This window comes from Anabrus simplex, chromosome 2, assembly GCF_040414725.1.
Source record: "Anabrus simplex isolate iqAnaSimp1 chromosome 2, ASM4041472v1, whole genome shotgun sequence".
Lineage (NCBI taxonomy): Eukaryota > Metazoa > Arthropoda > Insecta > Orthoptera > Tettigoniidae > Anabrus > Anabrus simplex.
Window position 1 is genome coordinate 197,845,133 of NC_090266.1, and position 72,089 is coordinate 197,917,221.

Below are 72,089 nucleotides of genomic sequence, written 5' to 3' on the forward strand. Positions count from 1 at the left end.
ACTCTTGTTGAAATGAACGTATATTATCTAAAAGTCACAGTACCTCATACCATTGGAAGATTTTACTTGGCATTTCTTTAACATAATGTTTGTAAATTTCTTAGCAAGAAGCAGAATTATTATAATCTTTAAATTGAAATTCCAGGTTCTTAATCTGCCCCTGTAGGGAATCGATCCTAGTTTTGGCCGAGGAAAGACTGAGTTTAGCTTGCTTTGCTTTAAATTACGAGTAGCATTCTTTAGTCTCCGTATGAGAGAAAATATTGTCTTCCTAATGGCTGTAAGAGAACTAGGTTGAACTGGAACTTCCACTGCTTACTGTTGCTATCACTGCTTCACTTGAATGGTGATTCTTATTCCTTTTCCTATTGATACAGTCTTCATTCCTTTTCTTCCACATCTTTTTTTTTTTACCCTGGTGGTTAGGTATTTCTTAAATTTGGAAGAATGAGGCACGGCTCTTGGTTTGAATTTCCACCTCACGAGATTCAACGTTTTCACCTCTCACAATGAACCGGTCATACAATTAAATCTGCTAAAAAAAAATGCAGGTCATGTGTTCTGCTTTTGGCCGACAGTTGTTTGTATTTCTGCGGAATAACTCTCGCCCACTTTGTAAACATGTCTTCTGTTAGCAGCGTAAAAGTCTATCACGCTTGCTTCCATGACCAGACTTGCGGTAAATCCAGGAATGAAACAGTACGGCACTTCCTTGAAATAATAAAAAACTAGTTGATTGCACACACAGGGTACTAACAAGACTGTGGGAAAATATTACAACAATTTCCCTTGGTAGGTGTTAAGATTATCACCTTTACTTCATGCATGTACACTATTACTGTAGTCGACAATATGGTGCACGTATTGTTGCTGCTGCGTTGCTACTGCACTGCCAGACTCCGGCGGGGCCACCAAGGATAATGTTGTGAGAGCGGGTGATCACACTCCGTATTCAATTCATCACAGTGTTACTTTATGAAATAACTGTCGTACCCCGGCTTCGCTTGGTCTAGCGATTACAAAGCTCCAAATTTTCTGATGTCCCTCGCATTACAGCATGTATCTTTTCAAATCATATTGTACAAACTTCAAAATACGTTGCACAATCATATGGAAGTAGGAAAGATGTAATGGAGAGAAGAAAATCAAAACTGACTTGAGGCAATGAACTTCGACAACGCACAATAAAACTCCTAGTCGTACATTAATATGTATGACTAATTAATTCATTCTATTTTTTTGCCTTGTAAGGAGCGAAAGAATCACTTTGGTGCTATTCTCAATCACTATGGGGATAAGTGTAATAATAATGTTTATTTTACGTCCCACTAACTACATTTGCGGTCTTCGAAGACGCAGAGGTGCTGGAATTTAGTCCTGCAGGAGTTCTTTTACGTGCCAGTAAATCTACAGACACGAGGCTGTCGTATTTGAGCACCTTCAAATACCACCGGACTGAGCCAGGATCGAACCTGCTAAGTTGGGGTTAAAAGGCCAGCGCCTTAACTGTCTGAGCCACTCAGCCTGGCAGGGGTATAAGTGTATTGAAATGTGGATCCAGTAACCATCACTATCTCGACAGATTAACGCTGTTTAATAGTTTAAAATATTTAAACAATCTTTTGTAAATAATGAGAGTAACACTTTAATGCTATTCACAATCATTATCTTAAGAGTATGGAAATGTGGATTCAGTAACCATTGGAGTATCTCGGCAGCTGTCTTCAGAGTTTTAAAATAGTTTTGGCACTATTCAGTTAATCAGAGTATGGAACTGTGGATTTGATGGCTGTAAGTATTCTGGCAGATTGTTAGCAATCTGCCTTGTAAATAGCAAACTTACTTTGGTGCTATTCACAAGCATTATGCTGATTAGAATATGGAAACGTTCCAGAAACGGCAAGTATCTCGGCAAATTAATGCTAGCTATGAATTTGCAAAATCTGTTGGGTCTTGCCTACTCGCACACATTCCTACTTTGAACACCAGGCCTGTTTTCTGCTGTAGAATCCTTGAGCTAACATTGCAATAGTTATGGCCTGTCTTTTCCTAATCAGATTCCTGCAGAACAGGTAATATAGTGCTAATGGTTATGTGAACGAATGTGATCCACGAAATATCACTGTAATATTTGTCACAAATGGGAGATAGTAATTGCTTTTACTCAGTCTCAAATCCCAGGTTGATTAAGAAAAATTACGAAATATTTTATTTTAGAGAATGCATACTTTACTGCCTTACAACAACTATTTCTGCTACGTCACAGCGATTCCGTAAGTGTTTTGTTCATCCAAAACTGTCGTCTGTGATGTCTTTGCTCACTGAAGTTCTTTGGTGTCATTTTATTGATTTTTCTCATTCAGTGTAATTTGATGGGCTGTCACTTCATGTGCATTAACTGATTTATTAAACGATTTATTGGTCTAGGGATCATGGTATTTTTCAACAAAATACCCGCACTCCCGTTCGCTAAAAAGAGAGCTAGTTGGTGCCAGCCCTGGACCTCCAGAAAAAAATACGACGGCGCGAGCAGCGGAATGCAAGACATACGGCCAAAGATAACAAAAATCGCAGACATAGCCCTCCCATTCATCGGTGTCAGCCCTGGACCTCAAGAAAGAAAGAAAGAAAGAAAGAAAGACGCCTCAAGCAGCGGAATTCAACACAATGGACTCCTATTTAGAGCCAGTAAATACGTATACGTATTTCTTGCTAGTAACGACGTATTTCTTAATCAACCTGGGATTTGAGACTTTATTTGAGTAAATCAATGATTACCTTTCGTTTGTGAAAAATATTGCGGTGATATTTCGTGGATCAACATCGTTCACGTAACCGTGCAAATATTTCAATAAGTTAGTTTTTGGGCCTTAAAACATGAATTTGTCTTGTAGTTTTGTTCTCCGCATCGTGAGGCTTAAAATGAGCTTTGCCTTATCCTTGTATGACAAATTCAATATTTCGCCAGTTTAGTAACATCATAAGACTACACTTTGCATTCCACTAGCCACGTATTTGCTCACCTTATTTTTTTTACAGTGGTTAATGATGCTACAAGCACGATCCCATCCTTTTTTGATTTGATAAAACAGGAGGTCTGTGTTCTATTCAGAAGCTAAAGCAAACTGAAAAAATATGGCACATAGAGGCGCCAGCTATTGTGGATTGTCCGTAATTATTATGGAAGTGACCTTAACACAAAAAAAATAATTTCGTACGGAAACAAAGGATGTTCAATCCTTTTCAGCATTTCTGCTCAACCTCCCTCGTTTCAGTGCTTGTGCGTTGACGATACTTCTAATTGATCGTCACTTCCTTTTGTTAATAGTAATGCTGTTGGCTTTACGTGTCTCTAATTTTATGGTTTTCGGAGAAGCTGAGGTGACAGAATTTAGTCCCACGGGAGTTCTTTAACGTGTCGGTAAATCTACAGACAAGAGGCTGTTGTATTGGAGCACCTCCAAATACTACCGGACTGAGCCAGGATTGAACCTGCCAATTGGGAGTCGGAAGGCCAGAGTCTTAACCGTCTGAGCCACTCGGCCCGGCCTTCCTCTTCTTACCCATAAGTGTTGTTAAATTCATTGTGTCATTGAAGGAACTCTACTGTTCTTTTCCACTATAAATTCTTCTGTAACGTTGTATTTACAGAAATGAGGGCTACATTAAGCACATGTAGGTACACTGGAATCATGTAATGGTCCAGAAGACGAAAGTGCCATCAAAGGGGAAAGGGTGCTTCAAGAATACCTACACAGAAAAGCAGTTGTTGGGTGTGAAACAAGTTAAAGAATGTTTTATCACTGAATTAACAGGCATTGTGCAAATGTTATTGTGTAATGATATACTGCTGTAGAATAGATTGCTGACGGGAAGGGAAAGGGGTTATCATTATCAAGGAGGGAAGAATATTCTATGGACTTGACTCAAAAATTTTGCTTAGGGGTAGAGTTAGATTACTAATAACCCACTTCAATGGATGGCACCTCTGCACTGTCAGGTTGTCTGTTGACATGTGATTTTGTCAGGCTGACTATCAGGTTGTCTGTAGCCCACTTAAATCGGGCTTGGAGTGAACCTTAAAGTAAGATTCATGATGGTACACTGTCACTCTGGTGCAAACTACAGCTCTCATAGCTGCTGCAGATGCAGTGCGATCCACGACAGTCGGGCAGCGAATAAGATTGTCTTCCCTCTCCGTGCTGTGGTTACATCCCTGCGAAGTTTTTTCTGCAATATTGCAGAACGTCCACGTTATCGTACTATCGCACACACATTCTTAACTCTGTGTACTGCTGATACTGCCTTCTTAGTCTTCCTTAGAGGCAAGTTTGACTCTCCATCACGTCAACACCAGACTTTTTCTAACGCTCGTGAAATGTACAGCACATTCAAAGCATGCCTTGCTTTGCAGGGCTTTAGTGCCACTACTAATCCCACCTTTTGTTGACTAGGCATGAAAATTTGAATAGGAAAACCTGAATTTAGTTTACCACAACTCTTCTCGGAGTTTGGATTTCATTTTCTGCCAGTGTATTTTGATCTACCAGTTTGAATAACCTTTTCGTACCAGAATATGTTGGCTGTATTAAGATCCTGTTTTGGTCCAGAATATGGCTTATTTAAAAAATAGCCCTGCTGGTGGGTTTCTAGCAGTGTAGGCCTATGTATATGTAAAATGGGTGGCAAAGCTAGTCGTGTGGAAGATTATTCTATTCCAACCAAAGGCAGAGGAAATAATCCAGTCATAGAACTGTAAACTGTCTCGTTTATTACTTGAAATTGTATGAATATAATAATTAGCACCTGATAAGGATTATGTACAGAATATTGAACATGACCTTTACATTTGTGTCTTTCATTTGCTGCGAAGTTGGTAAGCATGTTGGCAGTGCTGTAATTGCTTCTGATCGAGTTGTAGGCTTCATTTGTGAGCATGCCAAGAAACTGCTTGATGATGCAATCCACAAACCTGCATGGTTAAATTCCCTGTCACTGCAGGGAGGAACGATGGTTATGTACAGCTGTTTTATGCAGCCCCTGCAATGAGGCTTTTCCATATTACTTGTGAACATCATATCAGGTTTTTTTTAAATAATGCATACTTACTTCATGTGTGGGTAGAATTACTGCCAGCAATTGCCAACCTTAGTAGCATTATTAGGAAGTAAACTCTTAAGCAAATCTTTCTTGGAATTCCTTTCAGAGGAGAGATGTGTTCATTGCGATGTCCTGGAACCCGCCATCCTGCCCCAAAAACTACACTTACTAACTTAAGGAAGAGTAGCATTTGCCATTGTCCATTGGTAAACTACAAACTTGCATTCCTGTTGGCTAACGTCAAGTCGCGTGTGTCCGCATTCACCTTGATCATTACTAGATTGTATTACAAACCCATGTAGAATAAAAATACAAGGAAACAGGGCATATAAAGGAAGCAATGCTGAATACAGGATAGGAATGATTTTATATAAAGCTTGCCTTAATGTGGAGAAGGGTGTAACTGCAGTAGCGATAAGGAATTTGTGCAGCCTGTTCCTAAGGAAAAGGAATTTTGAATAGGGATTCAGCAAGATATCCCACAAAGTTCTTGAATGTGCAGTTATCACCCTCGAACACTGTTATGAAAAAGTACTGTAAAAAGTTGTAATTCAGCTTTGCACCAGTAGATCCTAAAGAATGCGCTGTAATCTCCCCATGTCAATCTGTTATGAAGAAAGTATTGCCAATGCAGACCAATGGTGTCTGCAAAAGGGGAAACCACCAGGCAAAGCTAGAGGCCTAACTGCTTACGTGCCCAGACCCCCTTTGCTTGTCCCCAAATCACTGCTCTTGTCCACTCCTACCATAACCTATCCAGGCCAATAGTGTTTACGCAGGAAACTAGAGGCGTAATGCCGCTTCGTGGCAGCTCTAACCGTGTGGGGGGGGGGTGCTTACGCCCCCAGACCATCTTTGCTTATCCCCAAATCACTAGCATTGTCCACCCCTACCCCAACTAGTTCTTAACCCTCTACTGCATGAATTATTTTTCATTTTCGTTTGGTGAAGAAAATTTCAAGCTTTAATGCTCAACATACGCTCAGTGGTTTAGATATACCAGCAATTCTTAACTGGGCCTAATAGCTTAACACTCGTATGTCATGTGGATTGCCATATTGGAATATATATACGATTTTCCACGATTTTACGCTAAGCTTTTAACATTCAAAGACCAAACATTACTGCCTACTGGCCATGGGTACGTATTGCAGGGCGCAAGTATACTTGCACGACCGTAGGTCGGTAATGTCTTTGAGGTTGAGCCAGAGGTACTCCTGAAGCCTGTGATAATATGATGGGGAGGGCCCACGTAAAATAAACGGTGGTTGGTTCGCGTGAATGTTGACGGGGTTGAAGGAGTACCTTTGGTTGTAGGGCTGTTTTGTCTTAGGTTATGTAAAAAAAAAAAAAGGCATCACTGGGATATGTGTTTGTCTGTACCGTTGAAGGTGTGCCGTAAAACTACCTGTCTATAATATATATCCATTTACAGGTGAAAAGTTATTTGTTGCCTAATGGCAACAGTATGCAGTAGAGGGTTAACTAGATTGGCAGCCTTGTCGAGCGCTCGAAACAAATCTGCTGCGAGAAAGCAGAGAGAAGTACACAAAAGACGGTCATTCTCCTTGATGCATTACAGCTTGCCCATAGTTAGGTTTGTGGAATGCAGAGAGTGGTTTTTCCTGATGGTTCATAAAATAAACTGTAACGAGAATAAACGTATTGTATATAACTTTTTTTAAGCAGTATGTATTATTTTGATAAAGTTGACTCCATTTAAAATGCAGACAGTATCACTCGATAAATTTTTTTATAACCTTTGATCCCCTTATGACGACATATCACCCAATTGAACTGGGCGACATGTTACCTATAGGAGTAGTAATGTACAGTCTGTGCGAGTGTTGCAGTGTTAAATGAAACTGCAATTATTATGCATGGTGAATTCCACCTTTTGACTTGCTGATTGAGGAAGATAGTTTGCCTGTTTTCAGGAGGATTGCATAACAGTCCATATAATGCTTTAAATCCTTCTAAGATGCTGGAGACATTTATTATTAGAATGAATAGTAGGGCCCTGTGGTCAGCTATTCCCCAATCATGGTGTCATTCATTTGTGGAGGAAATATCGAAGTCATAAGCCTGCAGGGACAATTCGCTAACTACAGATTTTGGTAATGCACATTAAGTGTGATCAGCATTGTTATGGAATTGGTTGTTGCAAGACTTCCTTAGTTTACATGGATGGAATATTTTCTTTACATCCCACTAATACTTCAAGTTTTTTGAGGCTCTTGAGTTACTGGAATTGTGCCGCAGGAGTTCTTTTACGAGCCAGTAAATCTACAGACATGAGGCTAACGTATTTGAGCCCCTTCAAATGTATGAATGGAACTGGCTGCTTTAGTCAGACAAGTGAAGAAAGGCCAATTAATATTGTAAAAGTTTTTCTAATTCTCTTGAGCTGAAGAGAACAGTCGGTTCCCCTCTAATACTACTGTAGTTTCATGTAGAATTTATATTTGGTCCTGAAACTTCATTATTCACAAAATATTTTCCTAAAGCGACTTCATTAATGTTGGCAAAACAAGAGGGATTTAAAAGGCTGGTTTTATTTCAGACCTTAATTCCGAAGCTGATAGTGACCAGATTCTTTCACAATATGTTAAGATTATTATTCTTACAAATTTAATGTGTAATAGTACCAAAATTAATGCTGGAATTAAATGATCCTATTTCACATTTTTTACTTTTTTTCCAGGATAAATTGACATCGATCTAGAATCATGCAGATTTTTGTAAAAACCCTGACTGGTAAGACTATAACCTTGGAAGTAGAGGCATCAGATAGTATAGAGAATGTGAAAGCTAAGATTCAAGACAAAGAAGGAATTCCACCTGATCAGCAGCGGCTTATTTTTGCTGGGAAGCAACTGGAGGATGGTCGTACACTCTCAGATTACAATATTCAAAAAGGTTTGTGAGATTAGTTCAAGCAACTCTTATGGGATTTTTTTGATTTTGAAAAAGATTTTATTTTTAAAATTTCCTACCAACAGAGTCTACACTCCACTTGGTGCTAAGACTGCGTGGTGGTATGCAGATCTTTGTCAAGACATTGACTGGGAAAACTATCACTCTGGAAGTAGAAGCGTCTGACACTATTGAGAATGTGAAAGCAAAAATCCAGGATAAGGAAGGCATTCCTCCAGATCAGCAGAGGCTTATTTTCGCTGGCAAGCAGTTGGAAGATGGCCGAACCCTCTCAGATTACAATATTCAGAAAGGTCTGTTGCCATTGCTTCAGTTTAAATAGCAAAGGATTGAGTGTGCTTTCTTTTATTTTAATTTTTTTGGTTGTTTCCTTCCAGAATCTACCTTGCACTTGGTTTTACGTCTACGAGGAGGTATGCAGATTTTTGTGAAAACCTTGACGGGGAAAACTATCACTTTGGAAGTGGAGGCTTCTGATACCATTGAAAATGTGAAGGCAAAAATCCAGGACAAAGAAGGCATTCCTCCAGATCAGCAGAGGCTTATCTTTGCTGGCAAGCAGTTGGAAGATGGCCGAACCCTCTCAGATTACAATATTCAGAAAGGTCTGTTGCTGTTACTTGCGTTTAAATAGCCAAGGATTGAGTGTGCTTTCCTTTATTTTAATTTTTTTGGTTGTTGCCTTCCAGAATCTACCTTGCACTTGGTGTTACGTCTACGAGGAGGTATGCAGATTTTTGTTAAAACCTTGACAGGGAAAACTATCACTCTGGAAGTGGAGGCTTCTGATACCATTGAAAATGTGAAGGCAAAAATCCAGGACAAAGAAGGCATTCCTCCAGATCAGCAGAGGCTTATCTTTGCTGGCAAGCAGTTGGAAGATGGGCGAACCCTCTCGGATTACAATATTCAGAAAGGTCTCTTGCCGTTACTTCAGTTTAAATAGCAAACGATTAAGTGCTCTTTCCTTTATTTTACTTTTTTTTGTTGCGTTTCCTTCCAGAATCTACCTTGCACTTGGTGTTACGTCTACGAGGAGGTATGCAGATTTTCGTGAAGACCTTGACGGGGAAAACTATCACTTTAGAAGTGGAAGCGTCTGATACAATAGAAAATGTGAAGGCAAAAATCCAGGATAAAGAGGGTATTCCACCTGATCAGCAGAGGCTTATCTTTGCTGGTAAACAACTTGAAGATGGACGCACTCTCTCAGATTATAATATTCAGAAAGGTACAAGTATATTTCCTCTTGCATGTTTTGTTGTAGCTATACTTTTAAAAATTGGTTGACTGGAAACTAATAACATATACAGATTTTGGCACTAGAGTTCACCGAAAGGAATCTCTTCCCCCAGGGGGTGTCTCGGAGTTATATTTTTTACCGCGGACTGTTGCATAAAATCGCTTCTAGAGGGCAGCTGGTTGGAAATAGATATGTGCCATTGCGGACTTTTTTTTGTAGAGGTTTCTATGCTCTACATTTCGTATGATTACACTTGGGGTCTATCGTTGATGGTTCACGCGGTGTAAGCCAAGAAAGCAAGCAAGCGACCGACCGCCCGACATTTTTATCTCTTTCTACATATTTACTGTATATCGGATCATGGATACATAATACTTGTATACTGGTTCACTACGTGAACAGTGTTCGTGTTGTCAGTATCGCAAGTAGAACCACTGTACTGATTAAAATGCAGTCAACATATTATGGAAACGTGTGTGGCGCTATAAATTGTCGGCACGTAAAAGAACTCCAGTGGGACAAAATTACGGCACCTCGGCTCTCAGAAAACCGTAAATGTTGTTAGTGAGACGCAACACAAATAACATTATTATTTTGCATATTATAAAGACAATAACGACAACCATCATCATAGCCAGTTAGTTTGCTACTGCGATGGCATAACAATGCTTCCTCGTCAGCAATGCTTGGTTGTTGAAACACTTTGTAATAAACTTTTGAATATCTCCATTATTACAGCTCGTATAGTAAAAAGGTGTCGCATATGAATGACAAAATAAAAATCATATTTTCTATAATTATGTGCTAATAGCCAGGCTTAGTAGCAACTCAAATGGTAGAGCGCTGGCCTTCTTAGCCCAACTTAGCAGGTTCGATCCTGTCTCGGTCCGGTGGTGAAGGTGCTGACATACATAGTGGGACGTAAAATCCAATAACATTAACATTATTATGTGCTAATAACTTATATTTTTGAATAAATTTCGAAGCTTGTGAAATAATACACTATCCGTGATTCGATATATAGTAAATACGAAGAGACAAAAATGTCGTGCGAAAAGAGACCTGTTACTGGATATCTGTTATTTCAAAAGGGGGCCTCACACATCCGTCACGAGTAGTTAAAAAATATAGCTCAGTTCGAAATTTCATATGGTGTGTTTCACGGTAAGACTGTATCCAGATGCAAAAACTTAATGAAAACTTCTATTATTTTGTCAAAATTTCTAGTATTCCATGACAAAATAATTTGTCTCAACGTAAGGACCAGGACATTTATTAGGATATGGCATCTTAATGCAAAGAGTAAGGAGCTAGCACTGAGAAAATATGCCAATAAGAAGGCTAAGCTTTGGGCTGGTTCATCAAGTAATTAAGTCTCCTGATACGTACGTTTTAATAATTTAATATCATTCCATAAAGATGCCCATACGATGTATATTTTCCTATGCCATTTGATATAAACATTTACTTCATCAGGAAATAAATTTTTTTAGTTGCTTGGCAATATTTTATTTCTTATCGTATTATATGTCCATGTATTTGATAGTTGATGTTCTACCTGCTCAGCATGTGACAAAATTTAACGCATTTTCACGTTTTTAAATCTATTGGAAGGTCCGTTACTTATCGAATCGGACTGAACCAGACTATTATTTGGTGAAAGATTGAGATGTTTCACGGGCACGAGAAATCTCAGGCTTGCTGTACTGCGACTGTGTACCTTACTCGCTGTCTTTCATATCCCGTGACGTCATAGCACTTCAACCGCCGGAGTAGCCTACCTTTTATTTTAGTTACCTTGCTCTTCCCCTTTGCTATCCCCTCCCCAACAATGTCTCGATACCCTTCCAGCTTTTGGGTTAAACTTCCTGTGCAGCTGCATGTAAGGTTTAGTTAGGAAGCATCCATTATGCAGGGAGATGTGAAAATGAGAAGGGGAGGTTTTATGGTATCCTTAAAGTTGAATCTGTTAGAATATGCTGCAGAATATGGACTAAGGTGGCAAGTCGTGAATACAAAGTGCAGCAGTGCATGTTTCGTTACTGGCATAACCAGATAGACCAATTATTGGGTGCAAAGAAAACTTCTAAATCTTCCTCCATCTGAGGAAAGGAGAATATGAAAATGTGGACATAAGTTCTGGAGCGGGTTAGGGAATAAGAGACTGGCAAACTTGTACATCAAGATATTGTGCAGTTTAGACTCCTTTACACTGGCATATCTTCATGTCCGTTTTGCATAGGTGGTTGGTGGCTACATATGTGGACACTTAATCCATAAATATTTTTTCATTCTTTCACTTTCTGAACCTGGATAAATAGTAGTCAAATATTTTAGCCACCCAATACCAGAACTGTGATGATAAATATAAATACACTGGTCTGATCAAAATTACACCCAAACTGCACTAACACAGTATCTTGCAGGCGAGGGTGAAGCATTGAATATGCAGAGAAAAAAAGCAGTGCCTACATACAATAGTCCACTATAGGGAGTACGGTATATAGAAAACTATTTTATGTCCCTTGAAAATCCCTATATTAAACTGTGTACTATCCTTCGGTTATTGTGAGGACTCAAATCGCTGATGCATCAGTTATGAGTGATTAAGCATGTTATATTTCCATTGTAGATTCGTTTGCACTTCAGCAGTTATGTTGAATGCGATCGGTCGTCTTTGGTATTCGTTTTTTTGCTATGTGCACTAGAGAGCTCTTCCGTCTAACTCGAAGGCGATGTCTGTGTCGATTGGTAATAATCGTCGACTGGTGTTCGGTGAACACAATTTGAAATGAGAGAATGTTTCCGTAATAAATGCGTAAATGTGGCCGATAGCAGTAGTTAACTCTTTAGAAATAAAGGCTGAAATAAGATTCTTGGAATGGGCTACAAGTTGTGCCTGACCTTGCTTTGGCAGTTCTAAGAGGGTGTTATAGCTTTCACAAGAGTTGTTTCCTGTTTTTACAAATGGCAATGGCAGGTTGTTCAAGTGATATTTTTCAGCAGCTATTGATGGTTGCAAATTATTGCAGAATGTGGCACAATCCAAAGTTAACCCAGATGATTTATCGGGTAGCGGTGGTGAACTTCGTTCTGAGAGGAACGACGAAATTTTACCGGACACGTCGCCAGAATCTCTCGGCTAGAGAAGAGGTTTGTTTCTAACAGCACTAAAGCTACTGTGAATATGGTGGTAGATGAAACTTTAGTGGTAACGATGATGATCATGATGTGTCTGCAGAACATTTTGTGGAAATTTCCCCCAACCTCTGCCTCCTTTTTGGAAATTCTTGGAATTAAACATGACACTTGTCTGATTCTTCGCCCATATCATACTAAAATTTACTTTCCACTTTCTCTCTCTTAAACCTTGATCACATGTAGCCTCTGTCATGAAGTAAATGCCGGTCCCGCGGGCCAAGTGTAGCGTGCCCGCCTCTCACCCAGAGGTCACGAGTTAAATTCTCGGCCAGGTCGAGAATTTTTACCTGGGCTTGAGGGTTGGTTCGAGGATCACTCGATCTGTGACCCTTAAGTAATATGCAATTGAGGAGTTATCTGAGGCTCAGAGGGCACCCCAGGTCTAGAAAATCAATTAGAGGATTCGTGTTGCTGACCATGTAGCCTCGTAAACTGCAGGTCTTCAAACTGAGCAGCGGTCGGTTTGTAGGGCCATAAATATTTTAATTACGTATATTCTGTTTTATTGTAATCTTTTTCAAATAGATGCTAGAACCGAAAATGAAGGTTCTTGCGGAAAACGAAGACGATATGAACTGTTGTTTATTATTATTCAGAATTGTTTTATATTGTGTTGTCCGCATGAAGAAAATTTTCTTACTGGTATTTTTCATACATATACATATAAACTTATGAGAACTTTGTTTTTACTGGTGACATAATGTTATAGTCCATCTTCGTAGTAAGCGTCTTTCTGGACGACCGGAGGTGTGTCCTAGCCTCGTGTGCGAGGAACTATGGGAGCGTTCGCGCTGGTGGTGGGGGAAGAACTTGAACCTTTCCTCCAGCTGACACAGTCGAGTTCAGGCAGCGGACGTAGCCCTGGGAACTGACTGAAATAGTGTGGAAAGCTTAGGCGCGATACGTTCCCGGGTCGGGGTGGTCATTATGCAATGGCTCATCGGTGTACATACATCACACTAACTCAAAGGTGTAGGAATTGCTTAATATGATAAACTAGTGAAAATAAAATAGTACCGTACATTGTACAAATCGAGTCTTATATTTCGATTGTCTGCCTTAAAACCTTGTCACCGGGCGAGTTGGCCGTGCGCGTAGAGGCGCGCGGCTGTGTGCTTGCATCCGGGAGATAGTAGGTTCGAATCCCACTATCGGCAGCCCTGAAGATGGTTTTCCGTGGTTTCCCATTTTCACACCAGGCAAATGCTGGGGCTGTACCTTAATTAAGGCCACGGCCGCTTCCTTCCAACTCCTAGGCCTTTCCCATCCCATCGTCGCCATAAGACCTATCTGTGTCGGTGCGACGTAAAGCCCCTAGCAAAAAAAAAAAAAAAAAAAAAAACTTGTCAATTAACTACACAGGCCTTTGAGCATAACATTCTAAAATTTCAGTTCTATTCCAGTACGGAAATACTTCGTAACTTTCGTCGTAAATGTTGGTGACGTCAAGAAATCAGAGGGTCATGCCTAAAAGAATTCATATCGGATGTTGCTTTCGACACAACGTGAAATAAATCTCAGTGTATAGCAAAAGTGGAGGTCAATATTTTGGCACTCTGTAGCCTTTAATTTATTCTTATACATTCTTACGAATATGAAATCTGTTATATAAAATTGAAAGGTTTGAACCATTTGGTAGAAAATCAATTGAACATAAGACAGTAACTTGCAACTGGTAATACTGCGAATAAAGGAAGTTCGTTTGAAACTGTACTGTACTGTATACCAAGGAAAGGCGCATCGGTACGCGCTATCAGTTCATCAATTGCCTAACGAATAGGAGGAAGTTGTTTCCACTGACAGCCTGGAGATATCATCTACTTAACGTGATTTCTAGTGAAATACGTATAAAAGAGATTAATTAATGCAAATTTGTCGGGAAAATGCAGAGAAGAAGCATTAGTAGAAATACTTCAGCTACTTTCATAATAACATTAACAATGTCTACTTTTCTTGTCCATCAGAAGAAATATAATAATATATAATACTCTTGAATAACCTGCTATTGTTATGACTGAGAGAACAGGTCTCCTACAGCAACAGCAGCAACAAAAACAACAACGAAAACAGCAACAAAATGCTCCGGAACAATAGACAATATAAATCTGTCTCATAAAATCAGAGCAAAAATATTATCGGACTTCTTACGTGTTCTATGGTCACGTTTAATATTCGGAGTTCAGGGATCGTATTTACAAATTATTCAGAATAACCTTCACTCTCGTCTGAATCAGTGTCATCTGAAGTTTCACCGAGGTTGATGTCGGACTGGTCTAATTCTAATTCCTTATGCATGGTGTTGTCACGCTCCCAGTATTCCTGCTCAGTGTCTTTTACGTGGTCGCAACATTTTTTCCGTTTGTCTTGCGAATACTGTGCAAGCAATATCCGCAAAGAGCTTCCTTTTTGTCGAGTGTGTCTGCTGTCAAGTCACGAGTGATCTATAAGACAGAGAAATATTTCGTACAGAATAAGCATTTTTATTTATATTGGGAGTAGGAGCGCCCCATTTATGAACAGTGAAGGCATTAGAGATGCTATGGCACACATTTTTATGCTAAAAAACTAATTATGCTGTATTACTTTTAATTGAGATATATTCTTTTTTTTTGCTAGGGGCTTTACGTCGCACCGACACAGATAGGTCTTATGGCGACGATTGGATAGGAAAGGCCTAGGAGTTGGAAGGAAGCGGCCGTAGCCTTAATTAAGGTACAGCCCCAGCATTTGCCTGGTGTGAAAATGGGAAACCACGGAAAACCATTTTCAGGGCTGCCGATAGTGGGATTCGGATGCAAGCTCACAGCCACGCGCCTCTACGCGCACGGCTAACTCGCCCGGTGAGATATATTCTTATCACGGACCTCTCCTTTGATATCTCCCCAAACCGACTCAGTGTGATTGAGATCTGGATGATATGTTTCATATGTTCACTCATGGTATAAACACTTTCACGTGCCTAGCCTCGCAGTGGTCTCCCAGATTTAGAAGAGGACCTAGAAGCCATGCTCGTCACTTCAGTAATTTCAACTTAGCTCGCACGTAACAACACGCGCCGCTTGAGAGACGTTTTCACTTCAGCGCTAGCCTGGCGACTGGACCAGCTGTAGGAGTGGGGGGACGATAGCTCCCACCACTGCATGCGCAACCATTTCTCGCGCAGGACGCTTTCAACCAAAACGGACTATAGTTTTCACTTTTGTGGGTTTTTTCATTCTTAATTAATTCTATAAAATTACAAATACATTTTATACAATGGAACCTTGTTAGTACGTTCCTCATTAACACATTTTCCCGCTTAGCCAATCGTAAATTTGGAGTCCCTACGCCCTTCACATTAAATATGTGTAAAATACCTAAACACGTCTCAATTTCTTGCCTTTGCCGCTTAGTACAATCATATTCCCTAGAACTGAAAATGTTCTTTGTCGCCCCTTGTGTATGGAATGTGATTTCCAACAGAGAGATATATGAGCCCTCGCCACGGGTCAGTCGGAGAAATTTGTGGGATGAGAGGAAATGACCGTGAATTCTCGGACAGAGTATATATGGCGCCTTCGAGGGGCAAGCTGTTAGCTTCGGTAAAGTTGAGTTTTGCGTCATTGATTGGCAGCTAAGACTTTACACTACAACAAGACAGGACAGTGCTAAGTTAAAGCACAGTAATAGATTTCACTGCGGTTAAGAGCGCTGAATTCGGTTTTCACCTTTTTTTTCTTTTCTTCTCTCTAAGCTGTCCTGTTGACATACATGGGTTATGGCTGGGACTTGTCCAAAATTGAGTCACGAAGTTACCACCACGAAATGTGTAATGGAAGTGTAACTCTAGCAACCATGCAGCTGTTGGTGTATGGTCATGACCGACAGACATATCTATGATTTTATTTTCTCAAAGAGAAAAGTGGTTTATTTTCTTGTTCAATGTAAAGGTCTTTGTCGGTGAGATTGTTGAATAACCTAGTGTGCTTGTAGCCTATTTCACATTCCGATCAGAAGTTAGAAATTTATTTATTCAGAATCATTCTTTCCAACTTCGGAACTTTCCTTCGCGACTCTTTTTCCTTTTCTGTTTTGCTTTACGAATTTTCAGTTTTGTCCCAGTTGCCCACAATAGTGTTCACAAAGTAGAAGGTGCTAGTTTTAACGTTCGCGACAACTCTACGCGCTTAAGATGTGGATTCCTTACTTCCTGAAGGATTTTAATTTCTTCTTCATTGAGTCGTTTCACGACCCTTTTCTTATTCTTGTCTAGACTATCACAAGACAGATACCATATGTACAGCCCTACCGAATTTCCCACGATTATCCTATTAGTTTGTGAGTAGGCTGTCGCACGACAAATAATCACTTTCCTTTTTACCACTCAACACAATTAATTGAAGGCAATGCCAATAACTGTTCTTATAAGATAATGTAAATGTGTGTGGTACGATTGAATTTAAAATAAGTCTATAGTGCAGCAATAGCAAATCTTCGAAAGGTCATTTGTGGGTGCTGTTAAGTAATCAGGCTTCCATATACTGTAGCCCTATCCTATTTACAGGTTGTGTAAAGGTGTAAGGCAATGCTAAAGCATTGCATCATTCATACAAAAGTACAAACTGCTATGACAGTTGGCGCGTTATATACCGGCGAGTCTGTCCGAACTACTGCAGAGTACTGCCGAAGGCGCGTAATCGCATGTGGAGAGTATAACCTTGAGAGAAATTCATGCTCAGTGTGTGACAACAAATGTGTTTAATTACCCACTAGTCAGAAACCTAAAGCTTTATCTAAAAATTCATTGTACGATTGTTTTAGGAAGAAAGTAATCTGGTATATGTATGTACCATAGCTACATACTGTGACAAAAGAATGTCATCTGTTCTTCCGTGTTTTGCACATCTTTTAATAATCTTGTTACGTTAACAGGCTCCAATAGATAGATATTTCTCTCCGACCTTTTCACGCTTTTTAGTGCTTCCTTTATCTCCTGAAACTCTGCACAAATGTGAAATTTACTAATGTGTAAAGTGATACTATCTCCCTGATGGATGGTTTTTAATGGGATATTCAATAGGCATTTTTTTTTTTTTTTTTTTTTTTTTTTGTCGTCCCCTGCACAAACATACTAACAAGGTTTCATTGTACTTCATTCTGTATATTCTTCTCTATCTTAAATGTTTTCAAAATAGATATTGAGAAAGTGCGAAAAAAATTCTCTTCCTAAGTTATTGTCAACTATAATATAAACAATACGTTTTTGATTCTTTATCACTAAATAATTTCTTTATTCTATGTGGTCGATATGTAGAAAATTTCTTGCCGGTATTTGCTGTACACCGGTAGATACACGCGAATTTTAAAATGTATTGCCACTAAAATGCGGCCTGACACTTTACAGTAGTAGAGTGGAGATGGAGCTCTGGCCTCTTCCAGCTGATGGTGACTGGCCGACCAGATCGGCTCAAGGGTTTAAGTTTTAGTGTGCAGTTATAAACTTCGAAGTTGTTATATTTTATTAATACTGTGTTTTAGTTTGTTACGGTATTTTACTTTAGGGCATGTGTATTCCTATTTGTTGCGAGATGGCCAATCGTCTGTATTCTTCCAAGACACTCGGCAAGAAAGTGAAAGTTATAAGGGAGGTCGACAAAGAACAAAAAATAAAACTCCAATAGCTAGACTCTGGAATTCCTGTGTCCAGGCTTTCAATGTTTTTAAAAAATGGCGAGGGCATAGAAGCTCAGGAATTCATCAATGTCCCACTCCACTTGCCCGGGTCTGGTTAACAAGCTGCCTCCACTCCTTACTGTCCCTCCACTTTTCCTGCTCCATTACTTCCCGCACATTCAATCCGGCTTCTTTAATGTCCTTTGAAACCTGATCAGTCTACCTTCTCGGTCATCCAACTGGTCTCTTAACTTCTTTCGAATTCCCTTCTTGCTACCCCCTCCTTTCCCATTCTATTTAAATATCCGTACCATCTGTCTTGCTTTCTGTATGTTCTGTACTAATGGAATTGGGCCTATGACCTCAATGTTAGGCCCCTTTAAACTACAAGCGTCATCCACTAATGGAATTTCATTTCTACTGCTTAGATCTTACTATCTTGTCTCTGTTACCAGCGTTTCTAGTCCGAATGTTACATTTGGTATGAAATACTGTTCATATAATGTTAATTTAGTTATCTTGGGTACTTCGTCATCCCATAAAAGCTCTGAATTGATGATAAAGTTGTACCTTGACTTAGTCTGTTACTACTTTCAAGGTTGATTTCATTAATTCAATTAATAATGCTCCCCAGATGTGTAAAATGTTCATTCTTTTAACCGTTTTTAGTTTACGTTCACTTGGCTTCTTTTTCTCTTCCACAGTGCATGACTACAGTTTTCTCGTTGCTAGTTACCATTCCAGTCTCCTTCAAATTTTGATTCCAAACGTCAAGTCTCCTTTGTCCTTCCTTGTCTCCCTTTCCCCAAATCACATCATCTGCAAATACCAAAGCATTTACTTCATCACTGCTGATACTGTTGTACCCCGTTAATGATTTCATCCATCGATATAATAATGGCTATACTGCACGTCCTTGCTTGAGACTTTTTTGTACGTTTGTCACCACTCCTCACTTGTAGACTGCTTTTACTCTCATGATACACATTTTTATCTTAATGATTTTTGTACATTCCTTTTCAGTAGGTATTCCCATGCATGTTTTCTCTTACTGTATAGTAAGCTTTTTCAACGTCCAAAAATAGGAAGATTTCCTTGTTCCTTTCCAGGGGTTTTTCCATTATAGTTCGCACTGTGAATATCAAGTCTATTGTTGATCTCTTCGGTCTAAAGCCATATTCTTCCTCCGTGTTTCTAATATATCCCTAGAATCTTTTCTCTATGACTTTCTCCATTATTTTTTTAGCTCCTATGAGAATGAGGTTATACTAATTTTCAAATTTCTTTTTATTTCCTGTTTTGCACAATGGCCAATCTTCAGGTATCCTTTCATCCTTCTATATGGCATTGAGGGCTCGATATAGCCACTATTGTCCACTGCTTCCTGTAGCCTTAATCATATCAGCATTGCATTCATCTTTTCCACTTGCTTTCCGTTCGGTCATTGCTTTCACTGCATTTTAAGTTCCAACCATGTTATCGGATTCTCTTTTCTCCGTCTATTATTTCCATTTTATCTCCTTCCACCAAGCAGTCATCCTCGTAAAGATTTTCAAAATACTTTGCCATCACCTTCTGAAACCCTCTTCGTCATGTACTCTGGATCCATCCTCTCTCTAATGCCTTGATTAATCTTGATTTGTTCTTTTAGATTTTATTACTCTGTATAATAGTTTGTTTTCCTAGACTATCTTGCTCAATTTTGTTGGTAAACTCTCGCCAACAATTCTCCTTTTCTTCCTTGATACTCCTCTTTACTTGTAGTTTCAATCTTTTGTATTCCACATGTAACATTTCTCTTATTCTCATCCCTCTTCAGATTTTTGCTTTTCCTTATCCATTTCATTCTTACCTTCTTCCTTTCTTTGTACTTTTCTGTCCACCACCATGTCTCCTTTCCCTTCACATTTGCTTTTGTTTTTCTGCATACCTCAATTGCTGCTTCCACAGATGTCTGTCTTAAATTGTCCCAGTCTTCTCTACTTCGTATTTCCGTGTTAGGCAACTTCCTTTTTATACAATCTTGGAATGCCATTCTTTTATCCTCCTCCAATTCCCAAATCCTGATGTTTGGTTTCTTCTTCAATACAATTTTAGGGATTTTTACTCTTTAATTCCACAATTAATCTACGATCACCCTCCATACTTTCACTGGGGTTTATCTTTGTATTCATGACGTATCCTTCCCCATTCTCTGTCTGTTGTTACAAAATCGATGAGTGTTCCATACTGTCCGTCCCAACTATATCGGCTGATCTTATGCTGGCTATTCCTCTTGATGATCAAGGTGTTCTTTATCAGGTTATTTCTGATACAAAAGTCAAACAGTTTCTCCATCTTCATTTCTGTCGTCCTACCCATGTAGGCCCAGAACATTCTCATATCCCATTCTATCAGTTCCCACATGAGCATTCAGATCTCCCATTATGATCCTATCTCCAACAATATGTTTGAAGTTCGAGAAACTCTTCTTTTTCTTCCATACTACATCCTGCCTGTGGAGCATACACCTGTCCTATCCTCAGTAGTTCCTTGTTTACACGTATGTGCATTATTATAATTCTTTCATTTACATACTCAACTTAGTTATTGGTTCAACATTCTGATTCACTAAAAATTCCACTCTTTTATCTTTACTGTTACCATTCCAGTACAAGGTGTACCCCTTCCTTGGTTTCTTCATTCCTTTCCCTTTCCTTCACTTAATCCCAGGATGTCTAGTTTTTGTCTCCATTATGTCATTCAATTCAATTTTCCTTCCCATGCATTGTTAAAATATTTATTGTTCCAAATCTGGTTTTGTTCTCTGATCTAACACTTGCACGAACATCAGGATTTCCATCATACTGTGCAACTGTAGCCGGAGACGTGTAGATTCCATTTCCATTTTTGAACTTCCATCCGAGGCTTGTATTATAGTTTAAAGCAAGTACAATTTTACTTACTTGCTAACCTGCTAAGCCTAACACATCTGAGGATTTTCTTTCAGTGTTTACTCCCTTAGACTTTGAAGATCCCTCTTCTAATTTTCCCCAGAGAGGGTGGGTTGCTTCATCCACTATCTTCGCCATTCTAAAGGTCCTCCATCTCTACCTAAGATGCTGTTAAGGTCTTTACCCGTAACCCTGGGCATGTGTTCCACGTTATACCCCGTGACACCGGGTCTGTGCCTAAACTTGGCTCTCCTTCACACCGGCTTACTGACGTGGAGGGTACCCACCCCTGCAACGTGGATGCGCCAGACAAGAATTACTCAAGTGAAGGATAGGAGAGAAGACCCCCATCTCCCTTGAGCCGGGTTAAGGGTAGTGTATGATGCCGCAACCGATGGCTCAGGAAATGCAGGGTGTAAATACAGCAGAGCGAATGTGCATTCGAGGAGCTAGACATACTGATTTGGAAGTACAATTGATAAGAGTGGTTTCAGAACATTCGGTCGAACAATATCCCTGTTTATGGCGAGATTATTACGGGGGAGGCAAATTAACTGGTGCTAAAGATGGGGCTTGAGATACAGTTGTTCAACCGGTTGGATTCAACGTTTAAAGGAGCGGCACAATATCACGTGGCAGGCAGTGTGCGGAGAAGCAGACAGTTAGCAAGAAAGCGTGGCTCACATGATCAATTCGTATCCACTTAGCAATATCTTCAATGCCGATGAGACTGCATTGTTTTTCAGAGACTGCATTGTTTTTCAATGTCGTGCCCAAATGGACTTTTGGTTTTAAGGGAGAGAAGTGGGGAAATCTTAATGCATTGTGGGTGGAACCGAGACTTCCTCCCCTCGTCATAGGCAAGTTCGAGAAGCCACGATGTTTTAAAGGCACCCAACACTTCCCGTGCAAATAAGTCTAAAAATTCCTGGATGACAGGCAAAATTTGAGTGGCTAGAGTGCAAAATGGTATGCCAGGACAGAAAAATACTTCTGTTGTATCAGTGCGCTGCACACAAACATAATTTAATTTCAATAAATGCAAGTCATCTTCTGCCGGCCAACACTACGAGCTACTTGCAACCCCTAGATCAGTGTACAATTTCATCTGAAATGTGCCTACAGAAGGTGACTGGTGCATTACTTTCTCCGTGAAGTTGCTAGAAATATTCCGGCGGGAGAAATACGCAAGTGGAACGTGATTGATTGCAATGCGGAGTGTGACAGTTGCCTGGAATGCTATTCCTTAGACAGTCAAGAACTTCTGCTTCAAGTGTGGTTTTGTTTCGTTAAATGAAGATGAATGGGAGGAGTTACGGCAAAAGTCCAATGTATATACGATTTGCTCCAAATACATCGCCATAAACCGTGCAGAGACCACTTCAGAAGAGCGGGATCCCACCATCATCCAGCTATGATCACGTGACGCCTGAGGGAGGTGCAGCTACAGGTGATGTTGAACACAGATATGGCGCAGGTTGAAACTATTCCATCAGAAAAAAATGTGTAGTACATGAACCTAATGTGACACAAAAAAAAAAAGCCCTACTGGACCATTTAACATTTGCGAACTCCTCGGGTACTGTAGTTATTTATTCTTGATGTGTGTTAAATATATGTCTGGGTTTTTAAAGTTTGTTTTGTTGGTGTCGTGCGTTTCCAATTTGGACAGTCTTGTTAACTCCCCTTGCAAGTGCTTTATACTGCACTAAAATCAAGTAGGTTATAACCTATTTGCTTAAATTGCGTCGTGCATATGCAGTAGATTACCGTACCCTTTCTCTTTGAATCATGTTTTATTTTTCCCGGGTGTGAGGTTACGTTTGACAGTATATGGCGTTACCCAAGAGCATTATTGAAATAAATGCACCTTGTTGTATACATTTAGGTTTTTTTTTTCACGGCATTTGAAAGGTTTAACACTGAATCAAGGGGATTGAATGTTATAAAGGATCTTGGAATATTTTGTGATGCAGCAGGGGATTGCATTTCTGAACTTAGTTAGTGGCGGTTAATTTGAAATCGCTTAATTCGAAGTCTGATTTTTGTGTCCCAACGACTTAGCCTATACAGTAAACCCTCGATAATTCTATCTGCAGTTTCTATAAAGATGAGAGTATCAAGACTTGAAAAATAGATGAGAAAATGAGTAAGAATACCTTGTGCTGGGAAATTATTGAAAAGAGCGTATTAAAAGGTGTGTTTAAAAAATATAGAAACATTTGCACTGGGGTTCATCAAAGTATCAGCACATTACTGCAGATCACTCTTTCTAAAACAAATGTCAGCTGAAGCCTCTTTTTTTTTTTTTTTTTTTTTTCCTGGCCATGAATTATTTAGAAGCTAAACTCTGCCATGTTCCAGAGTAGAACTAACTTCATTGCGACAATACTTCGATCAACTGGAGTCGAACGGGGGAGAGAGTAATCTAATAGTCATTGGGATGAAAAGATTGGACTTTGAATTACGTGATTTCTAATTGACAGCCACCCACTCAAAATCTCAAAGCCAACCTTTGCAAAGTCGTGAAAAAAAAAATTCCATGACCCTTGATGCATGGCATTGCCTTGATTCACAATTTAAGCCTTTCAAATTCCATGGAAAATCATATTTCAGAGATCTATCCAAGAAGGTGGACTTGTTCAAATTGCGCTCTTGGATAACTTGGACAGTGCAAGTGACTGGCTAATATAACCTTGCACCTGAATGGTAAAGCACTCTCCAAAGGCAAGGACAAAGATGTGCATGATGTAATAAAAGTATAGTAATCCAATGAATAAAGCGCTTGCATAGGGGAGCCAACCACATTTTTTAATAAAAAGCACATTGTACAGCAAACTTAAAATCCCAGGCATAAATACTACTTAACACAAATATCATGATAAAATAAGCACAATTGAACAGTACTAAAACATGCACAAACATTTAATGATTCAATCGTTTTTTGGTCACACATTAGGCTTATTGTACTAAAGGATGCGTAATGGATTACTTCATCTTTTTTTTGTAAACACTTGGCGAACTGCTTCATACGGTCCATGGCTTTCATCAGAATCACTACAATGCTGAAGCCATCTGTTTGAACACAAACTTCAGTCCCACCTTTAGTGCCAGTTTGCTTTCCACATAATAACCTTCATCCCGGAGGTATTGTTTTCTCGAATGTGGCAAAACCTCTGGACCAATTCAACTTCCAAATTGCAGTGTTTATGTCCTTGAAAGCACATTTGCTTTGCAGTATTTGCATCATGCGTTTCTTGAATATCTATGCTCTTATATTTTTTTCTAACGATAGCAGCGTGAACACGGATTCCAAATTTATCCATTTCAGTTTTTTTTTCTCTACCTCCCATACAATTTTAATCACTCTGTCTTGGAAGAATATGAATACGTAGCCATTTCGTAGTACAAGAATGGAACACGTGTACCCTAAACTAAAATACTGGAACAGACTAAAATCCATTATTCATAATTAGGACCACGAAGTACAGTATATGACTGAACTCTAAAACTTAAGGTAAAATGAGTAAGTACAAGACTAATTTCCCTTGAACTTAGCAACTCTGAAGCCACTGTAGACACATGGAAGGGATAGTGCAGATGCTACCCCGCACAATCCAGAAGAGTTCTATCATAATAGAGAGAAACTTTTAAATTACGTTGCATAATATTTTTAAAAAATAAAGGCAATTTTTAATTAGTCTGAATTTTGGTAATGGGAGATTTTTCTTCAAATTAAGTATTCTCTAAGTGTGCAAATATAAAGATTTGGGGGTGGGGGGAGCAAATTGCCATTGCCAAATTAAAGTTAGCTCTACAAATGCACGGTGCTGCTAATTGTTTAAACATGAATTACAGTATACTCTTAACAGACTTTACGTCACCTCAAACGTGAACCTGAATTTAACGGAATAAATTTTGTCCCAAGAATTACTTCTTAAAGAAGAATGCAATTTTATATTTAGACTAGCGGATGTACCCATGCTTTGCTACGGGATTCTCACAAAGGCTGTCTTTGTGGTTTTCCTAAGTACAGTTAACTTAGCCCATTACAAAAATGTCAGTAGGAATGAAAATCCACAGCCTGTTTCCAGCCAGTTGACCAGGTCAAGAATGGAATGAATGAAGCGCCCATTTAAAGGCGAGGATAGGAATTGTGCTGGCTGCTGAAGCCTGTTGCACTCCTCTGGGGCAGTGATTAAAGAATGACAAATGAAATATTGGAGTGTGTTCATGGAATGAAATATGACAGGTAAAACCGGAGTACCCAGAGATAAACCTATCGTACCTCCGCTTTGCCTAGCACAAATCTCGCATGGAGTGACCGAGAAAGAACCACGGAACCCAGTGGCATACCTGCCAACTTTCCCGATTTAGGCGGGAGACTCCCGATTTTCGACAGTTTTTCCCGCCTCCCGCTTATTCTATTTCTCCCGATTTTAGCTTATTTTTTGGTGAACTTAAGACATTTGTCTTCAAATCCCGCTGTTTCAGCTTTTTTTACGCCAGTGGCCGGAAGTCCTTCGCTTATTGGCCGCTTTCAAACAAAATATTGAAGTTTATTAATGCGCGAATGTGCGATGTTTATTGAAACCTGTATATCGCGACGCGCATATCGATTGTCAATCTCTTTTTCTCGCGTGCTGTTTTCGTGTTCGTTCACATCAGTCTAGACGATTCTAAAGACTAGTCGTTATATATAGTCTTTTTTAGTAATTTAGTGACAGAATTTCAATGATAACGACTAGTGACTTTTCTAGAGATTTTGGGAGCCATTTGGAGAAAATTCTGACTAATTTTATCTCAATATAAATAGTTTTGTCTGCACATTGCTCAGAATTTTTTTTAAAATCTCCGTACCGGCCGTGACTGCAGAAACAAGGGGAAATGCAAGTTTTAATTTTCCTTCATTTGTGTCTGTATGTATGAACATATGTACGCCCATCACGAGAAAACGGCCGAAGAGAATTTAATGAAAATCGGTATATAAAGTCGGGGAATAGGTCGCTACAATCTAGGCCACACAATTTTATTCACGCTGAGTGAAATGGTAGTTTAGGGGAAGGCCTAAGATGTAATTCTCAAATATTTTTATTTTTTTTATTGGCCCTGTTGATAAATACTATATAACTAGTTATATATTATTAAATTTCGTATCGTTTGTCTTATACATTTTTACCGTTCCGGCTATGATAAGAGAGATTCATGAATTAGGATTTTTGTTGCTAAGCCCATATAAGCGCCGACGTACGACAAAATGGAAGAACAGAATTTAATGAAAATCGGTATGTTATGTCGGGGAATAAGGAACTACAGTCTGTGCTATACATAATTTTATTCACCCTGTTCGAAATGGTAGTTTAGGGGAAGGTGCCAGAAATTTGATTTTTGATTACCTATCTTAGTCTATCGAAAATTACTACGTAAGTAAGTAATAGAGAATACAATTTCCGATTATTTGTCTTAATCAGTTTCAGTGTACCGACTAAAATGAAATTAAATCGTGAAGATGATTATAAGAATGAGAAAAAAGTCATGAAGGAACAATCGCTGGAATAACACAAGAGGGAGTCATGAAAGAGAGGAGGGCTCGCTTTACATTAGATGCTCTAATATCACAGTCAGAAGAAAACTTAAATGTGAAGGCCTGCAGTATAGACAGCTCATAAAATTGTTCAACAATAACATTACATTGGCCATTGTTTGATGTGATGTGCTTTGTGTATTCTTCTGCCATTTATCTCCGATAGATGGGATTACTGCTGCATACTGTTGTTGAGTATAACAGCCTGCCTGAATATTGGCAGAAAGTAACAGGGAAGTTAGATCTCGCTCTTCTTTAGCATGCTATTCCTCTGGTACGTAACACACTGGATCAGCATAGTATTCCAGCTATTCAATCCCTACTCTGGGGCAGTGATTGGTATGAACAGTGTGCACACTTAAACGGAATAATTACACAGGAGTGTTCACACGGCTGTCTGCGTCCTGGTCGTTCTAGCTCTAAAACTTTGAACTCTTAGATCAACACCGTGTTATTTTCGTTGAAAGTAAGAAAATGTGCTTTTTTTTTTTTTTATGACAGCGTTGCTTTTAATCGCAAGATTCGTACCGACGTCATTGTAATGACCTATGTTGACACTTCAGTTGGGAAAACTGTAAGGACAGTCTTTCTGAGAATTCCGTAGCAAAGCACGAGTACATCAGCTAGTTATTTGATACAGAGTATTGCGCTTCGCATAATCGCACGGTAGCTTGGTGCAATATATTAATCTATGCATTTGCTAAGTAATGGCATCTAAATGCATGACTGATTCATACGTGTGGAGCATGAATTCGTGCTATTTTTGGAAATATTATCACAGACCGAACTCTCTCGCATACTTCCCGTGAGGGAATAGAGATGTGTAATTTTTAGCATTGTAGCTTCGTATAGCAACAGTCGGGCTTTGAGACAATAAGTGTTATAAATATATCATAGTGCTGTACTGTGCTAGACGTAGAATAAGCAGTTTTGACCAATAATGTATCTCCTGATTTTCAAATCGAAATCTCCTGATTTTTTGTTTTGTAAAGTTGGCAGGTATGCAGTGGTGAGAGGCCGGCGGTCTGCCGCCTGAGCCACGGAGGCTCTTGTCAGTAGAACTGTAGGGATTAAAGGCAATGTAATCGTATAAAATACTCACTCAAATGAAAAACCGCACATTTTCTCTTTACCACTAACAGTCCAAAGTTTCATTGCTGGAATGACCAGGCCGCAGACAGCTGTGATCACTACTCTATTGTTCCGTTAAATATACACACTGCTCATTCCAATCGGTGCCTCAGGGTAGGGATTGAATAGCTCGAATGCTATGATGAACCAGTTTGTTACGTACCGGCAGTATCAGAATTTAAGAACCAGAGGAATGACATGCTTAAGAAGAGTTATCCAACTCCCCAGCTACTTCCTGCAAATATTCAGACAGGCTGTTATACTCGGCATAACCGGGCAAGTTGGCCGCATGGTTAGGGGCGCACAGCTGCGAGTTTGCATTCGGGAGATAGTGGGTTCAAAAACCACTGTCGACAGCCGTGAAGATGGTTTTCTGTGGTCTCCCATTTTCACACCGGGCAAATGCTGGGGCTGTACCGTAATTAACGCCAGGGCTGCTTCCTTTGCACTCCTAGCACTTTCCTATCCCATAGTCGCCATGATACCTGCGACGGTGCGACGTAAAGCAAATTTTTTAAAAACTCCGTATACGGCAGTAATCTCATCCATCGGACATGACTGGCAACAGAAGACACAAAGCACATCTCAACAAACAATGGTCGAACGTAATGTTATTGTAGTTCAATGTTATAAGCTTTCCGTATTGTAGGCCTTCAAATTTAGTTTTCTTTAGACTGTGATATTAGGGCATCTTACGAAATTATTTATAGCGTATACTGTAGTTCCTTATTCCCCGGCTTTACATAACAATATTCATTAAATTCTGTTTACCCATTTTCTCGTGACGTGGCGCTGGTATGGACTTTGCAACAAAAATCCAAATTCATAAATATCTCTGTCATAGCCTGTATGGTAAAAATGACATAAATGATCAGGAATTTAATTCTATATTACTTTAGTCATGTAATATTTGTCGATTGGACCACAACACAAATATTTCAGGATTATATTTTACGCCTTCCCCTAAACTACCATTCCACTCAGCGTGAATAAGATAATTTATGGCCTAGATTGTAGCAACTTATCCCCGGACACTACATACCAATTTTGATTAAATTCTCTTGAGCGGTTTTTGTTGTGATGCGTGTACATACAGACAGATATTAAGGAAAATTCAGTGCATTTCCTTGCTACTATGGACACGACCGATACAGAAATACCATCCTTTTTAAATTCTGAGCAATGTAGAGACAAAACTCTTACTTTATATATATAACGTAATTAACACATTACAGACCAGGTGCTCATCACACTGCACAACCCCTGTGCCTAGCCATTTTCTGTGAAACTTACTGCTACAGTGCATGCACATAAACATAATCTTCTACCGATTATGGTCAAATTTACTAGAGACCTTTGGTCCTACTCTGGTAGGCTGTGTAGCTATCACCTCCGTGAAGCAGCACACAGCAAATTTTGAGGCGATCAGTTGACCGGTAGTCTTTCAAACATGGCTATTTTACCTGTCGCATAAATATAAACAAAGCAGATAATTTTTACGTCTTGCAACTAGTTACATCAGGCCCTTACGGAATATTTGGTGTGATGAAGTAGTTTGCTGGTGATCAGTTCATCTGCTCAGCAACAAGTTTAAAGAAATAATCACAAAAAATAAACCCTACTAATCCGTCAATGCTTTTAGGTTTCCCAAGTAGTGCCGTTGCGCCAGGAACTCCTGGTAAATCCTTTAAAGGCGGTGAACTATTATTTTCTACCCATTCATCAGAAGAAATAGACATCGCTTCCATTTAGTCGCAACATAGCTTTCAGCTTTGTTCTCGACCACCACTATTTCACATTGTTTTGGAGGGCGTACTTCATTATTATAGACACTTTTGTCAGAATAGCTATCAACATCAAACTCTCCATCGTCAATGTCACTGGTGCAATCTGAATACTTATCCACATATAATTCATTAAAAATCTTGTGTGCACCTACACTCGTTTTCAGTCTGGGCACCATTTTACCCCCCCCCCCCCCCCCCCCCATATGGCTCCTTGAACAATGTAAACATGAGGTCGGAAAACTTAGCCAATGAATCAAAACGCAAGTACGTAATGTGAAGCTTGCATGGAATAAACAAAAGCTTAAACACCGAGAATCTAGTAACGGTGACTGCCAAAGTTTCGACAGATGTCACTGAACGTACAAGTCTCGTGAAGATGAGTTAACTCTTCTCTCGTCCGCACTGTATTAACATTACAGCAAAACCCGCATTTAGCGGTAGAAAATTTTTAAAATTCGCAGTTATTTCCATTTGTTATGGTTATTGGGGCATTAAGGCGTATAAAAAAACTGCATAAGCTTGCTAAGGGTGATTAAAGGCATAAGGGGAATTCTGAGCGCGGTCGCGAACAGCTAAAGTGAAATGTCGGACACTGATACAGATCCGACTGGCCCCTAGAGTACAGTAGAAGTGATGACAAATACATTATGCCCTTCGAAAATTCCTAATATATTTGTGTGCAGTATCCTTCGGTTACAACAGCCCTTTCCGTGATTCATCCGTTGTTTAAGGCAAATTTGGGCCACGTTAGTTTATCAATATTCATACTTTTTTATACATAAAAAACGCTGGGGTCACATGATCGTTCAGCTTCGCATCGATTCCTCTCTACGTGCGCGAGGGAGCTCGAACTTAGCCGACCACAGCCGAAGAGTAATGATGACACAATGTTCACTCGCCATGCTTTGCTTGCATGCACGCAGTACACGGCTGAGCTCTGCTAGTGTGTACATCTGTAGCAGCATTAGAGTATAGCGTCAATTTACGTAAGTTGGCTTCTGTTGTGTATTGTGTCGATTATCCAGCTCTGTTTGCTTTAGTTCGTTGTTTTAGTGAAGTTGAAATTTCTAGCGAAAAGAAAAAATGATTACATGTAACTAATCTCGTGATAGACCCATATTGAATTTGCTATAATATGCTTACAATATTGTGATTTTTTTTTTATATAACCTTTTCAATATAATTCGATTTATGTTGTTAAATCATAATGCTACAACACTTTTATAGGGTCATGTTTCGCTTGAATTTCAAGCATCCTCAGCCTATATAGTACTCTCAAGGTTAAGACCTGACGTATTTGATTTGTTTTGACAAATTTGTGCTTAATTATAATTCTAACAATAAAGTAATAAAATATATAAACATAGGGATTTATGAACACATTAATAGTTTAATAATATGAATGACTATAATAAAATTGGAATAACCGTTAATTCTAAAGATATTGACATCAAAAACAGTGTCTTCAAATGTTGAAAATTTGGCTAAAATTGTTTTCTCAAAGTTCTAGTTTATTAAAAAACAATTGAAACTTATTGGTGTCTTAACATTAAAATCTTGGATCTGTTTGGAATGCAGCTTCATGTCTTAATTTTGAGGCTTGCTACTGTACTTTAATAGTTTTGGACAGTAAAATGTTGAATTAGTTAGTTTCACCGAACTAGTCTTGTTTTTACGATCAGATTTTCCGTTGGTAGTAGTTTGTATTTGAGGTTTTTAGACAATAGGGACGTCAATCCAAAATCTTGAGTTTGTTTCTTGCATAATATTTGAATGATGGTGCGTCCCTTTGACTGCTACTACAAAACCTTGTGGACTTTGTTACATTACGGTGACTGTTATCTGTTGTTCACTCGCCTTGCTTTGCTTTGGATGCTTTGCTGTGTTTTGGATGTCAGTATCTTTAGAATTAATGGTTATTCCAATTTTAGTATAGTCATTCATATTGTTAAACTATTAATGTGTTCATAAATTCCTATGTTTATATATTTTATTACTTTGTTAGAATTATAATTAAGCACAAATTTGTCAAAACAAAACAAATGCAACAGGTCTTAACCTTGATTATATAGGCTGAGGATGCTTGAAATTCAAGCAAAACATGTCCCTATAATACAGTGTTGCAGCATTATGATCTAACATAAAACCAATTGTATTGAAAAGGTGGAATAAAAAAATCACAATATTGTAAGCACATTAAAGAAAAAATAAGTCGCAGATAAAGTGGATTTGATTCAGGAAGTGGAGAGAGATGCAGATGTCCAGTTAGTCGACGTCTCTCTTCTAGACAGACTACACTAATTAGAAATTGACTTTTTGAATGTAAAATCAAACGGTGCTAAAAAGCAGACTGCCGGGCTGAGTGGCTCAGACGGTTGAGGCGCTGGCCTTCTGACCCCAACTTGGCAGGTTCGATCCTGGCTCAGTCCGGTGGTATTTGAAGGTGCTCAAATACGACGGCTTCGTGTCGGTAGATTTACTGGCACGTAAAAGAACTCCTGCGGGACTAAATTCCGGCACCTCGGCGTCTCCGAAGACCGAAAAAGTAGTTAGTGGGACGTAAAGCAAATAGCATTATTTATTATTATTTAAAAGCAGACTACTATCTTTGATTATTTAAGGGGGAAAATGAAGTTCTGACAGTTGTGTAAATACAGTATATACTGTATACAGGCAAAGTAGCTCTATGTCATTGTGGAAATATGTTGGGGTGTTATAATTTTGTAGTGTAGTGGGAATCTGTGATCTTTGACTACTGTATTAGTGCTACAGAAATAGTTGTAATTAAAATCTAGTGTGTAGGGTAGGTATGTCCTTGTTTTATTGTCAGATAATGTATTGATGCAATTTCAGTATAGGCAAAGATTTCTGGAAAAAATTTGCTTTTTACTGAAACCTCTAAGGTTAAATTCCAATCCCTAGCAAAATGCTAAATAGGGTTTCTACTGTAGTTGCTGAATACAGAAGTCTGCAGGAATTTTGACTTTCAACTCCCAGGGTTAGAGAGACAACCCTCCCCCTTCTGGGTTTTGCCTTATGTTTTGCAATTATTTTTCTTAATTACATAAAACTGTCCATGACTGTGCTTGGATTGCAAATGTTTTATGTCAAAGTACCTCTTTGTAAACCACATTTTTAGTGTGTGTTTTGTCATGATTCTAGATCGGTTTTTCCTGGTCAGGCCCTTGGTACAGTCTTAACTTTGTTGTCAGAGCGGTACACCCTGGACGCCACATACAATGTCCATTGCTAAAAGCTGGTTCTTGTAGAAAAAAGCTGCTTTAACTGTCTGACCTTGCTACTTGTTACTAGTCCTGAAGAATACATGTTTACTTGGGAAACTGTCTTTTTGAACTAAAGGGTGGGTCAGTGTTGGTAGGGGAAAATTCATTTTATGGAATGAAAGCAATATTGCTGAACCTGTCGATACCTCCACAATGATATCAATTTTGTTTGAAGTCTTTCCTTACAACCCATTTCATTAACGTAATCCTCTTTCGGTATTCAGATTTTTGAGGAGCACTACACTGGGGCCTGCTGTAATTTGCAACTTATTGATTTTAAAAAATACGTTAAGTAAATTAGGGCTTTATCCGTCCTAAGACATATTCCTCGTTTTGCCTGGATTGGCGTGTGCCAGAGGGCCAATTTCTCCTCCGTAATCACAAAACATCGGAATGAAACATCTTTACTTTTCCTATTTAGCTTATGAACACCACCTGTGCTAAATTTTTGTCCTTGAGCTTCATAGGAAGCGTGAGAACAAGTGAAAAGAGCGGGGGAAGTAAGTCGATGGAGTCTATATTAGGTTTGTAGGTTTCGCTAACATTCTTGTGAATAACCAGAAATTGCCCTCTCTCTCTCTTTGCTCGGATGACATAGCAGACTATGGATGTTGGGCACACATAAAACTCGACTCTTCCAGACTGTGTCCATAACATGAAACTGAACTTAAACCTCTTTGTTACGAATAACAGTCGAAAATAAATGGCAAAGTCCAAGAAAAGCATGCAACGGTTCTTAAAGTACTCGGATCATCTTTAGATGTTTCAACTTGCATCGTTTGCTGTCGTGGTTATTAACGAAGTTCTAATGAACTGGGTTTTTATGCAGTCTTGAGTAGAGAAATAGAGAGAGATGGGGGGGGCATCAAGACTATGCTGCAGAAATTGGTGCAACAGTTTCAGACCTCTGCCTTGAACTTCAAACAAGTGCCTGTTGTAAGAATTTCACCCTAGACATAGGTTGCCTGTGTAAGCGAAGTTAAAGAAAACGTATAAAGCAGTCAAGCAACTCATTCAAGAAAGATATGTTAATTTGCAACTAGTAACAGTTGTTGCATAGCAAACAGTACTTGCAGTAGGTAATTTGCAGCTCCCTGTGTTAAACATACCTTACATGTTGTGATTACCATAACACAATTGCCTCAGATTTCCCCACTCTCGTCAAGTGATTGATTCAGAATATCCTCCGCCTTCTGCACTTAAAATATGAAGTAAATGAATCCTAAATTGATAGCATAGTTGTATAACTTGATCTGACATTTGTTCATTCCTTTTAATTGCTTAGATATATACTATCATGTCTTTTATGCTCCTTGCATTTGTTTTTCTGATTTTCCTTAAAACAGAGTCCACTCTACATTTGGTATTGCGTCTACGTGGTGGTATGCAAATTTTTGTGAAGACTTTAACTGGCAAGACCATTACTTTAGAAGTGGAAGCTTCTGACACAATTGAAAACGTGAAGGCAAAGATTCAGGATAAAGAGGGTATTCCACCTGATCAGCAGAGGCTTATCTTTGCTGGTAAACAACTGGAAGATGGACGTACACTTTCAGATTATAACATTCAGAAAGGTATGTAAATATAGCCAGTGAGCAGTGGGGTGTTCTTGCTTGCAATGATGACTGAAAGATTTTTGCTTTAACCTTAAAATTTTCTCGAATTAAAGTTTTTTGTTTGCCACACCATTTTTAATTTTGTATTCCACTTTTTAGAATCTACATTGCACTTGGTGCTACGTCTGAGAGGTGGCATGCAGATTTTCGTGAAAACTCTCACTGGGAAAACAATTACCTTGGAAGTTGAGCCTTCTGATTCAATAGAGAATGTTAAAGCCAAAATCCAAGACAAGGAGGGAATCCCACCTGATCAGCAACGTCTGATATTTGCTGGTAAACAACTAGAAGATGGGCGTACCCTGTCGGATTACAATATTCAGAAAGGTTAGTTAATCTCTCCATAAATGTACGGTGCATTTTCAGTTTTTCAAACCATTGTAGAAGTCGGTTAGTGTGGCAGAGCTGTCTGTAGCACTAATACAGTAGTCAAAGATCACAGATTCCCACCACACTACAAAAATTAATTTATTTGTCAATGTTACAAACTTTAAAGCAATTTTTCAGGGATTGTTTTATTTACTTCTGTTTATTGCTTTCTGTAATGCATGTACCAATAGTTGGATATGTTCAGTACTGTATTTTTGTTTAAATGGATATTCTGCATTATTTAAATTGTCTTTCATCAGATGTTTCCAGGCTTGGCTTTGTTTACAGCTTTGTGCCGTGCTTTGGTTGTAAATAGCAAAAGCATCAATATTATAATGTCCATGTAGGAATTTTTTAGGTTTCAAAATACAAAATATTGATTTGTACACTGAGCATTTTGAAGGTAGATTTGTAATTTTTTTCATAGTTCATTGAATACCAAAAGAGGGTTGCGTTAGTGGAACAAGGCTCGTAAGAAAATATTTCAAAAAAAATTTATTACTGTGGAGGTATTGACAGGTTCATCATTCAGCAATATTGCTTTCATTCCATAAAATGAATTTGCCCCTACCAACACTGACTCACCCATTAGTTCTGTATCTGTCCCTTGAAAGTGCTGTCTCGATAGTATGCAATGGATTCAAAACGGCATCTGCGGTCATTTACTGTGCGTGAGAAACCAAGTTGTAAGCGAAGAGTCCGGCTGGATGGACAGTGCGTTGGTTGAGGACTGGGTGAAGTGTGTTTGGCAACATCGCCCGGGAGCTTTCTTACAAAAACGAAACATGCTTGTGTTGACAGTTAGCGAGGACATACTACTGACACCGTCAAATATATGATGAGGAAAGGAAAAGCCGATCTTGCGATACTACCCAGAGCACTCGCTTTCTATTCTACAGCCGTTGTATGTGTGCGTGAACCGGCCTTCCAAAACTGCAATGAAACAGTTGTACACCGAATGGACGTCTGATCACGCGTTAACACAATGGACGAGTGGTGAGGCCTGAAGTGGAACTAATATGCAGCTGGATCAAGACTGCATGGGCGTGCATTCCCAACGATGTATCCGAAGGCTTCAGGAAATGTGGAATTTCAAATTCAGTGGACGGTAGTGAGACTATTTGTGGAAAGATGCAAGCGACGAAAAGTTCCTATGGTGAAACTTAGACGGTGAATTGTGAATGATCAAGAGTATTGGAGAGATTTTACTTAAGATTTTTGTGATGATTTTATTAATTGTAAGCTGTTTAAATATACCACAAGTTTAATTTCAAAGAAAATTAAATGGGTATGGAAGTTATTTTAATTTTTTCCCGTATTTTGCAGTCTCAATTTTAGGGTGCGGGTCTTACTCTGTGGCGGATGGTATTCGGGATAGTACGGTGTTTGCATATGATTTGATAGAATCTGGTGATCTCTGGACAGAACATGTCATTCTATTTTAATGAAGTTCTTTCTTTTTCAAGTATAATGCTCTCACCATATATTTTCTTTAGCATCTAGTTTACAAATTTATTACTAAATTCGGTTCGTCAGCCTGAAGAACGTAGCATACAATTTTATCCTAAAACAGCTCGCACTGATTAGTAGGACGAACAAATAATTGCTCAGACCACGGCATTTCTTCGTAATGTGGTAGTTTTGCATTGTTTAAAATAGGTGCAACGAGTATGGTATGAAAATTAGCCTTTCGAAGACTAAATGGATGTCAGTAGGTAAGAAATTAAACAGAATTTAATGTCAGATTGGTGATACAAAGCTGGAACAGGTAGATAATTTCAAGTATTTAGGTTGTGTTTTCTCCCTAGAGGAGAATGGATGAGGGTAGGTTACCTGGGAGAATAATGGACTGTTATGGAGGGTAAGAGAAATAGAGGGAGACCAAATTGACTATGGTTAGACTGAAGATAAGAGGTATAGAACTAAATGAGGCCACAGCACTAGTTGCAAATAGAGCATCGTGGCGACGTTTAGTAAATTCAGAGGCTTGCAGAGTGAATGCTGAAAGGCGTTACAGCCTATAATGTTGTAATAGTATGTGTAACCAATTTCAGAAGTTATATACTTTCACGACTGGTTACATTTCAGAAAGGCCGTTGCCATCTAAATTTTAGAGAAAAGTAATGGGCTAGAATATAATACATAGTAGCTATCAAGCTGTAATCTTTGAAGAAAGCTGAACGCACGGCCGTCATGTGTTAAATGCACCTGACTGGGCAGAATGCGTTTCACCGCGCACATATCCGTTGTCGACTCAGTGGGGTTTCAGTTTTTTATGCAAGAACAATTAGCGGATTATTCCGAACTTGCAGAAAGTGGTCATGTAATACATTAACAAGAAAAACAGTTCCCAGGAAATAGCAGTAGAGCAATAACTGCAAATATCAGAAAGAAACATTGGTTCCCTAGATGTCCTACCATTTCACAATAGAGGCAACATAGTAATTTATGTAATGGAAGTGATAGTTTAGTGTTCACATACACATTCGAAAATGCTGTCTTCAGAAAATATCCTTGGTCTATTTCTAATAAGATATCATGTTAGCGTTGGTTAATACTGCTAGGGAGGCGATTAATTTTAAATTTGAATTTAATTAATGTTAAACATAACAATGTTTTCTAAGGAAGGCCTTGGTAACAATCATTTCATGAAGGCGAATAATTGTTTCCACGAAATGTAACCATATTTCAGCTGTTTTTACATTTTGCTCAGAGCATGTCGCCTCATGAGGTCGCGGTCAATCACTACACATCTCAAACATAGGAAACTACAACAGGGGAAAAGAATAGATTAACTTTTTCTGATAAAAAGACTTGGGCTTGATGTTGGACCTTTGAAATTCCTGATATTGAAACCGCATGTGCACTATTACAAGTTATGTATAAAAAGAAAAGTTCAGAATTGCTTTAAGTTGCCAATAAGTGATTATTTATACTGTGTGCCTGTATCTATATTATGATCTGGTCCGCCTCTGTAATATAACTGTTGGCGCTACTACCTGTCTTCCTCAGGGGCCCGGGCTTCAATTCTGACACTGCGAGAAATTTGTATGTGGTTAAAACGGTGCATTTGAGTTATCTAGTTATAGTATTGGACCCACAATATTTTATGCCTGTTGATGGAATAAACCTGGTTGTTTCTTCCTAATTTATGGCAACTGTCAAAGAAACCAATTACACCATATTTCTTGCACACTATGGTCACATTACAGCCTAAACCTATTATTTTATGTACAGTTTTTCACATTTTCCCCATATACGCACCGAAGACACTTTTCCAACTGTTCGAACATATTTACATTAAAAATAATAATTACATCATCTAACAACTACTGCTATTGCCAGTCTCTCAGAAGCTCATTAGCTGAGGCACTTATTTAGGTTAGGTGAATCGCGAATGTTTTTTTTTTTTTTTTTTTTTTTTAAGTTGTATGCCTATTTCAATGGAAATTCACTTTCTTAAGCCTACATACTGCTTTGTTTACCCATTTCAAAGTTCTGAGAGCAACCACTTGCAATAATTCAACTACAACACAAGCGAATTATCTTTTTCTCTAAAGATAACATGCTCCATTACTGCAGGAACCAAGATATATTTGCAAACAAAAGCATCGCGTGACTTCCTGTTCCTCATATACAAAGAGAAATGTAATGCGGAGTACGCCTGAGAGATTTAGTGGCGCCAATTTTCAAAAGGAGCCAAAATAATTCAAAAAGATGTGGTGCTGACACATCGGCGTTGCAGTGCTTTAGATCAGCTGACACCTGTACTTTTTTTTGTTGTATCTTGGAAACTATTATAGATGTTAAAAATTCTTTCACCACAAGGAAGAGCGAAGTCTAGTAACCGTTTTAGGACCAGAAAGATATTCCAAATACAGAGTGCCTTTTCCAAAAATTAAAATATTCCTGTGTATTTTTAGGACTTTCCCATTACTAAGCTTCACGTCTGTAAAATTTTTAGGTTTTGATATATAAGTATTCCCATAAACAGAATACAATGCCTTTTTCATCCCTCTTCCCCACAATTTTTTTTCCCCCGAAAAAAAAAATTTAAACGAGATTCCAAATATCCATTTCCACATCTATAACAATTTGTTTTTGATATATACTGTAGATGGTCTTTTAAAAATTCACCCACTTTCACTCTGTTCACTCCCATTAATTGGATTTTCCAGAAGCCCAAAGATTCTGAATACCAATTCTTACGTCTGTAAACTTTTTTTAAGTTTTTGAGATATAGGTACGCTCATTTATACAGTTCATCCCCCTTTGCACTCCTTCAGCAACGGAATATTAAATGCTCCCTAGTAAGCACCTACAGTCTATTATAGAAGTATCCCCAAAATTTCATTCTATGTCCAGTAGTTTTGGCTTGGCGATCATGAATCGGTCAGGACATGTTATTTTATATCTATTACATCGTTATAAATTGGTTCTAATTTACTTATATCGCCATGCAGGGAACTTAGTCAAATTATTCCACAACATGCAGTCATCCTGATTCTTACAGCAGAGTCCCATGTAACAGCTTAAACTGCCATTCCATGTTCAGGATACCTGACCTAGAGGATATTCCTCCAGATAGTTTATAGACTAGTCGTATTACCAATCTCGATTCAGTTTCTGTATAGATGTGCTATCTTTTGCATAAATTTAAACTACACTTTCATCTGGGAGTTGTACAGGCCCTTAATTTTAATTATCAAAATATAACTCGTGTACATAAAAATCCTGCAGATACTCCTAACATATCTAGGTTCAGTTGTTTCTGAGAAGTGTACACGCAAGGAACTTGTAAAATACATTTTTTTCTTTATATAGCTACTCTAATTCTTGTTCTTAAATTGCCAATGTTAAATATAATTATTTCATTTCAGAATCTACCCTCCATTTGGTGCTGCGTCTGCGAGGTGGTATGCAAATTTTTGTTAAAACTCTGACTGGCAAGACAATTACATTGGAAGTTGAAGCTTCTGACACAATTGAGAATGTGAAGGCTAAGATTCAAGACAAGGAAGGCATTCCTCCTGACCAGCAAAGACTTATCTTTGCAGGAAAGCAATTAGAGGATGGACGCACTCTGTCGGATTACAATATACAAAAAGGTTTGTTTAACTCGTAAGTTTTTGTTTGGGGTTCCGTTGTGGTGTTAAGATTTTCAATAACCAGTGTTATTTCAAGGATTATTTTTAACCATACTACTCTACATTCTCTTCAGTGCATAAGATGTTCAGATGTCTGAAGTATTCAGACTTGCACGCATGCTCTGTTAAAGGAACAAAAGTTTTTTACACTTTCTACAACTCTGCAATTGAAAAATTTCCAAGCTTATTGGTTGATTTAATCCTTTAATTATAAAACATGCAAATTTCCAGTTTCATCTCTCCTTCGGTGCTGGTTATCAGTTGAGTGTAAGTCAACAGTGAGGTTTCCCTGTTTGAGGATTTAATGTTTACTACAATTAAACAGGGTTTATCCCCTCCAAACCCAGACCCTTCAAATATCCATACCTGCCAACCCTTCTGATTTATCTGGAAACTTTTTTTTTTTAAACTAGTCTGCAGATTCTTGATTTATTCTTGCTTCCTATTTTTGACCAGTATAACCTCCAGTATGGTCAATAATCTTCACCTGGGATAAAGGATAAATTCTTATGTGCTTGTGTAATTTACACGGACTCATTTTCAAGCGTATTTATTTGATGCTTTATTTCGTGAGTGTATCGTCGCTCTCCTTCGTATGTAGTGTTTCCCGCTCACCGCAGCAGCATGTGTGCTTTACAGCTGGGGATTCGGGACTAAAATCTCCTACAAGCAAGAGAGGCTATCACCCACTTATCGACACAGTTAATCCTGTGAAAACAGATGAATTCCTTTTATGCGGATACATACATCTCAAAAACTGAAGATGTTGCAGACGTACAGGCATGAAAACTGGTATTTCAATATTCTTTAAAGATAATGAAATGCGTGAGGGGCCCGAAAGAATTGGATAAGCGGGTGAATTTTTAAAATGAGTACCGGTATATCTATATTACATGTCGTCCGGCTCCGTAGCTATATGGTTAGCATGCTGGCCTTTGGTCACAGGGGTCCCGGGTTCGATTCCTGGAAAGGTCGGGAATTGTAACCATCATTGTTTAATTTTCCTGGCATGCGGGCTGCGTGTATGTGTTGTCTTAATCATTTCATCCTCATCACGACGCGCAGTTTGCCTACGAGCATCAAATCAAAAGACCTGCACCTGGCGAGCCAAACTCTTCCTGGGATCTCCTGGCACAAAAAGCCATACACCATGTCATTTTACATTGTGTCAAAATGTTAACATGCTAGAGGCAAGAAACTTGGTATTTGGAGAGTCCTTTAAAAATACAGGAACCTGTACCTTTTTGTTTTTTGGAGAGGGCTCTTAACAGGGGGTGAAAAGTGAAAAATAGTTCTTATTCTTATGAGGATAGTCATATCTTAAAAACTGAAAGTGTCACAGACGTGACATGTTTATTTTTTGACTTGAGAGAAGACTGTTTCTCGCATGTACAGTTCTATGTTGCATGGTCGTCTTAGCCCCAAAAGGTAATAACACAAACAGGGTTTACAAAGAATTCCTGGGGTAAATGCAACTCAATTTTTGGGAGAGTTTTTATACTTTAGGAATTTTCAGATGTGTTAGTACAATGCCGAGGAACTATTACTCCGACCAAATTACGAAATCCACGCGACCAAAGCCACGGGTAATTGCTAGAGTGTCATAAATGGGAATTGGGTACAGTTTCTTGTAGCTTAACCATTTTTTATGTTTTCTACGTTTAAGATTTTAAATATTATGTTCAATCGCATTTTAACTGAAGATACATATGCCCTCCATCCAGTCCTTTTTGCACTTAGACTATGGCGCATTATGTGATGAAATCCAAGAATTTTTTACGAGAAGTTGGCAGGTATGAATATCCCACTGGTTGAGTTCTGGAACTACTACTTAAGAACAAAACCTATGCGTGGTCACTTCGGAAGTCTATCCCCAATCCACACATGTACAATACTTTCAAATACCTCAGGTTAATTTCCTAATCGCATCTTCATTACAACAACGGGCACATCACTTCTATAACTGGAAACCTTAAAATTAACCCTAACAAATTTTAACCCCATTTCGTCCTGTAGAATGTTGCCCCATATACCACTTATCTAAAACTACGTAGCGATGTTGTCCCAACTGAATTAAGGTCTGAAATTCAATGAGTAATTCCACTCTACGTCTCCTGCATTTATCACTAAACTACCACAACCCAATAGCATTTGCAGTGGCTCACAATCACAAACTTCAACAATCCTAATGAAGTTCAAAATATTAAGTCTCCTAACAAATGGTTCCACCGGACCCAATGACGTTAGCCCTATATTCCTCAAGAATACTTCTGCATTTCTCTGTATGGTTTCTGGTACATTCAGACAGTTGTAAACAATCTATCGCACCGATTTTCAAATCTCTTGAACAAACATACTTAATCATACTGCCCAGTATCTATTGTCTCAATGCTATACTCTGCCCTTGAAATAATAATTCACCACTGACTCCTCTTTTTTACATAGCCATACCTCTCTGAAGCACAGCACGGATTCACTCCTGGAAAATCGTGCCTCACTAACCTAACGATTCTCGATCACTTCAGCAATAGAAAATAAATCTCGGATGTAATCTATATAGAGCTGGCCAAAGCAGTAAGACTAGATGAATCATGCACTATTTCATCATAAGCTCACTACCAGATTTAATATCCATCGCCCTATCTGGGCAGGTGGTACTTCCTGAATCTTTAATCATTATGAGGGGTGTTCAGGGCTTGTAGTAAAAATGTAAAGGAGACTACATGCAAGTATCTGGTGAGACCCAACTACTGTATGGTTGCAGTGTATGGGACCCTCACAAGGATTACGTGATTCAGGAACTGGAAAAAATCTAAGGAAAAACAGTTCAATTTGTTTGGGTGGTTTCCGATTCCGAAAATGTTCCCAAGTTTGGGCTGGGAAGACTTGGACAACACTCCATCACTAACATTGTTGAAGGGGAAGTGCTGGGAAAGAAAGGAAGAGGAAGACCTAGGATGAAGTATTTGGACATCAGGAGGAGGTTACATTGTGACAATTACATGGAATCGAAACTAACAACCAATGAAAGAGTGGTTGCATCGACAAGGCATCAGCCTTTAGAATATCTATTGACGCATTACATTCCAGTAAAAGTAGCACTTAGGACATTTAATAAGACTACAAATAAACCGCATGATTGATAAAAATATTCCTGTTCGTATAATTCTGGTGTATCAGAAAAATAGGAAAATGAAATGTCGTATGGCTTTTAGTGCCGGGATATCCCAGGACGGGTTCGGCTCGCCAGGTGCAGGTCTTTCTATTTGACGGCTGTAGGCGACCTGCGCATCGTGATGAGGATGAAATGATGATGAAGACAGCACATACGCCCAGCCCCGTGCCAATGGAATTAACCAATTAAGGTTAAAATCCCAGACCCGGCCGGGAATCGAACCCGGGACCCTCTGAACCGAAGGCCAGTACGCTGACCGTTCAGCCAACGAGTCGGACAATAGGAAAATAATGAATTATCTCCCTTTGCGAGTTATTCCAATCCCTAACACCCCTTCCTATAAACAAATATTTATCCCAATTTTGTCCTCTTCAATTCAGACTTTTAGACACCACTCAGACTTATTCGTTTACAGCTGTCATTTCAAGACAGCTCGGAACATACCACTTGGTCAAGCAGCTTGCCTCCTTTCTCCCTGAATACCAAAACGCAAGCTAACCGTAAAACTGGACTAGCCCACAAGGGGGGCATTCCCTACTCGTCGCCATAGATTTCGCTCAAATTTATAGAACATGCAGGGCTTGACTAGAAAGAAAAAATACCCGAAGTGGGAACTCCAGATGGCCAAGCGTATAGAAAATAAAAATGTTGACGCGGCTCTCGCACCGTATAAGCCACTTACATTAGTGTGCACGCCGAGCAGTTGTCGTAGCGGTAAGAACTCGGACTGGTAAGTTGATGGTCGTGGGTTCGACTCCTCGTGTGGAGACTGGTTTTCTCTGTCAACTTTTATGTTAATTTTCCAATTACACAAAGAGGTGAATAATTAATTTTATTTATTTATTTATTTATACGCAAAAGGCGTAGAAAAGGTAAAAATATTGGGATTTCATTGTCAGACTTTTTTCCATCTGCGCCAAGAATCTATTGTTTGTGTACAGCCGCCAGGAGCAACTTTCACTTGTCAGGTGAGAACGAATCTTACAGCGAAAGGGCTATTCACGTTTTCTGGCACATTCCAAGGAGGTGAGATAGCCAATAAAGGAGAAAAAGAATAATTCCTGTTTGAACACGTTGGGAAAGTTCGCAACTCCAAATTTTCTACAATTGTGCGTTCATTTAAAAAATGACGTCCTATGTGCATTTTTTATATAAATAAAATAAATTGAAATGAAGGAATAATATAAAAATTGAGAAAAATTCTCCACACGGGGATTCGAACCCACGACCATCGAATTACTAGTCCAAGCTCTTACCGCTGCGCCAACAACTGCTCGGCATGCGCACTAACGTAAGTGGCTTATACGGTGCGAGAGCCGCGTCAACCTTTTTTTCCATATGCTTGGTCACCTGGAGTTCCCACTTTGGGTACTTTCATTTCTAGCCAAGCCCTGCATGTTCTATAAATTTGAGCGAAATCTGTGGTGACGAGTAGGGAATGCCCCCTTGTAAGTGACAGGGAGACGGGCTAGTAACCCAAAGTCGGGAGGTGCCATGGGTTCAAATCTTGCCATCGGCTGTTCTTGAAATGTGGTTTTTCCATTTCAGCTCAACGTAAATGCTGGAACTTAAGGCTGAAACAGCCACATCAACAAGAAGAAGAAGAATAATGTGCTGTTATTATTGTTGCTATTATACAATTAACGGAATTAACGATCTAATGACCCAATTTTATCCCACAAATAGATTGCTCGCTTTGTAATGTAAACCATTTTGAAAAGTGAAAATACTAGATTCATACTGAATGGAGACAAAACTGAATTATTTATAATTAGTATAATTATTGGCTCCTCCATGGTGCAGACTGTAGCCTCTGACCGTTAAGGTAAAGCAATACACATTAAGGTGTTACCTCCCACTTCAGAGAGTATTGCATACCATAAAGAGCAAAAATAGATTGGATTATTGATATTTTTTATTCTTTTCATTCATAAATATTTGTTAAAAAGAAAAAGGCATTTAATTTGAAGTGTAGGTACACAGAAAAACTTAAATCATTAATACATAAATTTCATATTACAGTTTTACCTTAATCCTAGTCTTCCTCCTCAGAAGAATCTGTTAGCTGTATGCAAATCCTCATTGTCAAAAGTGGACAATGTTCTTGTAGCTATTCTCTATTTTCACCGCATGGCTGATTTAATTTCTCCACTTGTCGGGTGTCGCAAGCATACAGGCTTCCTTCAGTGACTGAATAATTACCTCCAATGGTTTCTTTCTTGGATTTTCTGATGCCGGTCTTCCATTTTATCTCCAGCCACACCATCTCAATGGGATTAAAAATGCAGTGGTATGGTGGTATGCGCAAGACTGTCTATAACTGGCTTCCAAATTGTCTACAACATATGGTACCTTCTTTCTTTCTTCCCTTTTTCCAATAGGTTCTCTGCAGTAATTCTTTGGCTGATGACATGTCAAATAAATTTTAATTTCCTGCTTTCCATTTCCTTTGCTAATCTTCTTTAACTTCCCTTAAGACTTACAGGTTGGTTTTTCTTTCCATCCAGCTCATTCTAGTCATCTTCCAGCATATCCACATTTCAGCAGCTTTAAGTAGATTTCTTTCTAATTTGCCCAGAATGCAACTCTCACTTCCATACGTTCACGTATTGGGTAAGTTAAATGATACTACTGTATTTTTATTATTTTAACTGTACTTTCAGTACGCCTGTTCTATTTTTCACTTTTTTTGGCGGTTAACTGAGATTTTACTTATCCGGGAAGCCTTAACCCTACATTACCCCAGTTAATCGAGAGTTGAATGTACCTATTTGTAAGCGAGGGGAAAATGGCTCTTACACAGGGTTTATTCATTGTATAACTATACAAGCGTTAGTCTGAGGAGTTTTTGGTTGTAAGACTTTAAATATTAGGATGCAGTGTGTATGAGATCACAAACTAATGGAGCAAGTGGCAAAATTACTTTTCCCAAATATGTGCTTATCTTTAGGTTTTTTTTTTTGTGGGGAGGCGATTGATTCTATTTCAAGAAGTTCACTGCAATTTTTTTTTTTTTTTTTTTTTTTTTTTTTTTGAAATATTTCACTTGGACAGTTCCTATGTCGTGTCTCTTTGCTTCTAACCCTGTATGGTAATTCCATAATACATTAGTTATGGTCATATTTACATCTGCATTTATTACGCATAATCCCGAATACCCCCTGCCAACCAATCAGAACCACACTCCTGAATTTCAAACATCAAATTGTGGAAGAATTAAGTTGCATGGTATGCAGAAATTAAAAAAAAAAAATTAAGTAATGTCCTAAATATGGTAATTTAAAACGCTTCACAAGTGTAAAATCTAAAAAGAATGGGAAAGGAACAGGTAGCAAGAAGGGATTTTGAAAGACAAGATAACCAGACCAAGAAGGCAAGTGGATTAAATTCGGAACGACAGAGAAGATGGATTGGATCCACCATCCTGGGCGACTGGAGTGGGACATTGATAAGTAATAAAAACATCAATGAGAAATAAAACTAGTTCAAGGTACAAATCAGTCTCAAACGTAGTCAAAACTACCACCCTTGGAACTTTGATCACTTGCCTTTCCATACAATTTGTCCTGGTTACCATCCATAGAATGTGAAATTTCACATTTCTTGGAACTTTTACTCACAAAAGTCGTTGGAGAGTCAATCCCGTGGAGTCTGCTTCAATTTGCATTGAAGTTCCACTCGTCCAGTTGGTATCTGTACATGATCCCCGGCAGACATCATCCACTCGGTGTAGAGCTGTTTCAGTGTAATTTTGAAAGGCTTGTTCAAACATCAAACGGATATAGCATAGGTCAGCCCTCCTGGAATCGTTGCCAGATCGGTTTTTCCTTTACTTATGAATTTCTTTACGGCATCTGTAAGATGCCTGCAACACCTATCGAGCACAAGCAGGATGCTGTTCTGCAATGAAGCCCCTGGGCGACATTGCGAAAGTTGCTTGATTCTTGGTCAATGAATAAACAAAGTGAGCAGTGCAACTCGTACGATCATGCCAGGCGCAATACTCGCTTATCATAGTTCCTATTTTTATTTCCTTGTTGATGAATAACTTTTTGTATGGGAATTGTTCAATGGATGTTCCATTTATGAAAATTAAATAAGTACTGGTTTTCATTAACTTCATGTTATTTTTGAACATCCATCAAACAATTCCTATACTGGCTTGTGCTTATACGCCACACCCACTGTTCTGACATGAGCATACACCACTTCTGTAATTATGAAGATGTCTGCATCGTAGTGGAAGTTTTGCTTGGAAATTGATATATTGAAGTGATGTGTTATACTGGATCAACCTAGGAAAGTGAAGTGATTTCTCAAATGCTTTAAGTGTATAAAGCCTAAAATAGATCTATGGGATATTCAGTGCTGTTGACTTCCCAGATGTCTTCTAGAGATAACTAAAGTTCATTACATGCAGTTTCTTTTGTTTGTTGGTTTGTAAAAGAATTCTGGTGAATTTTGTGCCCACCAGCAAGCTTTGAGATCTGATCCTTACAGCTTTCTCCTTATGGTCTGACACCATAGTTAGCCAGTTCGAGTCCCGTTTGTACAAGAAAAGAATAACGATCGGAATGTTCGCTGGTGTAGTGGTGTAAAATCCAAATTTTCTGGATTGCATTCCAAAACCCTGGCTTAAATTCCTAACCTCTCTGCAGTACTCAAATGAAGGGAGAGGAAATGACTTGGGATTCGTTCATTGGATGTGGGCATTTAGCTTTGAACAGATCTCTTCTCATCGACAGTAGTAGTGTATGCACAGACTGCTCAATCCCACCTCATAATTGCAAAACTCGCTCACTCCGTAGGCTTCTGAGGCACGTGAAGTTCCCGTGCCGATCTCGCAATCCTCTTCCATCCTTTTCGGTCTTCAGTCCGCTCTTCCCAGGTTACCAATTTGGAGGGTCCGGCATATCTTGTAGATCTCCTTCCAGGTGCTTTGGAGTCTTCCTGAAGGTCTTTTCCCATTAAGAGATCCCTTGTCTAGATTTACTGTGCTCTTGTTATCCTGCATCCTCGGCAAATGTCCAGCACAGTGCACTCTGTTGGATTCTATCACATCCATTATAGTGTGTTGTTGAGAGAGGGAGTAAATATCATAATTAGATCTTTTCCGCCAGCTTTGGGAAATAGTATCGAACCATGGGCAAATATTTTTCTATATACAGTAGAAGTCGGTTATAGCGAGAATTCATAACAGCCAAAAATTTACTCGCTATAACGGATTGTCGTTATATCCGATTTTGTATAAAAGTCGGAAAACCCCTCATGCACTTTAAAATCGGTATGAAACGGCAATCGGTTTGTTCAAAACTTGTTTCCGCAGATGATATCCACACCACGGCTTTGTTTATTTTTCGTAATCTGATACTATGTGAAAGTGTGTTTAATTCTGAAAAAAATATAGTTCCGTATTTCTCCAAATCCGAGATGAACCCCACTTTTTCCTTCAAAAGATTTAAATCAGGCTCAAAAAGAAGTTTGTAAAATCGTACAGGCCTACGCATTTCTAGACTATTTTTAGACGTCGAATATTGACTTTCGTCACGCCGTATTTCTTTGGGGGGGGGGCTGCACAATTATTAATTTCCGCCGGTTTAAGGACCGTTAACTTAACATAGGCATCAGAATACCGAAGAGAACTCGTTGAAAATTTTCCGGCAATACCTATTCCATGCGTCTCTACAATACAACGATCCGTCAGGAAATTATTCTAGCTGTCTATAAAACTGTTACTTTTACGCAGCATCAGATATAACCGACTACCGCTACACGCACGTCTCGCTTGTCAGGTGCGGCCAAATTCAATGGCTAGTGATGTATAGGCCTAATCGCGAATGTTTAAGGTCAACGAACGAGTTTATTGCGCCACGGTATGGCCAACCGCCCTTGCGTTTTTCATGCACATACCTCACAATTTCATCGACTTCTTTAAAGCGTCCTTGTTGTGGACCACTGAATGCATTTTTTGTACAGTACGCTTTTTTTTTTAGCTCTGTCTTCACGCTAACGCCAAATATTGGCTTTAGTTAAGCCTATGCTGTATTTTCTTGCGGCTGCACAATTATTCTACATTTCCGAGTGTTTCATAACCATTAACTTAAGATTGGCATCATAATATAGACTAGAACCCGTTGAAAATTTGCCGGCAATACCTTTTCCACGTATCTTTACAATAAGACTATCCATCACGAAAATATTCCTGCTGTCTATAAACCTTAATTTTACTAAGTATCAAGTACAATAGACGCGTTATGACTCTGCCACTGAGTAGCCATGGATTTTCTAAGAAATCAAAGGGTCGCATGTTTTGATGCCATTCTGCAGATTTGAGAAACACACAGGCACTGTACACTGTACAACCGGTAGCAATGTGTAGTAAAGAAGCGGTCGTCAATGATTTCTGTGTGCGTGTGAAGAGAACCAGCGTGGTTACCGCGGTAGTTGCCAGTGGTATCCATTAACTTCCTGTTAGGCCACGAATGCAACAACCCTTGAGTTTTCGCATGAGATTCTGAGAAAAAAGTCTTGGATTCGGAGGAATACGGTATCACCCCAGATATTTCTGTGGCAAACACCTCAGCTTTCTTCTTCAAACAGCGTCGCCTAACCTAACCATATATGTAGCCTGTCATGAAAACATATTTGAAACACATGTAGAGAAATAACCTCACGGAAAATTTACATGTAAATAACCGTAACTAGACGCGAGAAGATATAAAATATCCTCTGAAATCAGTGATGCACTCTGCCATATCTTGAGGTGTAAGACATTCTTACGTAATTTGCGTATAACATTAAAATTAAGATATCGTTTATTCAGTCTTTATTTTTACGAGTTAACAACTGCTATCGGCCACGTTATTTACGCGTTTATTACGAAAACGTGTTATCCTCTTTCTTTTCGAATTTTCTTTACGGAACAGCTGTCTATTGATATTACTAATCGACTCCGACATTGCCTTCGAATTGCGACGAGAGAATTCGCTAGTGCACATAGCGAGGAAACGATGCCGGAGGTAATCATCGCTGGGGTGCATAAATATCGGTAACGGAGAAAATCGCTCGTAATAATGGATGCGCCAGTGATAGGGTTCTTGCTGTAACGGTAGGACGATACAGGTTAATATAGGAATTTTGAAGGGACAGAAAAAAGTCGTTACTATAACGGAGTTCTCTTTATATGCTGTACTCGCTATAGCGGACTTCAACGGTACTTTATTCTCACACTTAGCCGGCCCCATGGTGCAGGGGTAGCGTACCTGCCTGTTACCCGGGAGCCCCGGGTTAGATTCCTGGCCAGGTCAGGGATTTTTACCTGCATCTAAGGGCTGGCTCGAGGTCCACTCAGCCTACGTGATTAAAATTGAGGAGCTATCTGCGGTGAGATGGCGGCCCCGGTCTAGAAAGCCAAGAATAACTGCCTGGAGGATCCGTTGTGCTGACCACACAACACCTCTTAATCTGTAGGCCTTCGGGCTAAGCAGCGGTCGCTTGGTAAGCCATGGTCCTTCGGGGCTGGTGCGCCATGGGGTTTGGGGGGGGGGGGTTCTCAGACTTCAACTGCTGTTGCTCTTTCTTGGTTATACTCAATGTCTCGGAACCATACAGAAGTACGGTTCTAATGATTGTATTGTAGACAATCATTTTTGCATTTCTTCTTAGAAAAATGGAGCTTAATATAGGGCTCATAGAGTAAAATGCCTTATTTGCATTTTTAATTCTAGCTTGGTGTTGGTGTTGCCTTTAGTTTTGTTCATCAATCAATACACCAAGGAATTTCAGCTCCTCCACTCTTTCAAATATATATTTCCCAGTCTTCAAAGGCAATCTGTCAACCTTCTCATTGTTCAGTCTCTGTACGACCATGTAATGTCTCTATCATTCACCCGTAAGCCAATTTTTGCTGTCATTTCCTTTAGTTCCACAATAGCTGCCTAATTTCTAATTCAATGCGGCCAATATGATTATCCGCATATGCAAGGACTTCATGTTGTCTCCCCAGTATGATACCAGCAGCTCAAAGAGCTAATTTTCTGATAATCTTCTCCAGTGCAATGTTCAATAGAAGAGATGTGCATCTGCTTGTCTCAGACCAGTTTTATTCTGGAAGGAACTTGTTAGCTGTGCTTTGCTCAAAGGCAGAAAATCATTACCCTCCATACACAGTTTGCACATTTTTGCACATTTTAATTTTATGGGAAAGCCAAACTGTCATGATGTTCCACAGCCGCCCTCTATGGATTGAATCATATGCCGTGAAGAAATCTGTGGGGATAATGAACAGACTCCTTGTGTTCCCACACCTTATCATTAAGGCTGATTCTCCACGAGCAAGTAAAATGCTGCTGTTCGCCCACCTGACCGCTCAAACTTTTTGCCTATTCTACAAGAGCTGTTGAATTGACGCCTGTAAACAGCGCCAAAAACGCCGGCGACATGCACAGCCATTCTCCACCAGCGATAAACCTGCCACACTATGATGGATGTCGTACAAATAGGTCTTGTTGTCGGAGTTGTTCAACTACAGTTATTACCAATATTGAAAAAGAAACCTGGTAAGAAAAGACGTTGGTGAACTTAACCTGCGTTATCGAATCGGCTCGCCACTGGACAATTCATTTAACGTTTTGCGAACAAAGGAGCTATATGGAAATGTTCTTCCAATATTATAGAATGTTAGATGCTTCATACGATGAGCTGTTTGAACTTTAGGTTTATATTACTAAACGAGTGAAATGGTAGTTTAGGGGAAGGCCTGAAATTTAATTCTCAAATGTTTTATATTATTAGTGGTCTTTGTCGATAAATATTACATAACTAAAGTTATATAGAATTAAATTTTCGAACAATTGTCTCGTACATGTTTACCGTACCGGCTATGATAACGCACATTCATGAATTTGTATTTTTGTTGCTACGTTCATATAAACGCCGAAGCAGGAGAAAATTGGTTAACAGAATATAATGAAAATCAGTACATAGTCAAGGACTAAAACTACAGTCCAAGCTATTAAAAAAATTTTATTCACCCTGGATAAAATTGCAGTTTAGGGGAAGGCACCTATTTTCTAAAATATCTACAATAAGTTATTGGTCCTATTAGAAGGTCCTGCATAACAAAAGTTAGAATACATTTTCCGATCATTTGTTTTATTGCAAACGGCCGTAGCAGTGTTGAAACCCCGGATCCCGTGAGATCTCTGAAGTTAAGCAACATTGGGCGTGCTCAAGATTTGGATGGGTTGCTACGCACTGTTGAGGGATAAAGGAAAGGAGCTCACCACCCTACCGCACCTAAACTCCGGCTCAGGCACACCTCTGCGGAGGTTTGGATCTGCCTTCGGAAAAAATACACACTTGCGTTTATTTTTTATTCAGTTTTGTCGTACCGACTATGATAAGAGTGGTATTTCCGAGTCGGAAGAAAACTAAATGCAAAGCGCATAACATTCATCAAAAATAACATTGACCATTGCTTCTTGTGATCTTTGTCTCTTATGCTGCCACTCAACTCCGATAGATGGGATTACTGCTGCGTACCGACTTAATATTGGCGGGAAATAGATGGGGAGTTAGAAAACTTTCCTCTTTAGCATTCCACTCCTGGTTCATACATTTCCTAATACTGCTGGTACCTAACGCACTGGTTCATCATAGTATTCCAGCTATTCGATCCCTACTCTGACGGGCTGTTTTGAATTAGTAGTGGTGGTAGTAGTAGTTCTAGAATTACAATTTAGGTCTTCTCCAAATTATAGCACCACAATTCACTAAACAATTCAAAATTCAACCCTGAAGAGAGCCGTTTCGTAAGAAAAGTTTCCGCTTCACTTTTATTTAATCTATATTCATTTTATTCCAAATTAGCAGCGAAGAGGGGCATTCTCCTTTGGCTTTGAGGAAGAATTTGCTTCTACGTCAGATAGTTTCTTCCCCTGCCAGTGTATTGAATGAGATTTTCCAATTCATCGTGTATTCCTAGGAAACGGTAGTAAAAGTGCATAGTTGTTGCCCTTGGACTCTCCAATATTCGACCCCCCACCGAGAAAAAGACGAAGAGTGCTCACGGATCACGGCTGTCTGCGGCTTGGTCATTACAGCTCTGAAAATTCCGATTGTTAGATCGGAAGCGTAGTACCGTTCGTTAAGTCAGAAAATGCGTGGTTTTTCATTTGATCGAGTATTTCATATGGAAACATTGCATTTAATCATGTCATTCCTACTGACATTGTAATGACCTATGTTCATTTCAGGATGTAAAAAGGCAGGTGGAGGTTGTCTGCCATTATAATGCTCCTCAACTTGATTGTGACTGACAGTACGCAAGCGGGCCTGCCATTACAATGAATATTCCCTAACCCAGTCTTCATATGAGAAAATACGTTTGGCGACTTCCCCGTCGCGTTTCTAGGGTAACGTTAAGAGCTATGGAATTTAATGCAATCTTGCTCGCATGTACACTACCTAACCTTGAATTCTGTAACGAAGCACGGGTACGTCAGCTAGTATACATTTCGGGCAGTTCCTATCGTGCGACAGCGGGTGAACTGCTCACTGCTGCCTCGTGGAGTATGATTCGCTGTTCTACCGCTAGCGGGAATAACGCCTCTGCTGGCGTTAGACCCGCCTGCCCGCTCAGACGCGTCCACCCGCGGTGTGCAAACCGCCCGTGTAGACAACTCTACATATGCCCCATAGTTCTGTTCCGCAAGCGGGTTTCTAGCGGGCGAACGGCGGCGTTTTACCTGCTCGTGGAGAATCAGCCTGTCTTAATTGCAAATATGTTGTCTGTAGTGGACCTGTTTCTTGGAAAACTGTTCTGATAGTCCCAATTAACATTTTCAGCAGATGGTTTTATACGCTGTAAAAGAATGTCAGAATTTTGTAGGCTCTTGTTTGCAAGAGATACCACAGTGATTTTGAAGTTCTTCCTTATCCCCTCCTTTATGAATTGGCACAATAAGCGATTCCTGTTCTTTTGTAATAACTTTGTGCCATATTCTTAGAATGATCTCATATATGTATTTATGTAATCTTCCTGTGCTGTATTTAATAACCTGTGTAGGAATGTTGTCACTACCTGAAGCTTTATTGCTTTTTAAACCTATAATACTTTGTAATACCTCTTGGTATGATGCAGAACTGGATGGTTTAAAATAAGTTTCTGGATCTGCACAATTCAGCAAGGAATCGAAGTATTCCCTGCAATAATTTAATAATTTGTCCTGATCAGCAATTAAATTTCTAGGCTTATCTCTCATAATATTCTTTGTTGAAATCCTTTGTATTTATGCTTTCGTATATATATCTTGCAGATGTTCCTGTTTCTGTAGTCATCTTGGATTGATTCTTTGTTGTCTGACTTTTTCTTCTTTCCATTGCACAACACCACATTAAATTCAGTTGTCACCCTATCATAAACTTTCACTACTGTCAGTGGAGTCTTACCCATGTGCCTTGGGTGGTAAGTGTATGTTCATTTGGCAAAATTCTTAGTTTCCATAGTTCAGTTTTGCTACTGGAAATGTTCAGAGTTGTAATTACGATGCTTACTGTTAATATGGACTGTAAAGTCAAACCGGGATGTGTATATACTCTAATGTACATTTTGATAAGAGGCAGATTGTTTAAATTCTGATGTTTACATCAGAGTACAGCATCTTGCTTTTGTTTTAGGATGATAGAAAAAAGCCCTTCTTTCAGTTCCATGCTGAGGCTTATTACTGGGAATAAACACAATCATATTTACACTTCCAGGTGGAACTTAACAAAATGTTTTTGTAGCATTTTTTATGGCTGATCAATGTTCAGAATATACCTGCAATTCTTAAATGCAAGTCTACTGGGTTAATGCATTTTATTTATACGTTAGAAGTGCTTAAGAATTATGATATTGTAGGAAATGTATGGAAACCTAGTTATTGTAACATCTTGTTCTATTGGTTTTTAGCCGTCGATATGTATGTCAGAGACGTATCAGTTGTCGTTGTTTTATCTACTAGTTCCAGAAACAAAGACTGGAAATGCTTGTCTTTTGCCCTTCCCCCTCAGCTGTACTTTGTGTGTTGTAAGTCATGTGTTGCTAGTAATTGACTAATATTCCTGGAAGATGTCTTTACAGATGTTTAGGTAGATATTGACTGTTCCTGCATGGTGTTTTGAGTGTGTCAGTTGTTATCTACTTGTGCTACTTACCTTAAATGTCCACATTCCTGAAGTAATTTTAAACTAAAAGAAATTAATTTTATTACAAATGAAATCTTGGGTAGGTCCAACTGTGATGTTGAAAGCTGTTTAGTTTCTTGAAGAGTTCATGGTAAATTAAGATTTTTACTGTGCATTTTTCAGAATCTACCTTGCATCTGGTTCTGCGCCTGAGGGGTGGAATGTAACTATGAAGACTGCTATGCATTTCATGCAAGGAGAACTTGAGATTATAAAAGAAAGTACCCAACATTTTGTTATTTCTTAAGTTTAATGTTGTATCAAAGCTCATTTTTTGTTTTGACTAAATTTGTATTGTTGTTTAATATAAACTTCATGGTAAATTAAAATTCAATATAAAATTTGCCTAAATGCATTGATGCGAGTTGATTCCTTTTTGTCTTGAATAAACTTTTTTTTAAATTAACTTTAATTGCTTTTCTGGTTGGTTGTCTTTATGTCAAGTTCTGTAGAGCTCTTCTCCGTACTTCAGCTTTTGTGTGTTCAGAGGCTCTAAAATTCTTGTAATTTGTTCTAAAATTCCTTAGTGGAAAACATTGTAAATTGCAAATCATATTTCTTCCCTTAAATTTTTTGCTTTTCTGATGTCCAGTGTTAAATTGTCTACGAGGGAAATTTTAAGCTGTTGTGATTATATACAACAATCATATGCTTAATTTTACTGAATGTGTAGAATTATAATTGTAGTTGCTGTAATTGTATAATTTTAAATCTCAATATCCTTGCAAGTTGATTCTCCTGTATTTCAGTATTCCTGAATCCTTGTTAAATCTCTATATGTTAAAGATCCAGAATAAATGTGCTGCAAGAGACTTCTCTTTCATTTCTCCATTCCAGGAACTACAGTACTTGTTTCTCTAGTCTTACTCACTACCCTTCTATAATGTAAACCTGGCTGAACTGAATCTAGTGATGGGCAGGCTGAGGCGGGGTCTCTATTTGTTCAGACTAGCACAGGCACTGTTTCTCACGAGAGATCTTGAGCATTGTCCCTGCATTTTGTGGTGAGCAGTGTGTTCTGGGCCTATTGGTAGATGGAGCCGAAGGTTTGTGTAGAGTATGCAAATGGCCAGCAACGGGCCTTTTCCATTCTGTAAATACGTGTCCGAGACTAGGGCTTTTACTACAGAGGCCTGTTCAGCAGAGTATAATATAAAGGATACACGTTCGGACATTGTATGCAGTGGTAAATAGAAATGTATAGGGTAAGTACAGAAACTGGCGGCTACTGTAGGTACACCTGTCTTGATACTACAGGCGTGCATTATTCAAACTCGAGACTGGGCAAGATGCGCTTTGTTCATGTGCAATTCTGTTATACAAGAGTAGGTGTCTCCTAAAATGACAGTTTGCTCCAATTTCTTTAGGCAAGTAGGTGTTTATTGTTCAGACCCCACATTCAACATAATGTGACCACTGCTTGTGTTTACTAGTATTTTCATGATGAAATCCTTCCTTACAATGTTTGAGTATTTGGTACTTCGGTATATGACTGTGCAATTGTCTAATTGTACGATACAACTTTGACGATGTCCGAAACTCGACGAGTCAATGTAGGTTATTTTAGAGTTACCATATAGCGCAGCCTGCTATATTTATTCAAAAGTAAAATATGTCTAGAAATACCTCTGGGATGATCTGGCACTTACACGCACACAATATCGCTGAAGGGGAATAGTCGCAGAACACATCTGGCCCAGGCTGCATCACAAGAAGCTGTGCTGCAGACAATTCCAAGATACCAAGGTAGGTGTACATCCTATTTATGCAAGGATATTTGGCTAAGATTCCACCTTAACTCTTGGACCGTTTAAGATGCTGACATTTTCATTTGTGGTAATGGTATTAATGGGCTCGTAGTTAAACATGCAGTACTTTTCTAGGCGTTTGACAAATCGGCACTTAAGTTTCCATGTGAGAACGCTGATGGTATACCATGAAGCTTACTTAGTTTCTGGGACGTCGCACAGATCACAGCACACGAGTCTCTTACATGTAACGTCAGCCTCAAACGAGCGCCACAGGCCGTAAAGGTTAAGCAGAGTTCTCCCAGTCACTCTGGATCACTGTGGCAATACCAGAATTCGAAGTGGAGACAGGATATAATGAAAGGACAGAAATTGGTCATTTTCAGTGTACGTTATAAGAAATTAACTGCAGTGAAACTAAGTAACATGTATTTTGACCGGATAAAATAGTTAAGCAAACCACCTCAATTTTGTACTGTAAGTAATGAAGTAAGATTTTCAATATTTTATGAGGTGCTTTAGAAACATTTGTAATATGGAGTTAAGGTGGAAACGCTGTGGCTTGTGGTTGCTTGAGTTCAAATTATTTGACAAACTTGCCAACAATGCCATAACGAATGCCAGTTTAACAAATTATTTAAATAGCAAAATTATTTTTAGGCCCCTTCCCTATTTGATGTCTTAAAATATTTCGTTGTAATGAATTTCAAACTTTCAGTATAATGAATTAAAATTATCCTTTTTGCTTATATTTAACATCTTTTTTCCCCAAGGTAACTAGAATAAAAGGTAGGCTACTCCGGCAGTTGAAGCTTCCATTGGCTGGAGCGCTAGGACGTCACGGGATATGAACGATAGCGAGTAAGGTACAGTCGCAGTACAGCAAGCCTGTGATTTCTAGTGCCTGTGAAACATCTTTTCAATCTTTCACAAAATAATAGCCTGGTTTAGTCCGATTCGATAAGTAACGGCACTTCCAAAAGATTTACGCATTTTCAAATCTATTTTAAGTTTCGTCACATGCTGAGCAGGTAGAACATGAACTATCAGTTACATGATATATAATTTGATTAGAAATAAAATATTGCCATGCAACTAAAAAACTTATTTCCTGATGAAGTAAATGTTTGTACCAAATGGCATAGGAAAATATACATCATATGGACATCTTTATGGAATATTAAATTATTAAAATGTACGTATCAGACTTAATTATTTGATGAACCAGCCCAAAGCTTAGCCTTCTTATTGGCATATTTTCTCAGTGCTAGCTCCTTACTCTTTGCATTAAAATGCCATACCCTAATAAATGTCCTGGTCTTTAAGTAGAGATAAATTATTTTGTCATGGAATACTAGAAATTTTGACTAAATGTTAGAAGTTTTCATTAAGTTTTTGCATCTGGATAGTCTTACCATGAAACACACCATATGAAATTTCGAACTGAGCTATATTTTTTTTAACTACTCGTGACGGATGTGTGAGGCCCCCTTTTGAAATAACCAATATCCAGTAACGGGTCTCTTTTCGCACGACATTTTTCTTTCTTCGTATTTACTATATATCGGATCACGGATACTGTATTATTTCACGAGCTTCGAAATATATTCAGAAATTTAAGTTATTAGCACATAATGATGTTATTGGATTTTACGTCCCACTATCTATGTATTTGAGCACCTTCACCACCGGACTGAGACAGGATCGAACCTGCTAAGTTGGGCTAAGAAGGCCAGCGCTCTACCATTTGAGTTGCTACCCAGCCCGGCTATTAGCCCGTAACAATAATTATAGAAAATATAATTTTTATTCAGTCATTTATATCAGACACCTTTTTACCGTACGAGTTGTAATAGAGATATTCAAGAGTTTATTAAGTATTTTCAACAACCAAGCATTGCTGACGAGGAAGCATTGTTATGCCATCGCAGTAGCAAACTGGCTATGATGGTTGTCGTTATTGTCTTTGTAATATGCAAAATAATAATAATGTTATTTGTGTTGCGTCTCACTAACATGTACGGTTTTCCGAGAGTCGAGGTGCCGTAATTTTGTCCCACGGGAGTTCTTTTACGTGCGGACAATTTATAGCGCCACACAAGTTTCCATAATATGTTGACTGCATTTTAATCAGTACAGTGGTTAGCTGTCTCTGTGGATCCGTGGTAGTGTGTCAGCTAGTAATGGGCAACGCTCTCGCTCGAGACTGACGTCTGAGATCTCGAGACTCTCGCGAGAATCCGGAGACCGATCCTCCTGTAGCGCAAGCTGTGCGACGTACCAGTAAGTACGACTGTAAACTTGACAGTATATCATTGGCAGTTATTGCGTGAAATAACGTTCTCTTATGAAAACGTGTGAGCCAATACATTTTGTCAAACGCCTGGAAAAGTACTGCATGTTGAACTATGAACTCCTTAATACCATTAACTAAAGTGGAAACAGAATGTCAGTATATAAACTGTTCACGACTTATTTGGGGTGGACATCTTAGGTGAATAACAATGCATACTTTGTGAATAACTGTAGGTAGGATGTACACCTACTTGGATACTAGAGGCGTGCATTATTCGAATCTGAGAGGGGGCAGATGTGCTTTGCTACATATGCAACCCCCATTACACATGAGTGGAACGTATAACAGGGGTGATGGGCAACGCCCTCGAGACAGATTCTCGTGTGCTGCGAGCTGTGCGACGTCCCAGAAACTACGAGCGTAAGCTTGATAGTTATCAGCAGCAGTTCCCACATGGAAACGTGTGTAACGATAAATTTTGTCAAAATCCTATGAAAGCACTGCATGTTGAACTATGAGCTCCTTACCATTAACGAAAGTGAATACAGAATGCCAGTATCTTAAACTGTTCATGAGTTATGTCAGGTGGACGTCTTAGCTGAATAACCCCTATAATTTGTTAATAATGGTTATTAGGACGCAATCCTATCTGGATGCCTCACAATCGTTGTCGGCAGGGTAGTTTCTTGTGATTCAGACCGGGCCGGAAGTATTCTGTGACGAATCATCTTCATTGATTTTTTTTTTTTTTTTTTTTGCTAGGGGCTTTTCGTCGCACTGACACAGATAGGTCTTATGGCGACGATGGGATAGGAAAGACCTAGGAGTTGGAAGGAACCGGCCGTGGCCTTCATTATGGTACAGCCCCAGCATTTGCCTGGTGTGAAAATGGGAAACCACGGAAAACCATCTTCAGGGCTGCCGATAGTGGGATTCGAACCTACTATCTCCCTGATGCAAGATCACAGGTGCCCGCCTCTACGTGTTCGGCCAACTCGCCCGGTCTTCATTGATATTATGCGTTTGTAAGTGCCGGATCATCCCAGAAGTATTTCTGCCGATGTATTTTACTTCTTTTGAATAAGCAACACAGTGGGCTTGCTATGTGACATCTCTTAAAAATAACCGACATTCACGACTTACGTTGCGTTTCGGACATCGTCTTCAAGTTGTCGCGTACAATTAGACACAGTTCACATTGCACCGTCATATATCGAAGTACCTACCTAATTACGACGCGAATACTCTATAGCAATTTAGATCGCACATTCCACTCATGCGTAATGGTGGTTGCATATGCAGCAAGGCGCGTCTTGCCTCGTATCGAGTTCGAATAACGCACGCCTCTAATATCCAGTTACGTGTACCTACAATAGCCGTCAGGTTCTGTACTTAAACCACTCATTCGTGTACCTACCAGTGCATACAATGCCCGAATGCGTATCGTTTATAATTGTTATACTTCGTCAAAATAGACCTCGGTATAAACGAACGCCCTAGTCGCTTGTTGACACGTATTTACGAAAATGAGAAGGCCCGTGGTTGGCTATTCGCATATTCGGAACAAACATCATTCAGCTCAGACTACCTGCAGGCCTAGAGGTGGGGACGGAGCGAGTAATACCGATGAGTAATCCGGTTGTAGCGGTAGAGCGCACCACCGATTCCCTCCGCTTACAACTGCGAGTACTCGCGGAGGACCTGGGCACAGTGTAGCGCACAACGCACGTACGGAAGTACCTGTATTCAATCTGTGTGTTTCGAATGTACGTATATATTTCCTATGCTTGTTATGTTTTGTAGATAATGTAAAGTCTGTTAGATTATATTTGTGGTGTTAGTGTGATATTTATACATATTCGTAGATAGTAGTTATATTTTTAGAACATTTAAAGGAATTTAAAGGAATTTTTACAGAACGTTGTTCCACAAATGCCACGAAAACCGTCGGATGCCTGGCAGTTTTTTGACATCACTGATAATAGGAAACGCGCAAAATGCAAATGTTGTGGGCGCACATACGCGACGGGTGGTGGCACATCAAATATAATATAATATAACATAATATAATATAATAACTGTATTTATAGAAGCATTCTACTGATAGCTATTTGGCTTTGGGACGTGTAGTAGTATGTTGTCAGATATGTTTTGTAATCACATTTGCAAAGAAGGACATTCCAGTCCACGTTCATTTACGTAATTACTTTTGTCATCCTGTAGATGAAATTATGTCAGTGTTTTTCATTATATTCTGATAAGATTCTTTATATTCAGGTTATTCTTCTCATTAACAGTGTACCGTATCACATGAACGTACGAAATAATTGTTAATACATTACGTTTCTGTTAACTTCCAATCCCCTTGTATACAAACCCTTTCGGTAGGTATGCGCAATACTTTGTTCCACTATTCGAATGAGTTAACTATACGAGTAACTAACATTTATTCCACATACTACCTCCTACTCCCTAGCAGTTACGTATATAACAATTATAGTGAATATATATGCAGTTATTTACAGTTGTTACGTTGTGAGAGAGGGGGTATTAATAGGGGGATGCAATACCTTCGCAGTGCATACCTATAACGTGTTTAAACGTCCCGCGTCAGGACATTCACTCGGTAGTTTCACTCGGTACTACCGGGTGATGACGTCACAACAACTGCTCCGCTCCGCTCCTTCCCCAGCACTATGCAGGCCTACTACACGCTGCTCGCCGCACATTGTGGGGACAACGCTTTCGAGGTTTCTCGAAATTTCTCGCGAGAAATAATGCCTGCGCTAGTCTCGAGACCTCGTCTCAGACTGCCCATCACTAGTGTCGGCCTCCGGATCCCAAGATAGCGGGTTCAAACCCGGTAGAGGTAGTCGGATTTTTGAAGGGCAGAAAAAAGTCCACTCGACACTCCATGTCGTACGATGTCGACATGTAAAAGATCTCTGGTGATACATTTGGTATTTACCCGATAAAATTAATTAAATCTCAGCCATAGACGCCCATGAGAGATCCGGTTTACTCTAGTGGGCCTAGAGTAAAACGGAACGTCGAAATTAACGAGCAGACAACCAGATGGCGTCAAATCGAAATGTCTGCACACGGTAGCTGAGGCCATACGATTATTATTATTATTAGTACAGTGGTTCTACTTCAGATACTGACAACACGAACACTGTTCACGCAGTGAACTACTATAAAAGTATTATGTATAAGTGATCCGATATACAGTAAATACGTAGAAAGATAAAAATGTCGGTCGGTCACTTGCTTTCTTGGCTTACGCTGCGTGAACCATCGACAGACCCCAAGTGTAAGCGTACGAAATGTAGAGCATAGAAACCTCTACAAAAAAGTCCGCGATGGCACATACCTATTTCCAACCGGCTGCCCTCTAGAAGCGATTATATGCAACAGTCCGCGGTAAAAAATATAACTCCTTAAAATTAAATAATTATTTCGATATTGTCCTCGAGTTCCTCATCAAAATAAATTGTTTGACCTCCTCCAGTATTTTATAAGGATTAGAATAACCTTGTCAGGACATTATTTGCATGAATGGTTCAGAAGTTATGACCATTTTAGACTGTAGTGGTAATACGTGCGGCAGGAAGGGCGAGCGCTGTCTCATATCGCATGACGTTACGCAGAAGGCGGCCAGGGAGAGAGAAGCGAGCGCGATGCGAGAAGACCCCCCCCCCCCTCCCTGTTTTTTTCCTTCAAAATATAATTGAAATTAATCCTGTTTTAATCGCTGCGTGTTTTGCATAATATGCCTATACAGCTAATACCAGGTGGCACACACTGTATATTAAAATGAAACTACCAGATTACAAATCAGGGGAATGTAAGCAAACGCATTACAATTCTGACTAGCAGATTGCCTACCCAACAGCATGTGAAGATCATCTTAACTAAGGTTAAGTTATAAGGAGATTCCCACCTTCCAATACTTGTCAATTTCTATATAATGGATTATATCACGTAATTAATAAAACCATTGTATAGAAATTGACAAGTATTGGAAGGTGGGAATCTCCTTATAACTTAACATTAGTTGTGTTGAGCCAATACAGGACAAAATATGAGATTTATAAGCTGAAGATTATCTCATTCAGTTTTGGTGTACCAGTACTGAACGTCATTATGTAGGATTATTCTTATACAGTTGAACCTCCATTACTTGAATTTTCGGTATCTCAAAAGTAACTTCAATTTTCCGGCTGTTTGTCCTATTTTTCACATGTATTTATTTCTGTATTACTCGAAATATGGTTCCACGAATGTCTCGAAGCAAACATTTCCTCTTTTGAAGCAGTAAATACTCAACTTAAATTTTGTACAACATTAACTGTTCAATATGGAATTTGTGGTTTGTGAGGAACAGTTAACAAGTAAAGAAAGGGTTATAGTGATACTGGGAGCTAACATGACGGGAACCAAAAAAGTAAAACTTATATAGTGATCAAAAGATTGGCGAAGCCTCGCTGTTTCTCGGGTGTGAATTTATTATACCAATATATATGGTCCCTTATTGGGCATTATACATTTTCCGACTAACACATTCCTTGTTGCCAGCGTTTCGCCCTCGTGTGCTAGGTTGGGCTCATCAGTTGGTACCTAGCACACACACCAAGAAGCTGGCTGGTGCATACCGTGGATGCTACTGCGTAGGCCAGGGCCATCCAGTCATTGCGCTCTGAGAGCGCGCCCGGAGCACTGGGCAGTCAGACTAGCGCTCCTTCCCCTACCACCACTACATTGTGGCAGCGAGGAGACCTGAGACAGGCGGGCGATGTTCGGACCACGCTGACTAGATACAAATACAGTAGAGACAACACGCGACACGGATTTCGCCTTGCTAAAATGGGAAACAATTCGACGGTGGCGCTCCTAGTGACTTGACCTGAACAAATCGCGCGAAATTCAAATATCAATGGAAATGTATGTACGGAAATGGATAAATAAATTACGTCTAGAAAGAAAGTGGTATTGCGATATTAACTTCGAAGTTGCTAAAGCAATTCTGGATGAATGAATGAATAATTATTTAAAAGGTTATTAAAGACTGAAATTAGACACATAAACAAGATATGAAATGGGCTGCTGTGAAATGGCTTGATCTTTCATTTATGCATTACTTTTTTAGCTTTAGCATTCCTGCCTGAACTTTTACGGTTGGATTTGTCTTTTTTCTCACTTAAAAAGCATTGTATGATCACATTAAGACACTTGTCAATAAACATATCGGCATATTCCTTGCACACATGATGCAATGAATTAACATTTAAAAGCTGGACAATTTTCCTCTTAACATGAAGCCTACTGACAGAAAGAAAATCTGTAAAATTCCTTCTTTAATCTGAGAAGAGGGATTAAAGAAAGAAAAGTATGAAAATGTTGTTGATAGTGATGCTTTGAGGAATATTTACGTACAATTAGAGTAAAAATGTAATATACCCTTGGCTGTATAGTCAAGGATTTTTAAAGTCGCTGGCCTGGAAATGATCTGAACAGATCTTATAATTCTTATATAAGCGTAACATCCCTTCTTTCTTGTACACCTTATTTATCACTTCTGTGACATTTCAAAACCCACAGATCACACCTACAACAACACATCGGTATTGAAGGTTAACTGCTGCACTATAGAATAAAATATGCGTATTACATTTTATGCCAGTTAAAATATGGGTCGAGCAGGTCAGAAGATTATGAAGTACTATAAAAATCTCTGTCACTGGAAGAATATATATGCAAACACAATAATACTTACATATTCTTGTCACGAGGGAACCTGAAGAACGACCGCGCATTTTTCTCTACTTCGTAATTACTGCAGCCAAACACAGCTCATACCTTTCCCCTCATGATGAGAGGAGATATCGAGGAATGACACACGCTACTATTTAATTATGTCAACTCACTGAAAACGCATAAATAACACCAAAAACTTCACACAAAAATACACGTGCTCTTATGAGAGAATCAGTACTGTTCAGGTCTATCCGCTAGAGTGAGTTCCAATAGCTGTCCCTCGATATCTCGCTCAGTGTCGCGTATTGTCTCTACTGTATTTGCTAGATACGTACGTGCAGTCGTGCGGCCGACTGCTTTTGTGGGTTTGTTGACATATTGATAGGGCTGTTTTGCCATAACAAATATACTGCGAAGAAGTATGACATCAGCCCCTCAAAGTAACGAAATTCCTTACTAATGAAGACAAAATTAAAATTGTCAGAAAGTGGACTGAGCGTCCGCATCTTTAAGCACGCAGAGGTCGCAAATGTTGAACTCGCACCTTCGAGTTCCGACTCGATCACTTACGTTGGTCGAAGTTTTGTTCGATTCAAAGTGGCAGCCAAAGTCATTCCTGCCAGTCGCACATGGTAGAGTGAAACCAGAGAATAATGTTTAATAACCCCCCTGCTCCGAAATCCTACTAACATTTGTTTTAGAAAGAGAGTGATCTGCAATAATACTTCGATATTTTTATTGGCCCCCGTACACATGTTTTCACATTTGTTTGGCGTTTTTCACAACTTTCAGTGCACTTGTTAGTTTAAGAGCCCCAGCAGAAAAGGTTTTCATATTTGTTCTCTCGTGTTTTTCACACCTTTTAATAATACAGTTGAACCTGCGTTATACGTAACTCTGTTCTACGTAATTTGTATTTGTACGTAATTTCCTTTAGGTCCCGGCAAAATATAATTTAAGAGCGTGTTAAATAAATCTTATTTATACGTAATCCGTTTATACGTAATTCGCTGTTATACGTATTAAGTGTCAGTGAAATAAAATTGAGTTTTGCGTAATTGTAATGAGAATGTGCTTTTTAGAAAGAAACTACTTTATTTACGAAGTTTCCTCTTTGTCGGCGAAAGCGGAAGTAGAGCGATCGGGTTTCGGTGCTGAAACAGAACACAGATTTTCTTCGAGTGACATTGTTGACCCTTATTTACTAGCGGCTTAACAAAGGCGAGTCCTCTTCGCTCCTCCTCTACCTTCGTCGTTTTTGACACGCCGCCAAAGATTAAGATACATTACAAGCAAAGCGAGCGGTTTCGGTGCGGAAACAAAAGAAAATGCAGTAAATTTGTTTGAACATGAGAATGTCTTTCGTGGGAACAACGGAGAAGTAAATGTCCACAGTGCCGGTATCTGGTGTTTACTGTTGAAAAGTAGTTTTGTCATTCAGTTGCTTTTGATTAGCCACGGAGAACTGGAAAAGGAAACGTTATACGAGAAGTGGACGCTAATCCACACAAAACAAAAACTGAAATCGCTTCAGACTTAGGGATTGCTTATTCCACGCTATGTACAGGCATCAGTAAAAGAAACGCTATTTTGGATGAGTTCGTAAAACTGGGTTCAAAATCAGCAAAGCACAGCCGTCAGCAAGAAGGATGGTACGTAGATTTGGAGAAAGTACTTTTCACATTGTTCCAGCAAAAGCGGGCCGCAGCTCTACTAATTAGTAGAGATATGCTGAAGGCAAAGGCGATAGATTTAGCTAAAATGATGAGTATCACTGCTGCCTTGAAGGCTTCATCAGGATGTTTGCAAGGATTTAAAGAAGAGATGGAAAGAAGAGGTTCTGCCGGATATCGTAAGCGGTTATCAGCCTCCAAGCATCTACAACTGTGATGAGACCGGCCTATTCTACAATCTCCTTCCTAATAAAACATTAGCTGGAAAAGGTGACTCATGCCATGGAGGGAAGAAAAGTAAAATTCGTGTAACAGTACTTGTCGCCACCAATGCAGATGGATCCGACAAACTTCCTCCACCTGTGATAGGAAAATCGAAGAATCCGAGGTGTTTTAAGGGTGCGAAAACAAAACCTAAGGAATATGAATCCAATGGGACAGTGGTTCAAAAAACTGGACATTAAAATTAAAAAGAAACAGAAAAGATCCTTCTTCTTATGGATCGTTGTGCAGCACATCCACCTCAAATCGTTCTGGATAACGTCCGAATGTAATTTTTCCCTCCTAACTGTACCAGTGTTCTACAACCGCTTGATTTGGGCATCATTGCAAATTTCAAAGTGCATTATAGAAAAATGCTGGTTCAACATTTAATAACACTGAGTGATGCAGGAAATGAACCTCTCTCCATTAAATTGCTGCAAGCCATGGACTTTATTTCGGCTGCCTGGAAGCAGGTGTCATCCTCCACAATCAGCAACTGTTCCCGCAAAGCAGGTGTCTTACTAGAAGAGGCTGCCTCTAGTGATGATTATGGGGACGAAGTTTTGCCTGGCAATGAGTTAACGCTACCGGAGGGTGTAGAATTCGGTACTTTTGTGCATTTCGATGACAATCTGTCTGTATGTGGAGAACTACCGGATGAAGAGATTAATGCTGATGTATGCCAACAACACGGATGGAAGAGCTACAAGCGATAGTGACAATGGAGATGGAGATAACGACTTGAATCTTGACACCTGAACTGAGTGAAGTGTTAAGTGCAATCGAAGTGCGTAGGCGTTACATCAGTGCGAAAAGTTGTAGTGAAAATGCTTTGAATTCATTACAAAGTTTGCCAAAGGAGGTTTATACTCTTAAAGCAAGGAAAGTGAAACAAGCCGAACCATCTGATTTCTTTAAGGCTGGGCCAAGTTCGAAATAATATTTTCTTTCTTAACGTATTTATTATTTTCAAGGATTTACACATGTAGGTCTATTCCATTGGTTTTTCAGTAAATTTGTGATGTATTGCGTAAGTCTGACTTCCAAGTAATTCTGAGTTACAAGTAGTTTTTTTCTTTTCCCCTTGATATACGTACAAGTCAGGTTCAACTGTACTTTCATCTTTAGATATGGTAGATATAGTTTACTCTGTACTAGTGAAGGGCAGTCTGAGACGAGGTGTCGAGACTAGCGCAGGCACTATTTCGAGAGATCTCGAGAGCGTTGTCCCCGGATTGTGTGGCGGACAGCGCGTCGTAGGCCTGCAGGTAGTCGGAGCTGAATGCTGTTTGTGCCGAGTATGCGAATAGCAAACCACGCGCCTTCTCCATTCCGTAAATGTATGTCAACAAGCGACTAGGGCGTTCATTTCTACCGAGGACTATTTTGACGCAGTATAACATAATCATAAAGGATACGCATTCTAGCATTGTATGTACTGGTAGGTACACGCACCTGGATACTAGAGGCGTGCATTATTCGAGACGAGGCAAGATGCGCCTTGCTGCATATGCAACCACCATTAAGCATTAGAGGAATGTGTAATCTAAAATGCTCGAGTTTGCTCCAGTTCTTTCGACAGGTAGGTGTACATCGTTATCAGACCCCACATTCAACATCATATGACCACTGCTTATGTTAACCGATATTTTGGTGACGAAGAAAACAATTCCTTACTGTTGCGGCCTTTGTGTTGGTACTCGCCTGTCGCATTTCATTTTGTCACAGTTGGCAACGTGCTGCTGCGTTTTTGTTTTATACACACACACTGAACATGGCGACCGGCAGCAGTACACGTGTTTTGGTGTACCTCCGAATTTGTTGTACATAATGTGTAAATATGCAGTGTTTTATTCATGTGTAATAAATGTGAATCACCTTCTGAGTGATGTGTTTGTGTCTGCTCGTTTGGGGCAGTCTGGTCCTCCATTTGACTTGTTTCAAAATTGTATTTGTGCGCCTATGGAACTGAACTTTGTTATGTGCGGATGATATGTTGTTTCGTCGTTCGCAACACTTACAACGTTAAAGAGTATTCACGTCATAATTAGGTACTTCGATATATGACGATGCAATGTGTAATTGTGTCTAGTTGTAAGCGACAATTTGAAGACGATTTCCGAAACGCAACGTGAGTCGGTGATGTCGGTTATTTTGAAGAGATGTCACATAGCACAGCCGCTGTGTTGCTTGTTCACAAGAAGTAAAGTATGTCGGCAGAAATACTTCTGGGGTGATCCGGCACTTAAAAACGCATAATATCAATGAAGAGGAATCGTCACAGAACACCTTCGGCCCGCTCTTCATCACAAGAAGCTACCCTGTCGACAACGATTGCGAGGTATCCGGGTAGATGTGCATTCTATCTACAGTTATTAACAAATTATACGGGTTATTCAGCTAAGAAGTCCGTCTGAAATAACTCGTGAACAGTTTAAGATACTGACATTCTGTTTTCACTTTCGTTAATGGTATTAAGGAGCTCATAGTTCAACATGCAGTGCTTTCCTAGGCTTTTGACAAAATTTATCGTCACACACGTTTCCATATGAGAACTGCTGATGATATACCATGAAGCTTACGCTCGTAGTTTCTGGGACGTCGCACAGCTCGCAACACACGAGAATCGGTCTCGAGAGCGTTGCCCATCACCCGTGTCGAAAGAATTGGAGCATACTCGGGCATTTTAGATTACACGTTCCACTCGTGTACTGGTGGTTGCATATGTAGCAAAGCACATCTTTCCCCGTCTCAAGTTCCAATAATGCACGCCTCTAGTATCCATGTAGGTGTACATCCTATCTACAGTTATTCACAAATTATGCAGGTATATTCAGCTAAGATGTTCACCCCAAATAAGTCGTGAACAGTTTAAGATACTGACATTCTGTTTTCGCTTTCGTTAATGGTATTGAGGGGTTCATAGTTAAACATGCAGTACTTTTCCAGGATTTTGACAAAATTGATTGGCTCACACGTTTCCATATGAGAACGTTATTTCACGCAACAACTGATGATGATATACTATCAAGTTTACACTCGTAGTTACTGGTACGTCGCACAGCCCGCACTACAGGAGAATCGGTCTCGAGATTCTCGCGAGAATCTCGAGATCTGCAACGTCAGTCTCGAGCGAAAGCGTTGCCCATCACTACCCAAAAGGTCCTTAATAGCCTCTCTGGTTACTTGGAAGTGTTTATAAAGCGATCTAATTGTTCCGTGACTTTAAGTTTTCCATATTAATGGGCGGATTTCAGCCTATTCTGCACTGGCTTGAAATAATGTTTATGATCACACAAAGAAAGTTCAAAACACGATTCCGACTCTGCAATTGATACCCACATTCTGCACTCTGGATCAAGAAGGACAGTTGGGCTCGGGCAGACCAGCTTTCATAGGACGAGTTCCGTAAACAGACTTGTAGGACCACCGGCTAACAATCCAGTGATTTTGTCCTCAATGACCTGCTTAGGCCCAACGGGTCCATAAAGATTCTTTTGTATATAATAAAAAACATAACTACCATACATTACGGTAGAATATCACTCCACAAATCACCACATTGACACTGGCGGTGTGCTTTCCAGTCAGTTGCAGCAGGCTCTTGACAGCAGGACTTAAGGCTGGCGAGGATATATATACTTTTCTACACTTTTAACTAGTCCGGCTTTATTACGAGTTCACAAAAACATCTCACATAAGCCATGACATTATTTACATATTCAAATTCAAAATGCTCCATTTTAATGTCAACAACAAATCTGGTTCACTTCAAGAAGAACTTAAGTCAATGCTGCATCATATGACCTTCAGAAGATAATTTCAACTGGCATGAACTTGTCATTTTTGCCCCAACATAGTTTTAGCTTAAAGTTTTGCTCTAGGATACCTTTTGCAATCTTATTCAAGTTTTAGCGAATGATGTCCAATCTTCTAGGACGAAACATGTACTAATCAATGTAAATAAATTGAAGAAAATTGTGTTGTATAGGTGGGAACTTTGTGACTTTCTTACAAGCAGCAGTGTTTGCCTGATTGTCTTCAAAGTTGGCATGACTATACTACTATTATGAGATTCATGAAAGTTGGTATCCATTATGAACAATAACTATACTGTATGTGACAGAGATATCTTAAATAAGTATGAAAATTTGGAATTTCTAAAAAGAATGTGAAAAGGTGAGAAAATGTATGTACTCTAACAACATCAGTAATGTAATTTTTCAAATAATAATACCAATAATTATTCATATTCCCACCGAGCGAGTTGGCCGTGCGGTTAGGGTTTTGCAGCTATGAGCTTGCATTCGGGAGACAGTGGGTTTAATCCCACCAACGGCAGCCCTGAAGATGGTTTTCTGTGATTTCCAGGCGCGACTTCATAATACGATCTGCAGAGCCGCACAACCACCAGAATAAAAGATATAATATACAGTGATTAGCGATCCAATCCTTCATATTGAGTGCTGTTATCGAGCCAAAGATCGATACCCATTCATGTACTGGTGATCTGGCACCCTTGTTAGGATCTGTGAACAACAGAATATTAGGTTGAAAGCATGAGAGACCGAGCTCGATAGCTGCAGTCGCTTAAGTGCGGCCAGTATCCAGTAATCGGGAGATAGTGGGTTCGAGCCCCACTCTTGGCAGCCCTGAAGATGGTTTTCCGTGGTTTGCCATTTTCACACCAGGCAAATGCTGGGGCTGTACCTTAATTAAGGCCACGGCCGCTTCCTTCCAATTCCTAGGCCTTTCCTCTGCCTTCGTCGCCATAAGACTTATCTGTGTCGGTGCGACGTAAAGCAAATAGCAAAAAAAAGCATGACAGAGCGCACTTAATTACAGCTTTCTTCAATAGGTAGCTAAGATTCACCCATAAGGTCCTGTATGAACTGCACTCCTTGCAGCATGGCTGGGCTATTCCCGTGACCATAGAGTTAGTAAATAATACACTAGAGGTAGCA

General features: G+C 39.3%; 1 protein-coding gene across 2 annotated transcripts; it reads left to right on the forward strand.

Annotated features, from left to right (window-relative positions):
* Positions 1-7,801: 7,801 nt before the first annotated feature.
* LOC136864001 (polyubiquitin) lies at positions 7,802-56,199 on the forward strand. 2 transcript variants are annotated; one of them, XM_068226130.1, is made up of 9 exons: positions 7,802-8,019; positions 8,103-8,330; positions 8,415-8,642; positions 8,727-8,954; positions 9,041-9,268; positions 34,199-34,426; positions 34,568-34,795; positions 39,718-39,945; positions 55,511-56,199. In XM_068226130.1, the coding sequence occupies exons 1-9, from the start codon at positions 7,830-7,832 to the stop codon at positions 55,552-55,554; spliced, it is 1,830 nt and encodes a 609-aa protein (XP_068082231.1). In that variant the 5' UTR covers positions 7,802-7,829; the 3' UTR covers positions 55,555-56,199. The 2 variants fall into 2 exon arrangements, with proteins under 2 accessions (XP_068082231.1, XP_068082232.1); XM_068226131.1 differs by lacking the exons at positions 34,199-34,426; positions 34,568-34,795.
* Positions 56,200-72,089: the final 15,890 nt, after the last annotated feature.

Excerpts from the sequence above, each read along its gene's own strand:
- LOC136864001 (XM_068226130.1), top strand. The coding sequence starts at position 7,830 with ATGCAGATTTTTGTAAAAACCCTGACTGGTAAGACTATAACCTTGGAA. Across the intron at positions 8,020-8,102 it reads AGATTACAATATTCAAAAAG|AGTCTACACTCCACTTGGTG; the intron begins GTTTGTGAGATT and ends TCCTACCAACAG. Across the intron at positions 39,946-55,510 it reads GGATTACAATATACAAAAAG|AATCTACCTTGCATCTGGTT; the intron begins GTTTGTTTAACT and ends TGCATTTTTCAG.